At 35.2% G+C, this 51,376-nt stretch overlaps 4 protein-coding genes across 6 annotated transcripts; 2 read left to right on the top strand and 2 right to left on the bottom strand.

The window, feature by feature from the left end:
• Positions 1-2,813: 2,813 nt before the first annotated feature.
• Positions 2,814-6,836, top strand: LOC149925410 (glyceraldehyde-3-phosphate dehydrogenase 2-like). The gene is made up of 8 exons (XM_090159994.1): positions 2,814-2,949; positions 4,059-4,111; positions 4,501-4,795; positions 5,519-5,716; positions 5,788-5,844; positions 5,921-6,015; positions 6,079-6,342; positions 6,402-6,836. The coding sequence occupies exons 2-8, from the start codon at positions 4,089-4,091 to the stop codon at positions 6,469-6,471; spliced, it is 1,002 nt and encodes a 333-aa protein (XP_090016120.1). The 5' UTR covers positions 2,814-2,949; positions 4,059-4,088; the 3' UTR covers positions 6,472-6,836.
• Positions 6,837-7,289: 453 nt separating this feature from the next.
• Positions 7,290-24,726, bottom strand: Ssl1 (general transcription factor IIH subunit 2 Ssl1). 2 transcript variants are annotated; one of them, XM_090159978.1, is made up of 11 exons: positions 24,522-24,724; positions 20,513-20,624; positions 20,009-20,095; positions 14,750-14,855; positions 10,058-10,163; positions 9,769-9,947; positions 9,053-9,129; positions 8,758-8,840; positions 8,235-8,341; positions 7,928-8,036; positions 7,290-7,843 (listed from the first exon to the last, which is right to left on the bottom strand). In XM_090159978.1, exons 1-11 carry the CDS (start codon positions 24,578-24,580, stop codon positions 7,672-7,674), a joined length of 1,197 nt encoding a protein of 398 aa, XP_090016104.1. In that variant the 5' UTR covers positions 24,581-24,724; the 3' UTR covers positions 7,290-7,671. The 2 variants fall into 2 exon arrangements, with proteins under 2 accessions (XP_090016104.1, XP_090016105.1); XM_090159979.1 differs by having other exon boundaries at positions 7,714-7,843; positions 7,928-8,055; positions 24,522-24,726.
• Positions 24,727-25,386: 660 nt separating this feature from the next.
• Ns3 (nucleostemin 3) lies at positions 25,387-33,936 on the top strand. 2 transcript variants are annotated; one of them, XM_090160225.1, is made up of 13 exons: positions 25,387-25,576; positions 26,499-26,625; positions 26,805-26,925; positions 27,009-27,095; positions 27,368-27,454; positions 28,590-28,733; positions 28,798-28,864; positions 29,518-29,712; positions 29,828-29,929; positions 30,632-30,899; positions 31,823-32,019; positions 32,087-32,131; positions 33,796-33,936. In XM_090160225.1, exons 1-13 carry the CDS (start codon positions 25,493-25,495, stop codon positions 33,934-33,936), a joined length of 1,665 nt encoding a protein of 554 aa, XP_090016351.1. In that variant the 5' UTR covers positions 25,387-25,492. The 2 variants fall into 2 exon arrangements, with proteins under 2 accessions (XP_090016351.1, XP_090016350.1); XM_090160224.1 differs by having other exon boundaries at positions 25,391-25,576; positions 32,084-32,131.
• Positions 33,820-40,158, bottom strand: Ssu72 (Ssu72 CTD phosphatase). Its single transcript, XM_090160226.1, has 4 exons — positions 39,770-40,158; positions 36,262-36,401; positions 36,055-36,173; positions 33,820-34,113 (listed from the first exon to the last, which is right to left on the bottom strand). Exons 1-4 carry the CDS (start codon positions 39,988-39,990, stop codon positions 34,012-34,014), a joined length of 582 nt encoding a protein of 193 aa, XP_090016352.1. The 5' UTR covers positions 39,991-40,158; the 3' UTR covers positions 33,820-34,011.
• Positions 40,159-51,376: the final 11,218 nt, after the last annotated feature.

Raw genomic sequence — 51,376 nt, 5'->3', positions numbered from 1 at the left:
TAACACAACAATTATTCAAAAGATAATCTATCATCTCGTAAAATAACCTTTCGAAAAATATTAATCCGAAAACCACATAATAAAAAAATAATAATAATAATAATCAGCTAGGCTAATACCCAAGGCACCACCTTAGGCCTAAGTCATCATGCGACTTTTGAAGCCCTTAATTCAGGTGGCCGGGTTACAATGCGTAGGAGGGTGGTGGCAAGCCCTGCATGCCACGAGATTGAGCCAACAGTTCCCTACACTAACTATTACCGTTAACCTAGACAAGTTTTTATCACATCTTGCTTTGTACTTTACTACTTACATCTAAAACCGGTAAAGAAAGTGGAAAAGACCACTAATGAATCAACAACACCTGTAAATGGTTATGTGGATCAGTGCCTACGTTATTCACATAGTAGACCTGATCACTAGTTAAATTAAGCTTCGTGCGCGCGGTGTAGATGGTGTTACTGTCGTTTTAGCCAAGAATCTAATCGGTGGTCCGCCAACCATTCGATTAAGCGTTCTAGTTTGTTATCCGATTTCTATGGCTAAAGCAGACGCTATTAGTTTTTTCCTCATCGATATTGGTAAATTTCACTTTATAAATAATAATAACAAACGATGTAAAGTTTACATCGTTTGCTTATATTTTAATAAGTTATTTTAAGAAAAAACCTTCTAATTTGGCTGTAGCAGACGCTTGATTATAGGCGCTATGGACGATAATGGGCGCTACCTCGGAGAAGCGAATAGCGTTTTCCATTAGACCCTTCAAGAAAATCGCCCAGAAGTAATGTTTCCGAGAGTCAGGACCGGCAATTTACTTTTTTTTATAGTGCTTGTTGAAATAATGGAAACTTTTCACCTATATGGTATGCAACAAGTGTTATTACTTCTTGGCGATTTCCTTGAAGATGTTTTATTTAAGCGCCTATTAGCTTCGGCGTCTCTTACCGACACGTGAAATCACAATTGTTTCTCGATTGCTACTTAGTACTTCCCCACTTTATTCCTCCAAGATCAAAATCTTTATATGTCGCTTAAGAAAGACGGGAAATGAACTTATCTAAATTAATTGTTTGCTACCTTGAGCTCCCTATTGGTTTTAACATGGACGAATTACTCGTCCATGGTTTTAAATACAAGGGTCTGTAAAACCGAGGTTTTTCAATATTTACAAAGTTTCAGGCACATAGACTCCGAAATAATAGCGCCATCTGGTTTAATGCCCGTTATTAAATGTATGGATGCTGAGTCTTCCTAGTCTAAACTACCAATGCATTGTTTATGACTACCAATAGAATAATCACCTCGTTATCGGCTGAGAGAACCTGCAGTGGTGAAAGTTTCTTACGTTTCCATTTTGATTAAGTAGACACCTTACCAAATTTATAATATTCCTATGTGGGTACAAGTTTTAAAACAAACAATTAAATATTGTACCCTAATCGAATTCATTATGTTACCGAAGTACAGATATTTTTGGCTTAATAATCTTATGGTCTTCTCTACCATTCATTTTTTTGTCATAGCTGAAGACACCCCAAAAACTCGTTGTCACCGAGCCAGAGTCTCCAGAGAGTAGACCATCCGCTCTAAATAGCAGACTTGCAAAAAGTTGTATTTTATTTTTGTTGGGGGCTCTTAGGGCTGCGTGCCCCATGTGTGCCCTCTTATATCTATTTTTATTGGGTGAAAATTAAGAAATTATAAAACCGAAATTTAAAGGGCAACGCAAGTGAGCTAGCATTTGTGTGAATATGTATGCGAAGTGCGAAATTTACGGTAAACTCTGCGTGGTCTCGCCAGTACTGAGGGAGGGGGTGTAGGGGGTTAAAAAGGACGTTACTTTTTCTTTATTTTGCCACAGAGCTTGCGTTGCCCTTTAAATGAGTTGAGAAACCGCAAGGAAATGAAATTGGGGGTTTCTCTGATTCCTCTACCAACTAAGAATGATTTATTTCGAGAGCCCCAGAATTTGTTTTGATAGTGAATGACTCTCTGGACTGTCACTATTTCAAGTCTGTTGGATCTAGGAGCAACCAACGCAGCACCCCACACAAGGAGAACGCAACCCGTCTAAAGTCGTGCATTTTATTGTGTACAGTTTTCATTGGTTAGACGCCGTCGGAAGGGGAAAATTCGACAATTGTCTTCCCCCTTTCCGTAAAACGTTCAGCGTAAAGGTTCCCGTTAGCGTGTTTAAAGGCTAGCTGAACGCCAATAGTATATCCTTATTCATGGAATTTCGGCGATTGGGTTGGCCGCTATTGCGCGAGTGTCAAAGTTGGCCGTGCTTAGACCGAGCGCTAAAGAGAGAGTTCTATCCATTGAGTTGGGAATAAATAGAGGTACAACTAAATCTGGCTGGCGCGGGACCAATTTCGTTCAATAAGGAGGCTTTATCAACTTTATCGTTCTACCGTGGCGGCATCGGTCTCTAGTGGTGGCAACTATATTGCAATTGAATTTTTTCGCGAATCTGATGCGAAATTGAAATGTATGATTTCTCGTAACAAACAAACCTTCTAAGTTGTTTAAAAATAATTTTATTCTGTCAACACGATCCTTTTTAACTCAAGTTACGGTGAGTTAGCTAAAAATTATTTATTTTTAGCCATGTATCTTTACAAAATATAGATGGCGCTACCACCTAATTATAAAGATGAATTTCGTAGTCTTATCAGAACAGGTCACGCGTAACCATGGCAACCGAAATCGTAATTGTAATTCTAGCAGTATTATTCCCAATTCAATGGTTCTATCAGTTCCTCCATGATCAGTTTAAAAGGAATACTGGGAGCTAGGCTGAACTGAACTACTCTCTTTTGTGCACCGGCCGGCTTCGCAAGTTCGCATTTCATTTTCATCAGCGTCATCACATCATTCCGTGTAAACCTTTCGTAAGGACTTTCGTCTCTCAAGGTTAGCAGTTTGACCTTCTCTTCATTGAAGGTGAGTTCAGTTTTTGAGAGAAATAAATTTCGATTGTACATTATTTGGTAAAACTTTGTATTGCTAATTGTATAGTTCTTTCAAAGATTAGCTACCATACATTTGTATTAAATAGAAAATTTATTAATTGAGCCCAGCCCTTAGTTGCCACATTTCACGTATTATTAATCTAGTTGTTGATTTTCAATGTTCTATTTCATTGATAGAAGATATTAGGTAGTTTCCATAAATATTTTTTTATTAAATAAGTTGGTATTTTTAATTGTTACTAGTTTTTCTAGAGTTATGTTAAACATAACGATAGACTTAAGATGTTTGCTGTTTTAAATAAGATGATCCACTAAATGAGACCATATGCATGTAATCTTTCTAATTATCCTATTTTCTTTGAGCTAAATAATAGCCAGTTTAATAGTAGCTAAGTAATATTATTCACAATGAATTTGAAAATTTAAAGTTATAAAAACTCTTTTATTGGTGAACCAGTAATTGGTGACAGGACACAACCTAAAATATTTGTCCCCAAAATGGCAGCCATAGGCACAGCCAAAGCTACTACTATTGGTAAAATTTCAATAATAAAATCCCTATTTAGGCCTTCAACAAGGACAGAAATGTTAAGGTTGAATTTTTCTTGAGGGCAGGGGAGGAGATAGGAGTGACCCTTTAAACTGTTGTGATTTTTCTGAATTTGTATGGTTAAAAATTATAGGTAGTACAATACTGAGTGGTGGGGACAGGCCATGGAGTGCCTTTTGTTTTTATTTAAACATTTTAATTTTTGAAAAGGTTTTTGTTGCAAGTTTTGTATTTGCCCAGAAGGCCTATAGGCTGAAGTACCGTGCTTGTTACCATAATAAAGCTTAGTTTCCCCTAAATGTTGATCACCTCCTACTTTTTTGTGGTTAACTTAGTACTCATTCCCAGTCCAACGGTGGTTTTGGTATTTTTTGTTTTTATGTTGTCTGTAATAAATTTCCTCTATTTCGACCTCTATTGTAATTTGACTGAAAAATCATACTAATATTCTGACAAAAACATGTTCCAAAAGGTTTTTTTTTTTTACAATTTTTATAGCAGAGGTATATAATTGAATATAATTTTAATAGGATCTATTCCAGGAGTCTCTCTAAAGAAAAATGGCAAAAGTTGGAATTAATGGGTATGTTTTAGGTCAAGCTCTGCAGATTTAGAAATCTTTAAAGTTGCCCAAACTTTTCATTACAACCCCCCCCTCCCTCCCCTTAATATAGCGCCAGAGTGGCACAATCTTCCACCTAGTTGGTGAAAATTGAAAGTTATGTCAGAGGGAGGTAGTGTAACTGTGTTCATTATGTATTGTTTAGAGTAATAGCTGACAGACAAAGCTGAGTTTGGCAGGAGTTCAAGATTCTGCCAGCATTCTCAATTTTTTTCTTTGCCAGAATATTTTTACTAGAGATTATAATCTTTTGGCCCCGATATTAAGAACAAACTTGTGGTGTTTGTGGCAACCTTAAAAAGACTACTTAATTTTCCACTATTTGCTCTTAACAATAATGTACTAAATAGCTTCGGTCGTATTGGACGTCTTGTGTTGAGGGCATGTCTTGCCAAAGGCTTAGATGTTGTTGCTGTGAATGATCCATTCATTGATGTGAAATACATGGTGTACATGTTCAAGTATGATTCCACTCATGGCCGATACAAGGGAGATGTACATGAAGAAGGTGGAATGCTCATTGTTGATGGACATAAAATCCACGTCTATCAAGAGCTAAAACCTACTGCCATTCCATGGGGTAAAGTTGGGGCTGACTATGTTGTTGAGTCCACTGGAGTTTTCACCACTATTGAAAAAGCTCAGGTAATTGTAATTGCTGGGTCAGTAATTTATTTTGTTAAGATGGGCCTAAATAAACGGTTCATCTTCTTAAGAAGGATTTTGGAGCCCCTTTTTTATCCTTCAAAAAATGCTACGGAACTTAAAGCAAGTGTCGGCTCTAGGTGAAGTAGCTCTTTTTTCAACAGATGTCGCTAGCGTAAAAATAAAGATGCTGAAGCTACATTTTGACCCAAAAGGCGGGACATAAAGTATGCTTCGCGTTGATTGGCTCGTTTTTAAATTTGTCAATAGCTTCAATTATAGTAATTGTTTACAATATATTTTATATGGGATATATAATTTAGGTTAAAGTTCACTAAGTAGAGTAAAAGTGGTCTAAATATAATACTCAATAATGGCTCTCTGACGATGTTATTGTTTCGCTATTTTGAATTTTAGCTTCTGTTCCCATTAATAGATTGCTCCACGCACTTCACGAAAGTTTCATTTTTTTCGAAGATTCTGATAGATTCATGGCCATCTCTTATAACAGGGACCTTTTAATAATGCAGGTGGAAACGATAGAGCCGACAGTTGCTTTAAGTGGACCCCGAAGTATTATTTTAAAACTTTTTGGGCCACATTAAAGGCTTCTGTGACCCTTTTAACTATTGCTTATGCAGTAGTTAACTACAGAAAGCAACAATTTTCCTTGTTAATAATTTTAGATAAAATATTAATAAAGATATTTGGGGTTATTTTTAGGCTCATATTGAAGGAGGTGCTAAGAAGGTCATTATCTCGGCTCCATCCGCTGATGCTCCCATGTTCGTCATGGGTGTTAACCACGAATCGTACGACCCGACTATGTCAGTTGTTAGTAATGCATCATGCACAACTAATTGTCTTGCACCATTAGCTAAAGTTATCAATGATAATTTTGGAATTGTTGAAGGATTGATGGTAAATCAACTTTTACCGAGTCACTAAACATTTTGATACTAGATAATACAAAAACTCTTTGTACCATTTAGACAACTGTTCATGCTATTACTGCTACGCAAAAGACAGTTGATGGTCCCAGTGCTAAGGTACAATAGCAATAAATTATTGTATTTTGCAAGAGATGGACACGAACCTAATAAGATTTAAATTCTTAAATGTTAGTTATGGCGTGATGGACGTGGTGCCGGACAAAACATTATTCCAGCCTCTACTGGTGCAGCTAAAGCTGTTGGGAAGGTTATTCCAGATTTAAATGGGTAAGAATTGTCTTCATTCTTTTAACAAGCTTGTTCTTAAAATTCAAATATATTCATTTGCAGAAAACTGACTGGCATGGCTTTCCGAGTTCCTGTTCCTGATGTTTCCGTTGTAGACCTCACATGTCGCCTTGCTAAAGAAGCTTCTTATGATGACATTAAAGCCGCAATCAAGGCTGCTGCTGATAGTGATAATTGGAAGGGAATTCTAGGATACACTGAAGATGAAGTTGTCTCAAGTGACTTCATTGGAGATACTCACAGTAGTATTTTTGACGCAAAGGCAGGCATATCACTCAACAAGAACTTTGTCAAGCTCGTTTCATGGTAAATGAAGTCTTCTTTTCTCTAAAGTTTCTAGTAGTGATATTTCCATTTCTTTTCAGGTATGACAATGAATTTGGATACAGTTGCCGAGTGGCAGATCTTATCAAGTACATGCATAGTCGGGCTTAAAATGTCAGAATCAGGATGATAACATTGGACATGCCCATTAACATCGACCAAACGTTTATTCTATTTTAGTGAAGTGCATTGAATTAGCCAGCCTTATGCATATTACTTTAAATGGAGTGGGAGAATTTAGTTAAACGCCAAAATTTTCACTTTTAAAATTAGCCAGTCTTTTTCTCATTTATATTTCTTCACTATTTCTACATGTTTAAAATGTAACCAAATTTAGTGATTAGTTTACCAAATGTAACATTGTGCATTGTTCTAGTCTGCAGTAATTATAAAATATTTGGTTCTATCCTGTGAATGTATGTGTAACGAGTTAAGTCCATTTGTTTGAAGAAATAAAATAAATAAATTTACCGATATTTTGTTGGTACTTAGTGACATTGCTGGATGAAGTATATTTGTTTCCAGGGGAAGTACATTGGGTGTCCAACCAAATTATTTTGGTTACTAAGAATATACCAAGGTCAGATGATCGAAACCATGCTCTGCTACCACTTGTAGGGTTTAGTTTTAATGCCTATTAGGTCTTTTCACCGTGATGGCCAAACACATAATGAACCTTTACAAATTAATTATCTTTCAAAGTATGGCAGGAAACCTCAAATGACACATGCACTAGAATTTGGTCTTGACATGTTAAGCCCAAATTTAAGCACCACTCAAGAAGCCATGGGGGGGTTCGTTAAATAAACTAGATCAGATTTTGAATTGAAACAATTGCCCCAACTATTAAGGACCTGGTTTTATAACTTATTTAACAATGTTTGAGAATTACTTTATTTTTTATTAATTTTAATTACATTTTCCTTTGTATTAAAATGTTTTTACAACCAATATTACAAGAATTTATTTGTAGTTAAACAATGACTTTGACGATTTCTAGTCTTGCTTGTGGTTGAAGAATAAAGTCCAGTATCTCATTCGTTCCCAAAAACCCACTTTTTGAAACAAGCTGATGACGTTTTCCTTCCCCAATCTGGTAGTAGGGGAAAATTGTCTCAACATAGCGAGAAGCTCTAACTTTATATTAATTAATTCTTGGTGATGCAATTAAGAAAGTAAAGAGTTAATTAAATGTGTTCTTTTTAAAAAATTTTATCATTACAAAAAATATTTTCAGATTTCTTTGCTACCCTCACCCCCTTAACTTAAATAATTCTACAATAAACAAGATTTGTTTACAAAACTTTTATTTCATAAGGTTACGGTAGCTTTAGTTCTTTGACTACTGCATCCTGGACAACTATGTAACGCATCATGAACAAAGAGATCACACTCTAAACAAAATATTTTCTGGCATAATGGGCACTGGTATATAGCAACAGTTCCAGAAGTGTTTAATTTGGACAGGCATCCAAAACAGTTTCTAAAAATTAATTTGGATCGGATTACAAAAGAGTGAGATCAAGGTTTTTTAATATTGTATTGAATCCGAAAGATAAATACTTACCGAGGTAAATCAGGTATTGAATCTATCGTATTTAATTCTTTATAAGGCTCAAGGGTGAATAAATGATGGTAAGACCTTGCCAGTTGCGGTGCAGACACCAAAGTTAAACCTAAAGAACAAATTGTAACCTTATGGGTGGTAAAAAAAATTTCTTTGAGCTCTTCAAAAGTGCACAAAATCTAAAAATTAAATATCAATAATAATACACTCTTAGCTAAATGAGTGTTTGTTTTGATATTAACAAAAGTAAATACGAATTTAAAGCTAATACCTTCTCTAAGGTATAAAAAAAGTTAATATCACATACCACATGCACGGCATTCTACAGGAAGTTCACAATATTTTCCGCCACACTGAGGGCAATGGTATCCTCCAGCTCCAAATCCATCCCCCAAGACTTCACTTTCTAAATGACTAAAAAATTTCATTAAATGAAAGAAATTTTACAAGCTTTAGCACAAGTTTTTAGAGGCCTAGTTTCTCGAAACATGTTGGACATTTCCTTCTTAACCCTATATTGATAGCGTCAGTTTGCTCTCCCACTTAACTAGTGTTGTTAATTTTCCGGAAAAATAAAATGCGTAAAAAATTTAAACAAATTACTTTTTAAAGGTTTTTAATGTTTTTATCAATATAAAATGTCTAATATCAGTAAACGTACTACAAAACATTCTAGAGCTTTAGCAAGCTTCTGTTAAACCTGATGGCAGAAATATGAAATTCATAACCAATTAATGGGTGTTTTCATGTACTATATTATGAAGTAATTTCCAAATGAATGTATTTAAAACAATCGGGTATTGAATATAAGGAAGAAACCATTTTCTTACCAATAACACAAAGATAATTTTCCTTCTTGTTCACTTTGATGATGAGGAAAGCCCATTCTAATCATGGATGATTCAGAAGACAACTGACAATATAAATTGTTCATTTACTATCAGCAGAGGTTTCTTTTTATCAAGTATAAAGATGCTGCTCTTATCTCGCTAACCATTAAATTGACAATTAAAATAGCATTACCACAACAATTTCTTAAACAGTTAAGAAACATTTGTTTAACATCAATATGGGTTAAAGGGAGAAGAAGAGTAACATCTCTGAGCGTAGAAACTATATATTTACCGAGGCAGGTGGGGGTGCTAAATGAAGATATACTAGCTCTTTGAAATGAGATTCATCCAAAATAACTTCATATGTTCCTAAAATTATTATAAAATATTTATTCATAAAGGCAAATAAAAAATGTACTAAATATTTTGCACATAATTTGTGGTTCCATTATTTTGACACCCATAAACGCAGAAATAAGTAACCATGGTTTAATCATGCTTATATGTTCCGGAAAACATAGATAAAACACGCCTAATAATTAATGAGCTGGTTTTCTTGAGGACCACCTTGGATTTCTCAGTAACAGCCCCATACAGTAATAGCGTTTTCCATTTAACTGCACTCGAGCCTTCGAGATTACCCTAAACAATTTTTATGTTCCATTTACTGCTTTCGAGCACTCCAAGTTCACTAGAAACCAATCTGCCAATTTTGACAGATCAATATGTATCGAGATCGATCGGTGAGTAAGTTTTGTTGCATGTTTTTAGCTTGAGAAAAAAATTGCTCTAATCTTTAAAACATGTTCCACTAATTCAGATTCGGAGTTAATCTCAAGTAGTCAAATGGAAAATGGTATACTTTCCCTGCAAATAGCCTCTGAAACAGAATTTGGATATTCTAACAAATGTTATCATTAATTGGTTTAAAATGCAATTGAATGAAAAATGATGCCATTATAATTAGTACAGTGATATTAATAATCATTTATAGCAAAATTAAATTACCTTTAGTTGCTTTGATTAGCGCTCTACAGACACATAATTCAGCGGCTAAACCAATAACGGAACATCGAATTCCATAGGACTTCACAGCCTCGATAGTGGAATAGATGTCACCAGGATCACATGTAGTCAAACTTCCCAAAATAATTAATATTTCTTTACTTGTATGCCCAGGTACATATCTATAAACCAAATAAAAAACATTTCATAGGAGTTATAGCCACTTTGAAATTGGAAACTGAATTGATTTTCTAGCTAAAAATTAAGTCTTAAGTGAATAAATTTTTGGAACCTTAAAGTCTGACAGGCAATTTCCAAAGCATTTTGCAATGATGGTTCACCTTCACAAGCTTTGTCAGCTGCAGCTTTTAAAGCAGATATGTGTTTCTTGGGGTTTCCTGTCAAAATTCCATTTATGAAAATTATATTAAAAAAAATTTAATTAATACTTTCAAGTACCAATTGCATGTCTAAATTTCATTACTAGTTTCATAAACTGGGGTGTTTGATCATGTGTAAAATAAACACACATAAGTATGCCATAAAAGTATTTTCATGGGATATGACGTAAATAACAGAACTTCCAACTCTGTGATGAAAAACGAGTTATCAACATTAAAGAAGGAAACTGAAAATAGCCCTTTCTATAAAGTAACTTTGGCTTTCTTGTTTCAATGTTGCTGCTGCATCATGGGTAACGTATCAATGTCGTTTTACTACGAATAGCCCTGAACATAAGAGTAAATTCAACGAGGCACCCTGTTTTTACGCATAAACTGAACTGAACTTCTGTGTATTACGTGATGAATGAACCGAGTTCAGCAAGCGTAGCTTATTTATAGAAAGGCCTATTGGAAAGCAAATTTTGAAAATGCAAAATTTTACGCTTTTTCCTGACTATCTAAGGTTTAGCTTTTGCCATGCAATGGAAACTTTTTCAACAGCACAAGGATTATATGATATCAATTTTCGGATACACTTATTATATTAAAAATGTCTCATTAAAATTTTTTCTATGGAAATGTTATCTGGAGGCAATAGCGAGGCATACATATGGTTTGATGTATAGGAAAAATGGGTGCTCTGGATTTCTGTTCTCCAGCTATCTAGGATGTTGAAAATGGGGATCCCTAAAAAAATTATGATCAATTTTTAATCAATTATAGATCAATCATTGATGTTTTAATCTATATTCATATGTAAGTCAAGAATGCAGTCATTGCAATGCCATTAGAATATAAAAAAATTGTGAGATATTTGTGAAGATATACCCATACCAAAAAATAAGTTGGCTTTTAGTTTGTATTTAGTTGGTATACACATTTTAGTTGGTATTAAGTTGGTTTTAAGTTGTCAGCATTTTTCAATAAACTAGTTAAAGGGGTAATAAGTGGATATTAAGTTGGCAGTATGGTTTTAGTTGGTAATAATATTGTTGTTTTTATGTATGGTTTTAGTTGGTATTTGTCCCAAATACAAACTTAAAACCAAGTTCCTAGACCACTTAATTTTTGGTAAGGGTAATGAGTGGTGTTGCCAGCATCCATACCTATACTTGGAATGCTTATCCTGCCGTATCGCGTATGGTAAGGTTAATTATAACTGAGGTCATGGGGCAGGTCATATGATTTAAGGTGTTCTAATAATCTTGATTATAGGATTTAAAAATTGAATAACAATTTAATCATTTCAGTGTGGTATGACGATTGGCTTCCCATGATGCGTTCGCCAACCATTGGTACTTAATAATAGTGCTACCATGAACTTATTCATTTACCCATGAATATGGATCAGCTATAGTGCTGTAGGCATCCTCGTCAAAAGGAGGTTGGTCTATAAACTTCGCGCCACTCGTGGCTCCGCCCCTTCTGTTACGCGTCGTCTGCTATCGCGTCTGAACGAAAATTCCTAGCCTCGGCCACGGTTTATAGAATTTATAGTGTAAATTCTATAAACCGTGCCTCGGCGATTGAGTTGGATGGGTTTGAGCTTGTTCGAGAACCAATGCCAAAGTAGCGCGTGATATTGAAAATAGTTTAACTAAAATAACAACAAGTGGGGAATCATTATCTCAAAAAGTTATGGCCAGGTTAACCTTTGATAAGGAAGAAGGACTTTTTTAAAAATCCTAGACTTCAACTGGTAGAATATTTTGGTTCAAGTTCCTTGACCACCTGCACCACCCATACGTCTTCAAAATGTGATATTAATCATTATTCAAATATTTTGAATGAACTTAAAATAATATTTGAAACTGAGTTTCTAACTGTTGGTAATGATAGCAAAATTATACAACCTGATAAATACATGCAATTTGAAGCAAATTGGTATGCTTGTCTAGGAAGATTTCCTTCTGTGTTTTTGAAATGTGATTCTATCTGTGCCCTTACCAAAAAATAAGTTGGAACAAATACCAACTTAAAACCAACTTACAAATAATATGTAATTTTCTGACCACTAAAAACCAACTAATTACGAACTTAAAGAAAAAAGTATTTTCCCATCAACTTAATAACAACTTATTACCCCTTTAACTAGTTTATTCAAATATTCTGACCACTTGAGCCTACTTAAAACCAACTTAACGTCAACTAAAATGTGTATACCAACTAAAATTCAACTAATTTTTTGTAAGGGTGATCTTAATAATCAGTGTTAAAATATCCCGCTAGTTCCTGATTGCCATATGAGTAAGATTATAGAAGAACTCTTCTTTGCGAGTTTGTCCAGATAGAGCAGGGAAAAATACTGAAGAATCTTCTCTCTTTATTCCAAATGTTGATAAGCCTAGGCCAGAATGGTTACTTAAACGAATTAGTTTTAGGTTGTTGTGAGTATCACAAGCGGTGGAAAGAATAAGTTTCAAAGGATCCACCTTTGAACATTACATATTAGAAGAGAAAACATTGAAACTAACTTTCAAACTTATTTAAATAACAACTTAAACTGCCCTGACTATAAACAAACCCGCAAAGAAAGGACGATGGTGAAAGCATTGAAGCAGTCGATTTTTACGGGCGCGCTCTTCGAATTCCGAAAATAAAATCGTAACCTCCTATTGGTTTATTTAAAACGTTGAATGACGTAAATCGAAAGTTAGTCCAACCTCCTTTTGACGATGAAGGTACCATAGCTATAGCCTACGGATCCATATTCATGGGTAAATGAATAAATTCATGGTGCTACTTACGAGGAGTGTACCCGAGGTGTAAATCACCGATTTCGATGAAACTCGGGGGGTATGTAGACCTTGGGGTAACATGAATTTTCACCAAGGGAAAAGTTACGCTGCGCTTCCGTTTTGCTATGGCAACCGAAAATGTTTTTGACAACTTAAAATAAAAAAAACTACATTTAAAAAAGCATGAGATTTTCTCGGTTTCACAGGGGGGCTACTTGATGAATTTCACCCAAAATTGTTCAAATTTAGCATTTTAGTTAAAATTAAAATTTTTATTTTTTTTTTGGGTTTTCAAATATTTTCACAGGGTGAAACCGAGAAAATCCCATGCTTTTTTAAATGTAGATTTTTTCATTTTATGTTGTCAAAAACATTTTCGGTTGCCATAGCAAAACGGAAGCCCAGCGTAACTTTTCCCATGGTGAAAATTCATCTTACCCTAAGGTCTACATACCCCATAAAAATCGGTGATTTACACCTCGGGTACACTCCTCGTAAGTAGCACTAACTCCTCGTTAGTTATAGAATCCTTTTAAAGGGAGTATAGAACATTTTTGTGGTGGATTAATCAATTTCAGATTTCTGCTAGCAGGTTTAATATAAAGTAGGGGTAATTGGCACTAGTTACATTAACAATTACAAGTCCTAACAAATGTTTCGAAATTACTGCCCCTGCCATAAATTTTTTTTTGCTAGATTTAGAGATGCACAACCTGTTTGATTTATATTTCAAATCATTTTTTTTTCAATTTAAAACTATTTTTCTCACCCATGGGGTTGAGAAAATAGATTTCGGGTGCGGGTGAACTTTAAATTTAACTGACTTACGGCCTTACCAACAAAAACTTAGAATCAAATTATTGGAGCATTGCCAGGATTTAAAGGAAAAGTACAGGTTGGGTAAAACTTGGGTCTGTTTGAAAGATCATGTTTAAATATACTCAACAATATCAGTCGTAAAATTGTATCTTTTTTTAATGATGAGAAATTAATTTTTAAACGAGCGAAACTTACCCGCCAAGTGAGCTGCCATTTTCTTTCGTCTTCCCTCAGACAGACCGCATGCGGAGCAAGCGCGCGCAGGGAACAGAGCGCTGTTATAGCGCGTGATTAAAAAAAATGGCAGATTGCTTGGCAGGTAAATTTCACTCGTTTAAAAATTAATTTCTCCTCATTACAATTTTACGACTGATATTTTTGAGTATATTTAAACATGATCTTTCAAATAGACCCAAGTTTTACGCAACCTGGACTTTTCCTTTAAGCATTTAATAGTTGATGCCTGGTTTTCTTCCATTTTGCTCAAAGCAAGAAAGTAGCCTTTTCAGTTGACATAAACCTGAAGTCAGTTAGTACCCAACGTGAGAAATTCATAAACTGATGGATTTTCATCTGCTAAGCAAGTGGCCAATCACAATGCATCTGCTAAGTAGTTTAAGAGCTTCTCCATTACCCTCTATATAAATTGAAGATACTTTTTCTTTGGAAAGTCAACTAATTTTCAAGCACTGTTTAAAAAATTCAGTGTTTGATGAAACGGGTCTACTTTTATTTAAACCCAAATATTATACAAATTACAAATAATATTTTTGAAATTAGATGCTAGATGGCGCCATATCTGGAAAATTGCCCTAAGTTAGGCTAATACCCAAGGAACTACCCTAGGCCCAAGTAATCTAGCAACTTTTAATGCCCTTTAAATCAAGTGGCTGGGTTATATTGTGTAGGAGGGTGTTTATGGATGGGAAGAACTTTGGGGAAAACCCTTTAACTATTGCTACTATACCCCTGAGAGTCACTTACCAGCTAGATCAGAAAGTTTTTTAGCCCTTTTGTTTCTTGTTACAATGAAACCAAGTTGACTGATTGGGTTTTGGTCAAAATATTCATCAACAAACCCTTCAAGTAACTGTTTGAATAAACAAAATATACCACATATTACCACAATTTTTAATAAAACAATGTTTTTCTATTTTATGTGATGGGAAATAAATTTAAATAAAACCATCAGAACAAAATTAATAGCTAGACCAAAATAAAGTTTATATCCATAAAATTTATTAATTAACATTTTTGAGGATTTATAACTCCGAAAAGCTATATTTTCTAGATTGATACATCCTGGGTATGGTAAAAACCGTTCCATACTACCATCTACAGGGTGTTAACTAAAAACGATACAGAGCTAATAATTCAAAATGTGTTTTAGGCATGTATTTAAAATTTTAAAAGTGTATAAAGCGTGTGTCATTTGACAATAAAAATTTCAATAACCTTCAAGACATGGTTCAAAGTCATTGAAATTTTTGTATCTCAAGAACCATAAAAGATAGAAACTAGGTTCCAATTAGAGTGTTTCCCATCACAACCCTTACCAAAAAATAAGTGGTCTTGTAACTTTTTAAGTTGGTATTTGGAACAAATGCCAACTAAATACCAACTAAAAACCTTGTAACACTTTTAAATATTATGGTAAAGTAAATGGGATTTTAAATTATGGTTAAGTTGTCTAGGGGTAATTAATTAGAATAATTAGGATTAGGATTAAGTGTTACATTAAATGAATAAAATAGGGAGTTAAATGGTTACTATAATAAAATAATGAATAAACATAAGAAGCAAATCAAAAGTATGTACAACAAGAAATATATTTACACGAACACAAAGAAAGTATATTTACAAAAACATGTCCGTCTCGAGGAAGCTTGTCCGAGAGGGCCATAGTCACGGCGCGCACACACATCTCAAAACCACATCGCGTCTTCTTAGTCGCGATCTCAATTCTGTCTTTTCCTCGCTCGGGTCGGAGGTTGAACCTCTACGATGGGTATTGCGAAATCGCTGGCAACCTCCTTCCCGGAGCGAGGAAAGTTTTTGGCGACACCATACGCCCGAGGTAGCGTTATATGTTCAGGGAGAGTAAAATACGTTACAATTCTCCCAGACTTAAATTTGAACGTCCTCGTTCAAACAATGCGCGAAAGCACAAATCGCGAGCACAAGCACCAATAAAAAAAATCAAGAACAATGCAATGACAAAAAAATAAATTAAAAAAAGGTTCCGTATGGATGTTCAAAACAACTGAAAATGTAGAAAAAAATTGGCACATGTGCAAAAATAATGTTCAAATACTAAATCATAAAATTATAGACCAAATTATCATAAAATGGCTATGACCAAAAAAAACCAAACACAGAAAAAAATACAATAAGAAAATAAAAATAACTGTGAAATGGAAAAGTCGAGCAATATGACAAAAATACGAAATTACTACACGTAATAGTTTAAAAAAAAGGATGATCATGTTATATAAAGTTATGTACAGAGAGCTAAGGATCAGGGCACAACCTAATTATCCCAAACACAAAATTAGCATATTAATACATCAGTGATCAAACACACACTGAACAAATTAAAATTGGCATTGAACTCAAAAGCATAAAACAACAGAGAAAACTACTCTGGACAAAAGGTCGTAAAAAAAAAACATTTACGCAATTGCAAATCCACGGTTGGAAATTTACAAAAATACATGCACATTGAAATATACACAAAAATAGTGATAACTATTTACAAGATCAAAAATAAAACGTGATTGCAAATCCACGGGTGGAAATTGGCAAAAATATATACAAAAATAGTTACGGATATTTACAAGATGACAAAAAAAACGATTGGGAACAGCGGTTGAAACGAACTGAACAACAATTTAAATTATACCCAACATAAGTAATAGATAACAAAGGTACTCATACGGGGCTGAAATAGAACAGAGGTTTACTCGCTCTAAAATCTCATGGGTTCCCTACCCACATAAAGAGAAACAAAATAGCACAGAGGTTAACCACACTCTGGCAATGGGCACCATCACCCAGAAAAAAACATCGAGTTCACCACTCGGAATAACAGGGTTCACTTCCCTAGTGCGCACACAAAAAAAATACTTCCTTGGCCTATGCCAAACAGATGCTGAGGTTGATCACACTCTTTAATGCAAAATCTGTGGTTCTAGGTATGGGGAAAACTTTAAAAAAAAAAATAACAAAAGGAACGCTATGGTATCCTCTACACCACCCGCACCAAGGGGGAAAATTACGTATAGCTGATAGCGAAACGGGGAACGAAATGGGGAGTGCCTTGAGCGACCTAGCTAAAGCGATGTTTTGACTAAGTAGTCCATCTTACTACTTCGCTAACCCAATCGACGCCCATAACTAGCTAACAAACATTAAATTAAAAAAAAAATACATTGGGCCAAAAATAAGCTATAAACAGAGGGGACATAACTCGAACAAAGAACAAAAAGGTTAGTAATTAAAAACACTATAACAATATAAAACTAATCGAAAGTAAAAAAAGATATAATAAGAAATAAATACAATATATACAAATGGGGAAAACGGTACTTCAAAAATAAGAGGGGAAAAATAATTGAATAAACTAATCTTATTCAACACGAAAATGGGAGAAAGTCATTGTAAATTATATTTAAATTTAATTTAATTTAAACTTATATTGGGGAAATAAATTACGGGAAACGTGGAGCAATCAAAAGAGGGAGAACCGAGAATAGCAAAAGCAAGAGTTGACCAGCAACTCGAGTTCAAACTACCCGGCACAGAACGTGGTAAACGCGTCCGCCACCAAGCCGAGCCTTCTTGGAGAGCGCCACAAGGCAAAACATTTAACGTTAAATTAATATAACTAAGAGTAATATTATGGTGCATAATAAAAGCAAACGTGTCAACTAAAAATTACCGTTCAAAAAAAACTGTACAGCGAAAGATACAATGGACGCCAAGGCCACCTTGAAAAATAACGGTCCCGATAAAAAAGGGGCCAAACGGGGGGGAGAGAAAACTAGTCCTATCCTAAAACTGGAGACGGGGAAGGAAACTACAATAACCATCGCGAAATTCTTGGAAAGACAAATTACAATGACAAAAATGTGGCGCGAAAACGCACAAAATTTGCCAACACTTGGAAAGACCAACACAACACCGAAACATGGCGGGAAAAACAGCCAGGGAAAATCGCAAGAAACTGGCGAGAGAACACCATTAGAAACTTAAATTGGGGCAAAACTTAAGTGATCAACCACCCATCTAAAAATACCTAACAATTCAACCAATTATACAAAGGGAATATTAATATAAAGCAATGAATCAATACAATAAAAGCACATTAACTAAATAAAAAGATAAATGAAAAATTAGGTTGGTAATACACAGACAACCAATAAAACAGGACTCGTAGAGTATAAAACATAGCAAATTAAAAGTTGGTAACCATCATTAAAAAATATAAAAATTAAACTCAACCAGTAGCATATATGTTCAAAAATTCAAGAAAAAAAATATGCACTGTGGTGAAAATTAAAACGAAAGTTCATTCGACATGGAAAATCGAGAACCATGGTAGCGAAAAGAAAATTAAACTTATAGCCTGTCGGTTCAGTCACGGATAGGACCCCCAAAATGTAACCATTTTTAAATTATGTGTGTAATAATACTTAAAAGTTATTAGGGAAGTTAAATTATTGGTTTTGATGTCTAGGGGTTAAGGTTATATAATAATGATTAAATTTAAATTGTTACATTGAAGAAATAAAATATATAGTTATAGAAGTAATTTAATTACTGATAATAAAAACATAAAGGCTGGTCAGGCCACAATTAAAAATATACACAAACAAAATAATTATATACAATGAAAAGAATATACTTACAACCGATAAAGGTCCATGGCGTCCCAACGTCCACCGGCCGAAACACTCGGCCAACACTACGGGCACAAAAACTCTGCTAAGACATGGCGTCTTTTTAGTTTGGCGATTTCCTCAATTCTGTCTTTTCCTCGCTCGGGTCGGAGGTTGAACCCCTACGATGGGTATTGCGAAATCGCTGGCAACCTCCTTCCCGGAGCGAGGAAAGTTTTTGGCGACACCATACGCCCGAGGTAGCGTTATATGTTCAGGGAGAGTAAAATACGTTACAACCTACTTAAAAACCACTTTACACCAACTTAAAACCAACTAAAAGCTTTCTTAATAAAGACCACTTAAAACCAACTTAAAACTTACTTAAAAAGACCTCTTAATAAAGACCACTTATAGCCAACTTAAAACCAACTTAAAAATTATAAGTAATTATCTGACCACTAAAAACCAACTTAAAACCAACTTCAAAAAATGAGTATTTTCCAGCCAACTTAAAAACAACTTATTACCTCTTTAAATAGTTTATTAAAATATGCTGGCAACTTGAACCTACTTAAAACCAACTTAAAACCAACTTAAATGTGAAAACCTACTAAATACCAACTAAAAACCAACTTAAAACCAACATAAATGTGAAAACCAACTAAATACCAACTAAAAACCAACTTATTTTTTGGTAAGGGAATTTATGGAGAAATAACTTAAGCCCAACGTAATGTGACCAATCCGTACCTGATAAATTTTAAACCAAACACAAGAAGGTCATTAAGGGAATAATGATCAAGAGACGACACTTGAGGGCTAACAAATTGAAAACTACTAGTTCTAAGGCATAAAAAATTTGATGTCAAAGTAGTTTTAGTGAGGAAATTCTGAATTTTCAAAATGTATCTCTAGAACCATTAGGGGTAGGGGAATGGTTCCATTAGAAAATGTGAGCTAATTTTTTAAGTCATATTATCATTGACCTGCAAATTGACCAAAAATAACCCACTAAAACTAGTTTGTTTTGAAAATTTTGATCGCTTATAGCTAATAGTTTTCAATTTATTAGCCCTTAAGTGTCATCTCTTGATCATTATTCCATTTACGATCTGGTGTTTGGTTTAAACCATTTCAACAAAAATTGTGATGGGGTGTTCTAATTGGAACCAAGTTTCTATCTTTAGTGGTTCTCGAGATAAATTTGATGGACCTTGAACCATCTTCAAGGTCAAATGACCCCTACACGCTTTATACATTATAAAATTAAAATTTTTTACCTAAAACACAGTTTGAGTTATTAGCTCTGAATCGTTTAGTTAATATCCTGTATAATTTTTATCAAATACAGATAATATACCTTCAATGTACATATATGACGAGTTGGTTTTAGATCTTGTTGAGACATTGAGTCTGATTCATCTATAACAACATAAAGATGTCTCATCTAAAAAGCAAGAAATTTATATTTACTGAATAGTATATGATGGTTAGAAAAAAAAAAGTAGGCCTACATACTAATACCTTTACTAAAAAAATATAGTCTAACAGTTGAAGAAAAAATTGCATGTGCGATATCTCTTACAAAAAGTATTTTCCCTTATTCCCTTCCTCATACTTTTGGTCAAACACGATTGGGTTACCCCTCTCTACTAGACCTCAATCTAGCACAATTATTCGAGATTTTCTGATACAAAGATAAGCGGCAGTTTTTTCTTTACATGGCTGGTCAAACATTTTAATACTTCAGTATTGTTATTTATTGATATTAACTTATGATATAAAAATAACTTGCGCATATTCCCATTCTAACAGAACTAATTCTTCTAGATTTAATATAAAAATATATACACAAGATACATACCATTCCTAGCCGTACATTTTTCTTCTCCAAAAGGCGACGTCGCCTTGCTCGGTGAACTATTTCATCAACATTTGGTTGAATTAAACCTTCTTCATTTTCATGTATAGCTTCCCTGAAAAAATTAAGAGTAAATTTCAATAAAAATTATTTCCATTTATCAGGCCCAACTAAAATTTAATACTACTACTACTACTACTACTAAAGTTCCTGGTATCATTTAGAAAACCATTCTTTTTAGGGTAATTAGAAGGCATAGGGTAAAAATATATTAAAAAACTTTTTTTTAATTTTTTTTTTATAAATTACGATATAAAATATTTTAGTTACATCCACACCAATAAGAACTGTCATTGCATTTCCCTGCTATACTTATTATTTTTTTAACACGATTACCTAATTAACCTACATAGTGTGTAAAGGAATTTTACCAAAATTTGATTGGACGCACCAGCTATATATCGCTCGCAATTCGATCTCCTGCTGACATGAAGACCTTACAAGATAATGTCAATCACGTATTTCAATGGGGCCTTGATAATAACATTTCCTTGAATATCAAGAAGATGGTCCAGTGTTGACGTCGCTTATACAATAGACAGAGTTCCACCGACCCGTGTTTACAACCTGAAGATTCTTGGTGCTGTGGTTTGGAGCGATCTCAAATGGGCGTCTCATGTACTTTACGCCATAAATCGTGCCAGATGCCTATGCGGTCTAATTCGAAGGACGACTGGTTTCACATGTGCTTCTACCACTCTTTTTCGCTCTTTGTGTTTACCGGTTCTTGACTACGCGTCTCCCGTATGGAGTCCTTCTCTCAAGAAGGATATTACCACCTTGGAACGGATACAGCGCAATTTTACTCGCTTTTACTTGAGACCTCCGCGTCCACTTTACCCGGGTCACATTCCTTATGGCAAAGCGCCTTGAGATTCTCCATCTTTGGCTGTTGTCCGTTCGACGTGATGTTTCAGACTTACTTACACTTGTGAGATTTATCAGGGCTGAAGCTTTCAGTCTTGAGGAATTTATGAACATGAACCTCCGTCAGGCTTGCCCAACGTACTACCAATGATTTGTCAGATGTTTGGCATTGAAGAACTCTTTCTTTTACCCGAGTGCTCCAACTTGGAACAGGTTGCCCTCTGAAATCCGTGAGAAGGCCCCCGAATACTCAATTCCTCAGTTGCGTTTGCTAATTTCAGAATTTCTTTTCACCGATTAAATGATTAAAAATTCTTAAGTTCTATTGGTTGTTTTTCCCCCGATTACTTTTAAATTACTGTTCTGGTTTCTTATTACTTTTTGTATCTTCGTGTTTGTGATGTCTCGGTAACCACCTTGAATAGGATTATTATTATTATTATTTTCAGTTTGGTCCATTTGTGGCATTAAATTAAATTCAACTCAATATGGGGGCATGGCATTTTTATGGATAAAAAAATTTAAAAGATATTTAAAATCTTATACTCTAAAAGAATGTTTTAAAATATTATTTTTAAAAGTCTCAGTGTTCTCTTGTGATTTTATTTCAAATGGTAGGCTGTTCCAAATTCTTACACCATTATGTAAAGCCCTTCTCTTATAAAGCTTAGTCACTTTGCTACCTCTTGTTTTATGATGGGGTCTCATGGACATCTTGGTATAGTTCGGTTAAGTTCCTTTCATTCCAATTTCACTTTTTTACCACATAAGGTTTGAGAAAATTTGTAGTATAGATAGTTTAGGTTTGTTAAAAACCAAATTACGATTAGCCGGCTATGCGAGGACACAACTTTTGGTATTGTAGCCAAAAAACGTTTTTAATAATTTATCTTTATCTATGCCCTCTAATTACCTTAAAGAAGTTGTTTTTCTAACCAAACTGTTATAGTATAATTGTACAACATAACTTAAGTAGTTAGCACTCCTTTATACTGGGAATTTAAAAGCTTGTACAACGTGTTGGCAAAACTAGGCAACATTCTTTAGCAAGAGTGTATTTCATACAGGGTTGGAAAAAAGCCAGCTTTTTTTGAAAAAATCCAGACTAGTGGTTTTAATTGGCTATAACCGTTTTTTTTTTCAGTTATAACCGGCTAAAATATAAACAGTACCTTTTACTTATGTAAGTAGAAATTGTCTGCAGTTATTGTTGTAAATAAGAAACTAAACAAATAAAGCGAAATAACTATATAAAATAACTGAATTCTTTTGATTTCCTCGGGAAATTCCCCCTAGTTTTTGGGTATGACGCAGAAGCGAGGCAGCGAACTTTGGAACTTTAAACCTACCGAAAAACTGGTAAAAGTAAACCGGTTTCTAAATATGAAACAAAAAAATAAACTAAATTTCTAAAAAAAAACTATTAATTTACTAAAATAATCATATTGTAATTTTTTTTTTAAAAAGCCACAAAAATCTGGATTTTTTTAAGTGGCTATAGCCAGTTTTAACAAGCTGACTATAACCGGTATGGCTGGTTCTATGCCACCCTGGTTTCATAACAACTTTAATAAGAACTACAGCGGTGTAGCAACTAGAGGGACAAGGGGACAATGTCTCCTCCTAAATTTTCTACTAGGGGAAATTTTGTGAATGTTTTTACAACCGTAATGAAAAAGATAAATTTGTCGTATAAAGCTCTTTGTTGTTAAAAGTTACTCCAAATTGGTTCATTTGTCATTTATAAGGACTCATTGATAGTGTAGGTGGAAGTTTCGTTTCTACTCGCCAGGTTTCAAAACAATTATATGAAAGCGGATCAAGAATTAGAATGAAGACTCTTCATTATAATTCGTGGTCTGCCTTCGCTTTTTGGTCAAATTGACGAAAAATTTCCAAATATTTTTCCACTTTTATTATATCATATATCGTTTTGCTAAAGGTTTGCTAAGAGCACTCTCTAACTGCCCAGAACAGAAAAACAGGTAATTTGGTACAATAGGCCCGCTACCTCTTTTTCCCCAAATAAACTCCCTTAACATAATTTTTAAGGGGAATTTATTGGTGCAAATATTTTTTGCCACAAATAATTAAAAAGTTATGGATAATTTGGGCCCACTACCCCCTCTCTTCCCTAAATTAACAGACCTTAACATAATTTTTAAGGGGAATTTAAAGGTGCAAAAAATTATTTGCTGCAAATAATTCAAAAGTAATGAAAAATTTAATTTGATGATTTACAGTTTCCTCGTCATCGCGAGTTAGTGGATTGTCAGGGTTGCTAAGTAACCAGTATAGAAGTCCCTATTCTGACCCCTTCTCTGTAAAGAAGCTTTCATCGGATAAAATAGTGGTTCCAGTGCGGATCCAAACCTTGATAATTCCGATTAATGTTTTTGTGTTGAGTTCTCGACAGGGACCATGAAGAACTTCTTACTTTCACGTCCAACCCCACCAAATACATCTGTTTCGACATTTTTTGTCTTTTATTACAACGCAAAGCATACTCGTCTGTGGTCTTTTCGTTCTTAGTGAGCACAAACACATCGTCGCACTTGGGACACTTGACATCTTTTGCAATCACTCAATTAATTGTTGCGGATCCTTAGCAAGATCTAGACTTCATAACCACACATATATCGCGATAAATAGCCATTAATAGAAGGAAGATCATTGATGTGAACCAAGAAAAGCAGGCAGGGGGGGGGGCAGCAAGGACGTTACCCTGAGGAACCCCACTCATTACTAAGCACCCTGTCAAAATGCACACATTGAGTGCGGTTGTTACGGTACGAAGTGATCCAACCATAATTGGCAAGCTTGACCAAAAGATAAGAGTGAGGGACTGAATGAAAAGCTTTTGAAATATCCAAATAAATTACATCATGCCTCTACCCACCATCATACACCTCAATCCAATTTAACATAGTTTACGCATAAAACCATGTTGAATCTTCATTATGTGAGGATCTCAGGGTGACATTTTAAATACTCAGGGATACACCGTTCCATAACCTTAGAAACTGTTGACATTAAACTAATGGGTCTGTAATTGAAAATGATAAAAAATATTTAGGAAACTTACCATGTCCTTTCATATTCCGTTTCCCATCGGTAACCTTTACCCTCGTCTTCATCTGCCATAACTTTTAAGTATTTACAAGTTGATAAGCAAGCACTTTGTGCATCAAGCACGTGAAACGGGCAGTGTTTCGTAGCAGAAGTCTAAACAAGCAGCAAGAGAGTGCGACGTCATATCACCACAGACCTCTGATTCTGAAGTTCGTAGTAGTCAGTTTTGTTGCCAGTCTTCCCAAACGTGTGAAAATTATCGTACGCGTCGATAATTGGTGTTTGTTTTAGTCCGCATTTGAACATTTGAAGTTAAGCATTATTAATTCTTTTATTTATCATAAATATATTTTCGACGAAGTTTAACGCCAATAAACTGACCCCACGCAGCCACGCTAAATTATTAAAACTTTACTAGATATTTAAAGGGTTCAATGGGGCACCGATCCGGTATTCCTCCATTTACTCGCAGGAAGGGGCCACCTTCGAGTTCTACCGGGCTTGTAAAAAGGAAAAACACGTGTCCCTCCTTAAACTTTCCGAGGAGAGCGAACTGAGGAATACCATAAATTGTCTGGTCTGCACAAGGCTCGGCGCAATTTTATTTTAGAAAGATAGGGAAGGATTCCTTGGTCTGCAGCACCATTCTCCGCTGGCCGGAGCCAGAAATAAAAATAATAAGTCCAGATTGGCTGAGCGGGAAGCTGAACAAACTCGTAGAAGATTTTTCATAGTTGAGATTTTGATAGATTGATTTTAAATAGCTTTTGAGCGTTTAAGCAATGAACGGTAATGCCATGAGAAGTATGGGGTTATTTTCCGATTTTGGTTGTTGAACGCAGCCAGAATTTGACTTTCGCGACTTGTCTAAAGAATCCTTGATCTGGCAACATTGTTGTTTGGCGTAGCGTGCTTTACTGCCCTTTGTGGACCATCTTCGTGGTCGTGAACCCTGTTTAACTAAATTTTGGTATTAACTTTAAAATGGGGAAGAAAAAAGGTATGGTTAATCTCGGCAGAAGTTTGCTGAAGGATAAAAGGTATCAAAAGCACGATGGAGAAAGCTATGTAAGAATTTTTTTCTGATCACTATAATGAATGTCTAATAAAGACCCATCAAGAAGCTTTTTAGATCTGTAAGAACTAAGAACGTTGAACCTTGGTTTAATTAGTTAATACAAAGTTGAATCAAGGCAATGCTGGTACCCACGATTAAGAACTTTGTCATTTCACAATATTTTTGCTTTTTTGAACTTCCCAATGATAGTTCTAGAACCTTTTCCATAGTTCATTAAAATATTGCAAGATTATAACTAAGTTTTATCATTTGCCACACTTTTTTATGGTTTTCAGTGATCTTCTTATGTTAAATACAGATTTCCACACAATTTGAGCTTCTGATTGTTTAAAAAGTAATATAATTGCTAGGGTACTAGCTGGCATAAAAATTTGTCAGTGGAAACTATGTCCTGAAAATGGAAGATTAGACTGACCCCTTTCATGAGGTGCATAAAGAAGTTGCAAAAAAGCTTTGTGTGACATTATTTATCTTATATCCTAACCAATAGAAAATTTGATATTGTGCAGTGGGGGAAATAAGGTGGTAAAAATGCTTGGCAAAAATAATCCTCCATAACATTTTCCATGTGTATAACCATTTATGTTGCACATCAAGTGACTATCTCTTTAGGTGGAACTTCTATTTAGGCCTTAACAATAGATAATGTTTGAATTTACTTTCAAAATTATTAAAGGTTTTTAGTTTTTCGACTATACTCAAATTAGTTATTGAGTCTTCAGTTAAAATAGTTGGGAAATATGTCTTTTGTTGAGGAATTTTACAGCAGACAATTTTGGTTAACCAAAATTAAATATTTTTACCTTTTTCTAACAATCTTCACGGAATATAATTGATAAATGTGTTTTTGTTTACATATTCTTCTCTAATCTTAAATATGTTCTCATGGAGATATTATGTTTTTACATGTAGCGCCATAACAGTGAGTTAAATGATGGAAGTGACTGGGCAAAATTAAACCTTCGTAGTGTAACTGAGCAGACAAATATTGATGATTTCTTGACAACTGCCGAGTTAGCTGGTACTCAGTTTACTGCTGGTAAGTAGCTAAATCATAAATTATATAAAAATATTGTATAGTAATCCGAGTTTATAAGACATTTTTTATATTGTAAGAGCCAAATTTTTTTAAATTGGATTTCTCCATTCAGAAACCACGCAACAACTCAAATTTATAATATTTTCCATTTGCACTAATGTATTTAACGAAACTTTCAGAAAAAGAAAATGTAAAAATTATATCCACTCAAGATGCTTCACATTTATTAAGTGATAAGGATAAAAAAGATATTGAAATTGCCCAGGCCAAGTATAAAAGTCACGTAAGAATACCTAGAAGGTAACCGCAATTTAATCAAACTAAATAAGTAACATAAATAAATAAGATAAATTTTAATGTTTTTTTCCTTTACTTGTGAACAGACCTAAATGGGATGAAAACACAACAGCCGATTTATTGGAGGAGATGGAAAGGGATGCTTTTCTTAATTGGAGACGTAGTTTAGCAGAGTATGTATACACACATTTTCCTTTGTTAAAAAATCATGAGTTAATCTTGGTTGTCATCACATAATCCTGTTTGTTGCCACACAATCTTGGTGTCTTAATTCCCTCAAACATATGAAAGTTACTAATTAAAATAGTTAAACTTTAATTGTATGAACAATTACATTTTTATCGTTATATCAAAAACCTTAATAGAACTATTTTTTCTTAAGATTTTATTTAGTACCTACAATCTAATTTAAAGTCATTTTATTCTTTGGTTTTCAACTTGACAGACTTCAAGAAAAGGAGCATATTCTTATGACACCTTATGAGAAAAACTTGGAATTTTGGCGACAGCTGTGGAGAGTTATTGAAAGGAGGTGAGATGCTCTTTACGTAATAATTCTTAATAATATATCATAGGTAGATATCTCATAAAAGGTGAAAATTTTACTGTTAAAAGGGGCTCTAAACCTAGTTGATATTGGAAAAAGTTATCCAGCGGAATTTCCCACTTATGCCACTAATTAAGTTGGTGCTCTGTGTAACTTGAGATAATGATGAAAAATAATATTTTTTGGCAGTTAATTTCACTTGAGGCCCCGACCTATAGAAAACAATATCAAAAGTAAAAAAACCTTTACTTCAGAAACTTTTAAAAATGTTACTTTAAAGGCCTTTTCACACGAGCCAACTTTTTGACCCAACTAGATGAGTCAACTTGAGTTGAGTCAACTAGTTGGTTCGTGTGAATAAAAGTTCGATGAGTTGATCCACCAAAAAAGTACGCGAGTAAAAAATGGATCAGTGATCCATTTTTGCTGACTCAGCATTTTGATTTGAAAAGTTGGCTCGTGTGAAAAGGCCTTTAGACGTCAGAATGTGCAAGCCTCTAACACAGACTTAGGGATAAAAGTGTAAAATTCAATGCTGTAGAACATTGGAATCAACTCCCAAATGAACTTAAATCCAGTAGTAGTAGGATCCTTTTGTAAATAAATTTTCCTGAAAGTATATAAATTTATAAATTAAAATAAATTGAAATTTGCTTCGGAATAGCTAAATCCTCCTAAAATAGAAAAGACTTGTGAAGTTGAAAATGCATAATACTACGTAGAAATCTCACAAATCAATTTCAAAGTTTCAAAATCCTTTTGAAACTCTTAAATGTTCAAGAAGATTTAATTTATATAATTCCCAAGTAACTTTTGTGAAATTTTAAAAAATCATAGTATAGAGTAATATTGGCTTGATGTATGTCGACGTCAACCACGTTTTTTCCTATAAATAAAAAACTACCCTCAAAATGGAGGCGATAGCCCATAGCTACAGAGCCATACTACTCTTGATTTTCATTAAAAAAAAACATTTTTGAGGTTGTGGGGAAAAATACCCCCTGATTTTAGATGTGCCTCAGAATTATTTATCCTTTTGGAATTAAGAAAATTAATACTGGTTTCTTTATGGTTTGCAATTAAAAAAAATTAATGTAATAATTTAATTTTTCTATAATAGTGATATAGTTGTTCAGATTTTGGATGCCAGAAATCCACTTTTGTTCCGGTGCAAAGATCTTGAACAATATGTCAATGAAATAAACCAAGACAAAATCAATGTTTTGCTATTAAATAAAGCAGATCTGTTAACACAACAGCAAAGGTACAATAACCTTAACAATTTAATTTGTTCTATAATCCCGATTTAAGTTTTAGATTTATTTCAGGGAATGGTGGTCTGATTACTTTAAAGATCAAAATATTATTATTGCTTTTTACTCTGCGTTGGAAGAGGTAAGAATTATTTATATATGCTAATAAAAGTTAAATTTTGAGTGCTGCTCATCTCCCAACTTTTTCTGTTGCGATTGAAGATTGCTTTTTAATGTTTCATCAATAGGGAGAGAGCAATAAAAAATATTTTCTCTTCCATTCTTCATCTGTTCACACCATTAAGACATAGGGTTATAATTTTTTTTTAAAACATTGAGGTTATGTAGTCTTAAAAGCATTACTAACGAAGAAAAGCTAAGCATATAACATGTGATAACATACCGCAGTGAAAATTAAATCTCTTAAATTGCCGGATTTTGAAATGACGTTTTAGCGCGTGACACTACAGGTACATGTCTTGGGCACACAGCCTTCTTTGCGTGCTTTTTTGACCATAACATGTAGGGGTATTTTCACGCGCAAAATGAATTTTAAAAGCCGTCAATTGTGACTTTTATGGTTAAGAAATCTAAGCCTTGGTGCTGATTTTCTCACTGCTCTGCAAAATGGGGAATCAAAACAAATTTAAAACTTCCGACAATTTTTTTGTAACTTAAGCCATAACCTTTAAGTACATAGGTGCTATATCTCTATAGGATATCATAGTGTTATAGATTCAACATAGCAGTAGGTATATAAGTGGTCAAATATAGAATACCTTTTCTTTTGTAAAGAATAAAAATGAAGAAGATGATGATGATGATGAAGAAATGACTTCTCCAAGGCAATCGGAAAGTAGTTGTTGTGAACTTTCTGCTGGAGAAATAAATCTCAAGGGGAAACTTTTATCCCAAAATGAATTGGCCGACTTCTGGAGAACATTGGAAGTACAAAAAACTCACTCAGACAAAGTTTTGACAGTTGGACTAGTAAGATTTTTATTTTTTACTAAACCACATTTAGAAATTAGAATATCTGAGACTTATTTAAAAATTATACTTTTGAATCTTTTAATATTTTCCTCCATTTTTTTTATATTACTAGGTTGGTTATCCAAATGTTGGTAAAAGTTCTACAATAAATTCACTCCTTCAGTCTAAAAAGGTTTCGGTATCGGCAACACCAGGAAAGACAAAACATTTTCAAGTAAGTTCAGCTTATAATTGACCGCATAAATTTTGCAAACAATGACGGTACTTTAGCATCATATTTAGCTCTAACATATTATGTCAGCCTAGGTTTTCCTTGTTTGGAAAAGTACCATCCTAATAGTTGAACCGAATTTAAATTGAAATGGCCCCTTGAAATTGAGGTACCAACAGAAATCTTATTAGTAGTAAGTATTATGGGCAAAGTATGCATTGTTGGGAAATTTAGATGCAATTGCATATTTGAACATTCACTCACAATTTATATGCCATTGTACCAGGTAACAAATACCACAAAAGCATTTTCTAGCTTCATCATAATGTCCCTACGATAGCGTCCACAGCCCAGAATGGTAACAAAAGCTATAGGCAAAACCGAGGTTACCCACTCTGCTGTAATCCATCTAACCCACTATAACAATGCAGACTTTTTTACATAGGGAATTTAGTTAACCTTTTGAGGGTTAATTTATTTATCTATTGGGAGCTTTGCCCTCCAATCCCCACCAGATGAACAATTTGAGGGCTAAATGAAATTGCACCTGGCAACATCATAGATAAATAACCTGGTGCCTAAACGTTTTGATGCTTAAGTGATGACGTTTCATGCCGCCCTTTAATCAGTTGTTTTTACAACCTATTATTACAAAAATGTGTTTCTATAAGATTTTCTAATAAGTATGTGCACATGTCATTATAGACTTTGATGTTAAGTGAGGACTTGTGTTTATGTGATTGCCCAGGACTTGTTTTCCCATCTTTTGTTTCTACAAAAGCAGAAATGATAATAAATGGAATTCTACCAATTGACCAAATGACATACTGTATACCGCCTATGGCACTCCTCACCACTATGATTCCTAAAAGGGTATTTGAAGATTTATATGGCATAGCGTTATCTAATAAAGATGAAAATGAAACTGAACATGATAAATGCACCACTGAGGAACTGTTAAATTCTTACGGATGTAAGTAAAATTATCTATCACTTTATTTGTGAGGAGGCGTTATTGAACAGATTTATTTTGAATCAGGGTTGGCTGGTTTAAAACAAAGTGGTTTTTATAACCATTATTTTTTTTAACTTTGCTACGATTTACTCTGAATTATTCCCAATTATTTGTGCATTTTTTTACCAAAATGCTACGAAACTAAAACGTCTTCTTGGCCAAAATATTTGTACATTATCGAAACTGAAAAACTACAACATCATTTCTGGCGAGACTTTAGTAATGTTCAAAGCCAAAACTAAATTTAAAAGTTGTTACAACTATACATTTTAAAACGATACTGCTTTTCTCAAGTTTCTAATAATAATCGAATAAGCTCAGAGAAAGCCTTTAAACTTACTTGTTAGTTTGGTTTAAACAAATATGCTAATGAGAATTAAAGAAGTGTAAGCCTTTTTAAGTATAGTCACAGAATATAAAGTTAAATTTTTAATCTTGGAATATAATTTTGGTCATAAAACTATCAAGGCCCCCCTAAGTTTGAATTGGGCATAAAGGCGCATGTATTCAGCACTAGACAGGCACAGGTGAAATAAAATTAGAATCTACATTACCTGGCGGAGTAGCATGCATTGGGTGATTTGTGCACAAGTTTGTTTTTCACCACCAGATGGATTCTTGTCACCAGTTTGAAAATCCCATTAGTTTCAAACTTAAGGGGCCTTGATAGTCTTGTGTTTGGTACTTAAATATTTTTAACTAAAATTAAATTTTAATAAATGAAGAACAGAATGTACAGTTACAAACCATTTACACAATTGAAAAATTATTTAAAAGTAATAGAAACCAGTGTTTTAAATAAACCTGGTTTAAATGAAGAAAACTCTGTTTTGAAACTGTGGCTTGTAACTATAAATGAAATACTATTTTACGAAATTTAGATGCAAGAGGATTCATGACGCAACGAGGTTTGCCTGATGTTTCTAGAGCCGCCCGATATATTTTGAAAGATTTTGTAAATGGGAAACTGCTTTTCTGTTCGGCACCACCAAATATGGAGCAAAATAATTATCACTTGTTCCCCGAAAGAAGAAAAGATGTTCCAAGACTTACTCCTGCACAGTCGAAGTTACTAGATGTAAGTTCTAATACACTTCTTTAAGGTTTTATGTTACTAAACCCTCTGTAATTATTATTTGTAGCAGGAGAAAAATATTGGAAAAAATATTGAAGATGCTTTTTTTAAAAAGGTATGTACAAAAATTATTCTTAGTTGTAAGAACCTGCCACCTGGGGACAATTTTCATATGCTTTCATTGAAAATTTTTTAACTGTGTATTTGCACTATTAAAATGCAATAAAACTGCTTGTGATTAATCTCTTTTGCCAGCTAATATTTGCTTGAAGGAAAGGCCTATTGACACGCTATCATAATGTAAACAGACACTTAAGCAAAACACTTGCTTTGTTTATGATGGTACTTATGTTGAAACTTGCGATATAAAACTTGTTTTCACCATATTTAATATTAACAATATAGGGTGTTAACTAAAAAACGATACAGATCCAATGACTCAAAATGTGTTTTATATAAGAATTTGAAATTTGCAGGTTACATAGAGGGTGCAGGGGGGCAAATGACAATCAAAATTTCAATGACCTTGAACCAGGTTTTCAAGGTCATTCAAATTTTATCTCGAGAACCGTTAGGATTAAAAGAATGGTTTAAATTAGAAATGTGTTCGACGTTTAATTTTAAGTTTAAACATCTTGGACCCGAGCTAATTTGACCAATGGGAAGCCGAGAAATGTTAGACCAAAAACCATAAAGTCGTGTGTGGTATTCTAATCAAGACACGACATTTAAGGGCTTATAAATCGAAAACTACCAGATCTAATGGGTCAAAATTGAAACATTAGTTCACGGTCATTCAAAATTTATCTCGAAAACCCATTAGGATTAGGAGAATAGTTACTATTAGCAAAATGCCCGCCAAGGTTTTTAAGTCAAATTACCTTTTACTCGAGGTAAATAAACCAATAACACTTCTAAATAAACTTTAATTGAGTTAAGACGTACCAGGTATTTTTATAACTTTTTTAGTTTAAATGTTTTAAACACAAAAGAAACTAAATAAGAAATTGAAATAAATAAGCAACTAATAAACGTAAGAATTATTTACAAATAATTGAAATTAATAAATAATGAATAAACTGAAGATTAACTTTCAAAGAATAATGAACATAACAATGATAATGTAATGTTTCAAGCTCCCTTAAATTCTAGACTTATTTTATGAAGTGTTCAAAAATACCTCCATTGGCTACTACGCATGCTTGTGCTCGTGTATAACAATTTTGATCCATTAGATCTGGTTGTTTTCGATTTATAAGCCCTTTAATGTTGCGTATTGATTAGAATACCACACACGACTTTATGGTTTTTGGTCTAACATTTCTTGGCTTCCCATTGGTCAAATTAGATCAGGTCAAAGCTGTTTAGACCTAAAATTAAACGTCAAACACATTTATAATTGGAACCATTCTTCTAATCCTAATGGTTCTCGAGATAAAATTTGAATGACCTTGAAGACTTGGTTCAAGGTCATTGAAATTTTGATTGTCATTTGTCCCCCTGCACCCTCTATGTAACCTGCAAATTTAAAATTCTTATATAAAACACATTTTGAGTAATTGGCTCTGTATGGTTTTTAGTTAACACCCTGTATAATGGGTTGGTCATTTGGCAAGCAAAATGACAAAAACTTAGCTAGCTGTCAGTAGCTGAAGCTATAGTGTTTGGTATATGAATAATAAATTCATAAAACCACCCAGTAATGGTTTTTTATATTGTACAATGAAACCTATTTTATTTAGTTTTAGTCGCACTTAATTGCTGTCACTTTAATTTCAGGTTAGTCTGCAAGCTCACAAGAAATTAAAGGGGGGAAATCAAGAAATTCCTGAAACTAGCTCGAGCAAACCTTGGAAAAAACACCACAATAAAAACAAAAGAGAAAAATTAAGAAGAGTTTATTCGGAATTGGATCAGTAGTGTTGTAATTGCACTGTACAGAAAATAAATTTTATAATTTATTTATATAAATAAACTACAACCATATTGAAGACATTAGTAAAACTGAATAGTATGTAATATAGGTCTTTGAGATTTGCTTTCAAATTCTTGAATTAATTCATCTATGTCATTATCCAGATCATCAGATTCAGCCATCTAAAACCAAAATAATTTCAATGATAATTTTACAATTTGAATGTACCTAAACTTTCAGCATAACTCTCTAATAAAGTTCCCTACCTTCACTACATTTTAAAATTGCCAGTGTTTTTTAAGGCAGTTGTTACTTAAATCTCTACATTCTGGAAAATTAGCTTTTAATAATTTATATTTTTAAACATCTGTTCTTGTTTCATGATATTTGGCAAGCAGAGGAGTATTAAGAGCTCCCCCATCTATTTTTCCCCTGTTGTGACTGATGGTGTGCTTTCTTATAGATTTATGCTTTTAATTGAACCACACACAACCCATCCCAAGAGGGACTGGTTCTCTCCTAAAATGCTGTTGTGAATGTTATACAAGGTACCAACATTGCAGGGCTGCCATATCATGGGACGTGATTATAGTTAATCAAATGAGGAATGTGTTACATTATAGCTAAACCTCTTTTCAGAGTATACTACAATAAAACTAATTTTTGCCATGATTCCAGTGCCATTAACCACACTCTTCACTCATGAGCCAGCTGGAGTTTTATTTCCATGGTAACATTAAAAAGTTGGTATAGAGGATGGTTCAGTGGAAAAATAAACCATATCATATTTGCCACAGCGAGTAGCTTGATACATAGCTGAAATTTTAAAATGTAGCAGCGGAAATACATGAACCAAAGTTATCAGTGATCCCTTTTTAGTACAATAGATTTTCTCAAGTCCTAGTATTACAGGAATAGAAAAGAAGTCCAGTAAAAAATTAAAATTTATTATTATGTAGGTTAATACTGGTTTAAGGGGTTTTCCCCCGAGTTCTTCGGTTTCCCCTTCCATAAAAACTTGTCTAGGTTAACGGTAATAGTTAGTGTAGGGAGCTGTTGGCTCGATTTCGTGGCATGCAGGGCTTGCCACCACCCTCCTACGCATTGTAATCCGGCCATCTGAATTAAGGGCTTCAAAAGTCGCATGATGACTTAGGCCTAAGGTGGTGCCTTGGGTATTAGCCTAGCTGATTAAATTTCCACCAACGCGCGTCAAAAAACAACACTCAACCTTTAAATGTTTTTACGCGAGACAAGAAAAATACCATTATGACGCGCTCTTACACGCGTTGGTGGAAACCAAGCTCGAGGCAACCGAGAAGTAATATCTAATTGTTGAGGAAAAAACAACTTTCATCGTGGGTAACAAAATAAGCATATCTATATTGATTTAGCGAGTTGTTGGAACGCTGTGGTTATATGCTGGATTAATAATATTGATTAATTAGGCATTTTAGAATTTTTCCGAATGAGACAAAAATTTTCGATAGGCCATATCTTAGCAGCCGGATGACAATGGCACTTTCTAAATATGAATTGACCCTTTTGAATCCAAAAATGCAGGTTTCAGGGGCGTAACATCATTATAAAAAAAATTGTCAAAAACGATATTTGGCGTTTCCGGCGGATATGGAAATGCTACACATAGTTTTTGAGATAATTGCAAATAAGTGCCAAAATCCCAACGGTCGAAGACTTATTTAACAGAGTGTACATTTCACAGATCTACGGGATAATAATATAAAGTTTAATAAAGGATTACTGACAGAGACGTCATTTACAGATTTTCAGGAGGGGGCAGAACTTGAATGTCTAGGGGTCTAGAAAAATTGTTTTTTAAAGGGGCGAAAAAGCTTCAAATTTAAAAAAAAATTGATTTTTAATCGAAATAGTTATATTGCATAATATAACAGAACAAAACATTTCCCAAGATATATCATGGGAAAATGTTTTGTTCTATTTGTTAACTTTTTTAGCTCCCCCTTGCCCAACCCAAATGACGTCCCTGATTACCAGCCTGCCTGAATAGGTCACTGATAATTTGGTTAAATGATATTTCTGGTAACACTGTAACAAATAAAAAGTTCCCACTATCAATTGTTAATACTATTTTAAATAATAACCATTTGAGCCATTTCGCAAATAAGAAATGCCCCTATAGTAGCTTCTTCATGATTATCTTGAATATCTATGTTAATAATATGAACCGGGGTATTTTCTTTTGGACTTCTTGAAGATAATTCTAAAAAAATTAAAAGAATCATCAAAATCTGAAATTTTCATTAACCTACTCCCTAAATACTCCTACTTAAAGAAGTTAAGTTGCTAACCTTCAACTACTTGATCATATACTCGCTCTTCAGCTGTGAATATGACATCAAAAATATCATAACAACTCTGAAACCTTTCAGGGTGAGACTTTATACGTCGATTTCTATCTAACATGTGTAATATTCCATTCTGAGTGTATCTTAAGTTTCATATGTAAGGAAACCATATCAGTTTAAAATATATGTAAATTAAAAAATTTTGTTCATTGAACAGGCAATGAAAAAAGTTGGGCAAAGGTTTGCACTGAAGGTTGTTAGTGGAGCAGATTTTTGTAGGGATATTGTTTATACATAGAATTATATCATGGACAGGGTTGAAAAGCTAGGGATCAGGTTGGGGAATGGTTAAAATAGGAAATATTGAGTGTCTGTGACAGGGTTCGTTGAAGAGGTTCTTAGGGGCTAGTTTTCTAGTTTGCCATGTATGAAATATTAACTCTACAAATATTGCATAAATATAAGACACTTTAGCTACTGAATTCAATATTTTTAATGAAACTCATTCATTTGGTTAATGTTTCTGTGAAATCCCAGGGAATAATCTGTAAATAGAGGAGCAACTAGTCATGCCGTGTGATTATCATTTTCAAAGTACTTGGTGGCAGTAGGGCAAAGTAACTTAAAACTTAAGTAGTAACAGCTTTTGGAAAGCTACCATAAAAGATGGAACCACCAAAAAAATACTGACTGGAGGGTATTACTGAAGATGCTTGTAATGTTTACCCTTATTTGACACATAAATGACGAATATCCAAGCATTTTTAGTCAAATTTATACACTTTGTTTTGGTCTTGTAAAAAAGTTGCAAAATAACAGTGCCAGAATGATTTTACCAAAACCTCCAAGATCATCAACAACTATAGCATGGAGCGAACTTGCAACAAAGAGCGAATTACCATCGTTTAAAATTTGCCAGAAGTAAATGTCCTACTTATATTTTAGATATATTTGAACCCTCTCATAATACGATTCATTATTAAAATACAAGAGCAATAAACACAAATTTTAACATTCTAAAGAAGTCTAATTAACTAGACCCTATGTTAAAAAACATTACTCTTTTTATGTATTAAAAATGACTTAAATTACATTAAAAAGAAAGGAAAAATGACATGATGTTTTAAGTTAAATTTAATGAAAATCAGTTTAAAAATTGATAGGAATATCCGTAAATAAAGTATTATTATTAGTGGCGAGTCTTTTCACTTTACAAAGATCTGGTTGCGGCCAACATGTCAAGTTCATAAACTGGTGCATTTTTAACTATGGCACATGATTTAAAATAAAGGGTCTGTTTAGCAGATCAATCATGGATTTTTTTATCTTTGGTCCTGGGTCAGAGATACTCAGTTTTCAGGGCAAGGTGTTGGAAGTCCTTGTTACATGAAATGGTCAACTATTTTAAAGTTCATTTAAAAGGTCAATTGTTACAAAATACAAATGACTAAAATCATTTCTACAAACACAAGGTCATTTTTAGCATATAAAGGGATCTTACCAAAATCGAAAAAAAAATGCTTTTGGATTTGGGCATTTTCTTGTAAAGCTTACCAGAGGAATTTGAAAAATAAAGTTAATACAAAAATTAATAGCACTTCCACACACTAAGGTCAGAAGTCAAATATTTAAAAAAAAGATTTAAGAAGGTCAAGGGTTAAACACCGAAAATTTCTGAAATGTTTTTTTTTTAGAAAATACAGGAAAAATGCACTAAAACCAGCTTTGGAATACTCAAATTGGACTATTACTAAAAATATATTATCTAGCCTAGTTTAGGGGTCAAATCCATGTTTAACATTTAGTTGATTTTTTATACCTCAATAACCATTTGAAGGATGTTAAAACAAATACAGAAATCTTAGTTTTCATATAAAATAACCCTTGGACAAAATTATATCAAAATGTAATGAGGTCGAGTTGAAACAGGGCAGGGTACAAAACGTATGTGATTTTTAGGCCAAAACAGGGGTTCACAATTTAAATCCCACCCAAAATGAAATTCTGAATATGACCAGGTTAATAATTTTCCCTAAATTAGTTTCCTCATGGTTTTTTTTTATAACTAAATACTAAGAATAGCTTTAAGTGTGTTTCGAACCAAGTTTTTCTGTTTTAAACAATAAAGACCACTTTTAATTCTTTTTGACAAAAACATAGATTTTGGGAACATGTTTTTGGTCAGTTATGGGGGATAACGTTGCCATCTATCATTGCATGTGCAAAATGGTTGGTTATTTTTAGAGCTAGCTAAATTTTGAAAAAAAATGTTCTTATTACACTGTGTGGCAATGGTGTATTTGAAAAACCATAAGGTAAAACCTAACTTTTAGTATTTGGAGCACATCACAGCAGAGGTATTGAAAAAATACTTCAATACAAAAAATCAACTCCCAACGCAAATTATTAAATAATTTTATGAAATATGGCTAACTTTTGAAACCGAAATAAATTCAATTAAATTGCATTAAAAATACAATTTAGAGAAAGAGCAATATCTTCTTTTATTTAATATTATTCAGAAGTTATTCTGACGTGCATTTAGAACTGCGCCAATTTGTATCCAAACATTTAATCACCCCATGTGTAAGATTAAAATATTCTTTATGTCAAGTATTTTATCTGTGTGAAATTTGTAATCATTTCAACCACACATACTTCAGTTATCGCACCATTTTGCAGATTCATGCCATTTTTTTACCCTATCAGTCAATTACATTGAAAAACCACATGAAGCCTCCTTTTTTAAATGGATTTATTTATGGGGCTGTTATTTCAACTTTTGCCAGTTATAGAATTATTATATCATTTTTAAACAGCTAAATTAACTATAATTAAGATGATAAAGATCTAACCTTGGTGTTAATATTGGAAGTAAACAAGACTAAAATTTGGACACAAAATGGTGGATGTTCCTAAGTCTACAGAATGAAAGTTATCTATCCTTTGATCACATAGTTTTCAATGGTTTTCATTGTGGAACCTTTTTCAGAGGTCCCAACATTATAGTTCATTAGAATAATTATAGGTCTAAAATTATCAATTCAGAGGACTTTATTAGGATTTAAAAAAAATATATATAAGTTTTCTAGAATATATTTAAAAATAAATGATTGTAATACCCTACAACAGGAACTTTAAAATCTTTGCAAACATGGAAAGAAATCCGCTCCACCACCATCAAAATTCTAGAGGTAAAATGTTTGTTTTTGCGAACTTTCCTTAAATGGTTTGATATTAGCCGTATACTAAAATATGATAAATTTATGATAAAAATTAAATCATAGGATTTTATAAGTCCATCTCAGAATGATACAGATAACTAGGATCCATTTCATTTTAACCAATAAATGCTTAGTTCTTGAAATTGCTGTTAAGAAAATTTAAATTATTTCCATATTAAGAAGTTTTGCAGACCAATAAAATTCTATTTAGGCAGATTGAAATTTGAACCTAACATATATGTAACTTAATTATAATTCCTCTCAGGCATATGATATGAAAAGGATACAATGATTTATCTTTCGTAAGTAAATCTTGATACATCTGTTCATAGGACACACTAAAATCATAGATATTAGGTTTGTCTGGGGAAGAGCCTGGAAGTTTGACTTGGTTTCCAGAGCCAAAAGACCTGACCCTAAAACCCTTCTTGCTTAAAAATGCATGGGCCTCCATGCTTCTATTTTGGTTACTTGAACAAATTACTGCTACTCTCAAATCACTAGGCATTATATGGCCAATATTATATACTTGGAAGACAGATACAATAAATTAAGCGCGTGAAAAGATTTATGCAAACATTTAGTAACTATTTGGATCAATCATTTATAAGTTTAATGACATATAACCTGCGGTTAAGGGTTAATTTTGAAAATTGAAAATGTCGGCATCGACTTCGTCTGCTCATCTGCTTAATAGCTCAAGACCGCAGCTGCAGGGCTAAACATAGATAGTTTGTTTTTCTTTATTCAAGGAAGAAAGGGCTGATTGAGTCTGAGAAGACCGCGAGCCCGCCGAAACACCACCTGATTAATCAGGGCGAGATATGTGTAATGGCCACGCCAACGGGGGGATACGTGGGGACAGGGGTGGGGACACCCGTGGCGGAAGTATTCCGACCACCCGTTGGGGAATTGGTAGTCGTCCTCACACGAACATCCACAAACTCTGCCTCCCGGACGCCTGGGATTACAGGAGTGAGCCACTACTCCCGGCCACATAGATAGTTATAGGCCGATCAAATCCTAGGTTAGCAAAAATAAATTATTCGCGACAGAAACGAATCTAGGTGGCGGAACGGCGCTTGCTTCTCCGAGGTAGCGCCTATGATCTAGCAAGGAGGATAGGAAGGGAGGCAAAGTAGGAGGGATGAACGCGCCAGCATCCTTGTAAGAAGTTTAGCACGAGCTTGGCGGGAAAATTTCGGAAAAATGGCGGCAACACGTAGCGTAGCGGCCGCAATCTTGCCGCCATTTTTCCGAAATTTTCCCGCCGAGCTCGCGCTAAACTTCTTACAAGGATGCTGGCGCGTTCATCCCTCCTACTTCGCCTCCCTTCCTATCCTCCTTGGATCTAACGTCTGCTACAAGCAAATTAAAAAGTCATAAGAACGTTTTTTTTTAAATAAACTTATCAAAATATAAGAAATCGATGCAAAAATTATATTAAAATGCAAGTATCATTATTTTTAAAGTCAAATTTAAGAATACCGCGAGCGTCTGTTATAGCCGCTACCTATCTAGGTTTCAATGGCGAACCAAAGGGGGCGTAGCGAAAGTTTTCGGTCGCGAATAGATTAATTGGCTTACGCATTAGTATTTGGTATAATTGGTATAAGCCCTCCCAGTCTCCATTCTCTGAGGCCAATCACCGCTAGCTTATATTAAACCTGGCGACATACCAGAAATATGGAAGTACATACTGCCTTTAAAGGAATATGAAGAATTTAAAGCTTACTTTTTGGTCTTTGGTAGACTAAATGTTACAATAGGGAGGAGTCTTCGAAATGATACTTTACAATATCCCCCCCCTCCCAGTCTCCATTCTCCAAGTGACGATGACGCAGCCGCGAAATTGACTGAGGCAGAAAAATATTGGTTGTATAGGTGTATGTAGGTTGCAGGATTCACGGCACCCTTCCAGGGGCAAAAATAAATTATTTAATTAATTAACTTAATTGGAAACCGGTTTAATTAATTAACTTAATTGGAAACCGGTTTAATTAATTAACTTAATTGGAAACCGGTTTAATTAATTAACTTAATTGGAAATCGATGCAAATTGCGCGACTCACTGCATTTGCGCCAAAAGAATAGCTGTGAGAAATTTGGCGGTCTTAGGTTGAACGGCTTGGACGTTAGCTAGAACTAAAATCCCGTGAAGACTGAGTCATAAACAAAACCCTATTTCCTCCCCCCCCCCCCCCTGAGTCGTAGACAAAACCCTATTTCCACCCCCCTGGATCGGAAACAAAACCCTATTTCCTCCCCCCCCTGAGTGGTAAAAAACCCCTATTTCCTCCCCCCCCTGAGTCGTAAACAAAACCCTATTTCCTCAGACAGAATACACTTACACGGAGACATCCCGAAGTGAAACCCACCGATTTTGTTCAAACTCGGGGGGTTGGTAGACCTTCATGTATATTGAAAAATCCTAAAGGGAATTTATTCAATGGGCAACCGTTTTGCCATGGCAACGAAAAATGTTTTTATATTTAATTAAATATTTATAAATTATATTAATCTTATATTTAATTAAATATTTATAAATTATATTAATCTTATATTTAATTAAATATTTATAAATTATATTAATCTTATATTTAATTAATTATTAATAAATTATATTAATCTTATATTTAATTAAATATTTATAAATTATATTAATCTTATATTTAATAAATATTTATAAATTATAATAATCTTATATTTAATTAAATATTTATAAATTATATTAATCTTATATTTAATTAAATATTTATAAATTATATTAATCTTATATTTAATTAAATATTTATAAATTATATTAATCTTATATTTAATTAAATATTTATAAATTATATTAATCTTATATTTAATTAAATATTTATAAATTATATTAATCTTATATTTAATTAAATATTTATAAATTATATTAATCTTATATTTAATTAAATATTTATAAATTATATTAATCTTATATTTAATTAAATATTTATAAAATATATTAGCAAGAATGTATTTATTTATACTCAGAGAGAATGAATATGTCGAGATTATCGACGGACACGCTGAGCCCCTAACCCCGTCACGCTAGGGGGGGGGGGAAGGAGGCGGTCTTATTTTTTGCGTCCTCGCTGCAGCGTTAATCGCGTCGAAAAACGTAATTTTTAAGAACCAATGAGATTGCAGTATTATTTGATTTTATTAAAGCGGAGGAGCATACCGGGGGCCCCAACGGGTGGAAATGGAGAAACGCTAAAAATAATCTCAACATATTCATTCTCCCTGAGTATAAATAAATACATTCTTGATATTAGTCTTATATTTAATTCAATATTTTAGTATTTTCATGTAAAATTTGTTCGTGATCAGGAATTGAACTCGGGTCGCATTATTACAATGCGGATAGTTCACCGTCGGGCCATTGGCTTCCTTAGGGTACTCTCTAAAGTAAAGGAACCATTATGATAAGGCGGGTTTTTTTATTACTAAACGGATGAATACAATATCTGTATATATTGTTTATTGAACTTTGTTTTTTAATTTTTGTGAACTTGTTAAAGTCTAAATATTTTACGTATGAAAATGTAAAGGTCAAATCTTGTTTTAGCGCAGTCAGCAGATAAAATGGTTAAAGGGTAGAACCCGTTAGTTTTTTGTAATTCATTTCGTTTTTTCAGTCGTATATTTTAATCTATTGTTTGTTTAGCGTATTAGTTTTCAAGAAGAAAATATCGAGTTGTAATCATAGAGATAGAAAAGAAAAAGATGGAAGATTACCGCGTTCCGCGTTAAGGCACCCCTGTTTTTGACCGGGAAAATTCTCCCCCCCCCCCCCACGCATGTATGAAAGCGGAGATGGGCAGAATTTGCAACGCCATCTATCTTTCCTTTGTTTACATCAAATAACAGTTGATTTTCCAAAAGGCATAATGTATTTCATTTCACCGAACGTCGATGGCGCTACGTAATCTGCCCATCTCATGGCTTCCTACATCAGCGAAAAGGGGGTCAACTTCGCCAGATACAATAGTGCCTCTACTTCTTTTCTATCTCTATGGTTGTATTCATCGTGCTCTTACACTTATGTTGGTCTGGTTTTTAACTGGGTCGTCATTACTTCGTAATTTATTTTAAACGTTTTCTCGACTGATTAAGTGGGTTCGTTTGTTTTTTTTTGAATGGTAAGTTTTTCGCTTCTTGTTAATACATTTCATTGGTGTGAATATTTGGTCATCTACGATTCCTAAAGCAGTCATTGATTTCCTGGGTGTGCGATATTGGAAATTGGATGGTATTGGTCTTTTTCATGCGGTATGTGTCACAACGTCAACAGGAAGTCTACGAGTCGTCCACTACCAGATGTCGAATATATAGCTATTCTACGGTATCTTCATCAAGGGCGAGTGTTGAAATAAAATGAGCGTTAAAGATGCGGAAAGTATTTCGTAAGCGAGAAAAATACAAATACCCTCTGTAGATATTTCTTTCATTAAAATTTTCTTCGTATTATATTTAACTGATAAACTTGTTCTGGAAATAGGGTGAAATTCAATTGTGCATTGTTTTAGTATTTAGTACGTCTAACTCGTGGTTGTAACTACTTAATTTATATTATTCTGAATAAATTAAAACCAAGAATCCATTTAGGTACCATAAGAATATGGGAGCATAGCTTTAGCCTCTGGTATCGTCCTCGCAAACTTTGTAACGAAAGTTCGTCTGCAATTTTCACACCACGTACACAGCGCACTCAGGCGTTAGAATCTGGCATTTTAATTTTTTTTTCATTTCGTTAAAATGGCGGAAAAAGCAAATATCTGCCCAAATGGGTTTAAATCGGATTTATCCTCTTCCTTGGCGGAAATTGGTGTAAATAATTTTATTAACGACAATGGGTTGAAAGATCTTAATACTAGTTTGTTATTAAATAATAATTCCGAAGGTAGTTTTTCTCTAATAAATAGTATTTGCTTCAATAATGGATTTTGAGTTCGTTTTTTTTTAACATTTCTACGCGTAGTTCTTTTTTTTCAGCTCCATTTTCAATTACTAAAAATATGTCAAGAAATTAAGCGGGTCAGATAAATTATTGGAAAACGACGAAAATAAGCTTATCTTTAAAGGGACCGACTGAATAACGTGGAAACTGAATAACGTGCATCCTGATTTACGTGGAAAAGTTAGTAAAACCTGAATAACGTGGAAATTGAATAGCGTGGAAACTGAATAATGTGGAAACTGAATAACGTGGAAACTGAATAACGTGGAAACTGAATAGCGTGGAAACTGAATAGCGTGGAAACTGAATAGCGTGGAAACTGAATAGCGTGGAAACTGAATAGCGTGGAAACTGAATAACGTGGAAACTGAATAGCGTGGAAACTGAATATCGTGGAAACTGAATAGCGTGGAAAAGATTCCTTTTGGCGTTGCTAGAAGTCGCCAATAACTGAATTTTGAAGGCGTCGTTATCCATATAAACAAGTTGGTCAAATTGTACCCATAATTTCACTCGCTGATTTCTTCAGTGTAACATTAAATATTTCTTCCTCTATTTTCTCGGCTTTTTTAGAGGCTGTTATTTTCTAAGATGATGTTTGCGGTGGTGGTGATCACTTCACGCCGCTACTGACAGTTTTAAAACGTGCCGCGAAAGGGAAATATCTCATCAACGGTGTATAAAGAAATTTTATTGAACTTCGTTAGATAGGTATTGATCAACTCTATATTATGGGTAATTCCACGAGAGATTGACTTGTTCACCCTACCATCGTGAAATTAAGTGAAAACTTGTATTTCACTTGTCCTAACGTAGCCAAATTTGGAATATTTGGAGCGTATCTCATGTCTGCAACTCTGTTTCTCAGAAACTACCACACCTATGCGGTTGACTTTCAAATAGTCGTAAGCCACTTCCGGTCACTAGAAGACAAAAATTTTAGTCGTGGCTGGACGGGAACGGCTGCCGGCAGAGAATTGCTGCCCTACGAATAACTTGTGCTTACCGGACTGTCTCGAGCGATGCGCTAAGGGTCCTTGCTGGTATACAAACGTTAGACCTGCTGGTGAGTCAGGAAGATGCTGTATTCAGGTCCTTCTGTTTCAGAGAAGACAGCAAGCATTGTGAGATGGAGTTACAAGGTGGTAACTACCTCTACCCAGGTGACCCACGGGAAGACCACCCAGCGGGTAAGGGAATTATAAACATCAAAGAGCAACTACCAATAGGGTAGAGGTGTTTAATGACGGTTCGTTGTCCAGTAGGGGTGCCAGCGTGGCTTTTGTTGTGTAAAGGAAAGGTGTAGAGGTCTATAACGTGGTCAGTTGCATTATTGAAAAGGTAGATGCGTTTTCTCTGGAGTTCTTAGCAATACATGAAAGTAAAGTATAAACGGTTTTTACGGATTTTATTTTTGCTATTAACGCAATAAGCAATCATAAAAACAATCATGGCTTATGCCATAAAATGCGTAAGATGTTGCAACGGATGGTGACGCCGGTCACGTTTACTTGGATAAAGTCACACACTGGGTATGTAGGGAATGAGAGGGCTTACTTTCTTGCATATACTTAATTGTGTATGTCTTTTAGAAAGTGACTCCTAACTTCGTATACAGATCGGCGGCTCGGCCAGGACAAATGATGATAAGCCCCTGTAATGCTTAGGCAGTGCGCAGCACGGGGTGTATAAATACAATAGTCTGATGCCGGCGGCAGCGGTCCCTTAATGGGTCAGATTGTGCGATAACTGGTGGCTTTACCGGGGAGTCAGGGTCCGGCTTTTGTAACCCATAAGGGCGGTGGCGCACTAGGAGATGTTAGCTCCGTTCAAATAGTCCTATGTCATCCTTCGACTTCGGTCAGGAAAGGGCTGGTAACTGGGTTTCGGCTCAGGCTAACGGAGAGGGTACAGGCAAACTGGCCGCCTCTTATGAGGCGCAGAGGTCCTGTTTCCCAGCCTTTTGGGGCAACAATGGGTGTCCGGTGCCAACTGTGCCGGGTAACGTGGGCCTCTCTGTACCTGTAGTTCCCCTTTAGCAGCTCTTTCTGAAGGGTATACGGCTCTCTACATACGTGGGTAGGGTATTGGCTGGAGTTGAACCTTCTGCTGGGTTGAGCGGCTTGCGCCGAAGGTGAGACCGTCAGCGGTAGGGTTCTCTACCTGTATTGGCTGTTCTGTCACCTGTCCAGGCTGTGGACGCTGCCGTAAGGTATTAGGATGATAGACTTCCAGCGGCTGCGGTTAGACGGTACGGTTTTCTGTGGCTGCGGCTGAATGGAACGGCTTGCTGCGGCTGCGGCTTAATGGAACGGCTAGCGGCGGCTGCGGCTGATTGCGGCTGCAGCTGGATGGAACGGCTGGCGGCGGCGGCGGCTGGAAGGGAGCGGCTGGATGAAACGGCTAGCTGCGGATGCAGCGGTTGGGAGCACCGGTATATAAATTCTTATCAAATGGCTGCGGCTGGTCGGAACGGCTGGCTACGGCTGCGGCTGCGACTCGTTGTAGAAGCGGCTTATTAGACTCGAAGTCGGACTCATTATCCCTCCCAAATAATATTTATTTTATAAATTGGATCAGGAATTTGAGAAAAGTTCGAGGTCGGAAGATATAGCGTCGTGACTGGACGGGAACGGTTGGCGGAGAAGGCGGCCGTACGGGAATGGCTTACGGCGTCAGTACTCGTTGTAGAAGCGGCTTATTAGACTCGGAGTCGGACTCTTCCTCCCTCCCAAAAAATATTTTATTATATAAATCTGATCAGGAATTTGAGAAAAGTTTGAGGTCGGAAGTTATAGCGTCGTGGCGGGACGGGAACGGTTGCGGCGGTAGCGGCTGGACGGAAATAGCTGGCGGTGGCTGGACGGGAACGGAACCGCTGGCGGTGCGGCGGTTGCGGCTGGTGGCATCAGAACTCGTTGTAAAAGCGGCTTTTTAGACTCGGAGTCGGACTCTTCCTCCCTCGCAAATAATATTTTATTTTATAAATCTGATCAGGAATTTGAGAAAAGTTCGAGGTCGGAGCTTATAGCGTCGTGGCTGGACGCAGTGGCGTAGCTGATGGTTCACAGGGCCCGCGGTGCGGGGGGGGCCTCGAGCTTCAGGGGGGCCTCGAGCTTCAGGGGGGCCTCGAGCTTCAGGGGGGCCTCGAGCTTCAGGGGGGCCTCGAGCATCGGGTGGGGCCCCCGCTAACCATAAAAAATTAAAAAGGGGGGCCTCATAGAGATTTTTGCGGGGTGGCCTCTGAGTTCTCAGCTACGCCACTGGCTGGACGGGAACGGTTTACGGCGATGGTGGCAAGACGGAAATGGTTGGCGGTGGCGGGACATGAGCGGTTTATTGCGGCTGAGGCTGGATTGAACGGCTAGCTGCAGCTGCGGTGGTTTAGAGCACCGGTATATAAATTCTGACCACCTAGCTGTGGCTGGACGGGAACGGCTGATTGCAGCTGCGGCTGGCGGCGGCTTGGAGCACCGGTCTATAAATTCTGACCACATGCCTGCAGCTGGACGGCAACGGCTGGCTGTGACTGCGGCTGGACGGGAACGGCTGACGGCAACGGCTGACGGCGTCAGAACTCGTTGTAGAAGCGGTTTATTAGACTCGAAGTCGGACTCGTTCTTCCTCCCAAATAATATTTTATTTTATAAATCTGATCAGGAATTTGAGAAAATTTGAGGTCGGAAGTTATAGCATCGTGGTTTGACGGGAAAGGCTTACGGCGGTGGCGGCAGGACTGGAACGGTTGGCGGCGGTTGCGACTGGACGGAACGGCTGGCTACGGCTGCGGCTGGACGTTTGGAACGGCTGGCGCTGTCAAGACAGGAACGTACTAATTTTGTTTTCTTGTATACTTTTGCCATTTGTGTTAATTTCATATTCTCTTGACCTACACCAACGATTATAATATATAAATTCCCCTGACTTATAGAAAATACTGCTCTTGACCATCTTGCTGTCGCGTATAAGGAGTAATGTTTAGCACATTAGTAGTAATTAATTACAGGTAATTCAAATGTTCAATACGTCAGACTTGGAATTTCAACCCCTAATAAATAAAAACTAGCCCTTGTGGTTCAAGAGTAATAATAATAAAAATTAACCTTTAACCCCATATAATTTCGAGCGATACATAATAAATTTAATTTATACAGATCATAGAATCAATTAAAACAGAATCTAAATATTTAGATATGAAAAATTTTAATAAGTGTTTATAGTGTTATTTTATAAAATAGAAATATTTATTCTTCTGGTAAACAGTATTTGCAGGAATACTTCGGCACTTCATTAGGTAATTATTCACAGTTTCCTTCACATGGTTTCAAACAAGTGAAACAAATACAGTCTTAACAATTATTGCACTATAATCCTTCATCGTTCTTTTTCCTCGTTCTCTTAAGTTAATCACATGTAGCGCATCTTTTTCCACGCTTAGACGAGGGGCAGGTCACTTCCATTTTGGGTGCGTCTTAATCATAGTAAAATGATTAAATCAGGGTAATCAAGATTAGAAAATCTTATAACGATTTAATCAATCTAATCATAATTTAAACAAGATTTAATCATTCTACTCAGGTTTAAATCATTTAACCAGATCGAATCGAGATTTTATAATTAATTTAATATTAATTATTAATATTGATGGTTCTATCGTAAATGTATTTGATTGAAATGATAAAAAATAACTTATCGCATTTTATTTGAAACATCCGAAAACATCACAGCTTTGTAACAAGTTGTTACAGCTTAGTTACACGAGTTATCACCGCTTAGTAATTAAGGAAACATTGTAATAGGAACGACTTTTTTTCATGTAACATTATTCTAATCCGCTCGTTCTAATCACGCACAATTGTAATCATTCCATTCACCAATATAATCATTCTGATTCTCCTACAAATTTCTAATCGCGATTTAATCATACTAATCATTATTAAATCGTTTCAATCGGGATTTAAATATTTTAATCAGATTTTTTCATTTAATCATGATTAAATCAGATTTTTCATTTAATCATGATTAAATCAGATTTTTTCATTTAATCATGATTAAATAAGATTTAAATATTCTAATCATGATTAAACGCGATTTAAACATTCTAATCATGATTAAACGTGATTTAAACATTCTAATCATGAATTAAATTAAATTCGTTTTGGATATGTTATAAAAGGGAATATAAATTACCAATACATATTCTAAAAGATATAACTAAGATAATTATATAACTGACTTCATCTAAATCAGTGGGAATCTTAATTTTTCAACAGCCCCTTTCCGGGCCGCTACCCAGGCTGAAACGAAGAAGAGATCCAAATACTCGGCGCTTGAATAACACTATATGTTTAAAGCAGTGGCCATCGAAACTCTTGGCTCCATCGGTTTGGAACTGACCAACGCTATAGGTCGTAGGATTCGATCCGTCACTACTTAATCCAGCGCTTCGCCGTCGTGGTTCAACGATGTAATGCCTCTTCGACACTGCACACCTTCCCACCGGGAACTTCCGTGGATGACTATTAGTTCATTATAAATAAATTACACCAAGTGACAATTAAAACTCTCAAAATAATTACTACTTGGACTTAAAAAGCTAGGGAAGCACTGATTCTATGATCTGTATAAATTATATTGAATTCTTATCCAGCTGCAGCCGCAATCAGCCGCTCCCGTCAAGCCGCAGCCGCCGCTAGCCGTTCCATCCAGCCGCAGCCGCAGAAAACCGTACCGTCTAACCACAGCCGCTGGAAGTCTATCATCCTAATACCTTACGGCAGCGTCCACAGCCTGGACAGGTGACAGAACAGCCAATACAGGTAGATAACCCTATCGCTGACGGTCTCACCTTCGGCGCAAGCCGCTCAACCCAGCAGAAGGTTCAACTCCAGACAACACCCTACCCACGTATGTAGAGAGCCGTATACCCATCAGAAAGAGCTGCTAAAGGGGAACGACAGGTACACAGAGGCCCACGTTACCCGGCACAGTTGGCACCGGACACCCATTGTTGCCCCAAAAGGCCGGGAAACAGGACCTCTGCGCCTCATAAGAGGCGGCCAGTTTGCCTGTACCCTCTCCGTTAGCCTGAGCCGAAACCCAGTTACCAGCCCTTTCCTGACCGAAGTCGGAGGATGACATAGGACTATTTGAACGGAGCTAACATCTCCTAGTGCGCCACCGCCCTTATGGGTTACAAAAGCCGGACCCTGACTCCCCGGTAAAGCCACCAGTTATCGCACAATCTGACCCATTAAGGGACCGCTGCCGCCGGCATCAGACTATTGTATTTATACACCCCGTGCTGCGCACTGCCTAAGCATTACAGGGGCTTATCATCATTTGTCCTGGCCGAGCCGCCGATCTGTATACGAAGTTAGGAGTCACTTTCTAAAAGACATACACAATTAAGTATATGCAAGAAAGTAAGCCCTCTCATTCCCTACATACCCAGTGTGTGACTTTATCCAAGTAAACGTGACCGGCGTCACCATCCGTTGCAACATCTTACGCATTTTATGGCATAAGCCATGATTGTTTTTATGATTGCTTATAGCGTTAATAGCAAAAATAAAATCCGTAAAAACCGTTTATACTTTACTTTCATGTATTGCTAAGAACTCCAGAGAAAACGCATCTACCTTTTCAATAATGCAACTGACCACGTTATAGACCTCTACACCTTTCCTTTACACAACAAAAGCCACGCTGGCACCCCTACTGGACAACGAACCGTCATTAAACACCTCTACCCTATTGGTAGCTGCTCTTTGATGTTTATAATTCCCTTACCCGCTGGGTGGTCTTCCCGTGGGTCACCTGGGTAGAGGTAGTTACCACCTTGTAACTCCATCTCACAATGCTTGCTGTCTTCTCTGAAACAGAAGGACCTGAATACAGCATCTTCCTGACT

The sequence above is a fragment of the Leiobunum rupestre genome, chromosome 10 (genome assembly GCF_980474605.1).
Source record: "Leiobunum rupestre chromosome 10, qqLeiRupe1.1.hap1, whole genome shotgun sequence".
Lineage (NCBI taxonomy): Eukaryota > Metazoa > Arthropoda > Arachnida > Opiliones > Sclerosomatidae > Leiobunum > Leiobunum rupestre.
Note: the sequence above shows the minus strand (reverse complement) of the source record. Positions and strands in the feature narration are given on the sequence as shown.

Excerpts from the sequence above, each read along its gene's own strand:
- LOC149925410 (XM_090159994.1), top strand. The coding sequence starts at position 4,089 with ATGGCAAAAGTTGGAATTAATGG. Across the intron at positions 4,112-4,500 it reads GCAAAAGTTGGAATTAATGG|CTTCGGTCGTATTGGACGTC; the intron begins GTATGTTTTAGG and ends TGTACTAAATAG. Across the intron at positions 5,717-5,787 it reads GAATTGTTGAAGGATTGATG|ACAACTGTTCATGCTATTAC; the intron begins GTAAATCAACTT and ends TGTACCATTTAG.
- Ssl1 (XM_090159978.1), bottom strand. The coding sequence starts at position 24,580 with ATGGCAGATGAAGACGAGGGTAAAGGTTACCGATGGGAAACGGAATAT. Across the intron at positions 20,096-20,512 it reads AAAATGTACGGCTAGGAATG|ATGAGACATCTTTATGTTGT; the intron begins GTATGTATCTTG and ends CTTGCTTTTTAG. Across the intron at positions 8,342-8,757 it reads AAATTATCTTTGTGTTATTG|TCATTTAGAAAGTGAAGTCT; the intron begins GTAAGAAAATGG and ends GAAATTTTTTAG.
- Ns3 (XM_090160224.1), top strand. The coding sequence starts at position 25,493 with ATGGGGAAGAAAAAAGGTATGGTTAATCTCGGCAGAAGTTTGCTGAAG. Across the intron at positions 26,926-27,008 it reads CACGTAAGAATACCTAGAAG|ACCTAAATGGGATGAAAACA; the intron begins GTAACCGCAATT and ends ACTTGTGAACAG. Across the intron at positions 32,020-32,083 it reads CACAGTCGAAGTTACTAGAT|CAGGAGAAAAATATTGGAAA; the intron begins GTAAGTTCTAAT and ends TATTATTTGTAG.
- Ssu72 (XM_090160226.1), bottom strand. The coding sequence starts at position 39,990 with ATGCCTAGTGATTTGAGAGTAGCAGTAATTTGTTCAAGTAACCAAAAT. Across the intron at positions 36,174-36,261 it reads ATATGATCAAGTAGTTGAAG|AATTATCTTCAAGAAGTCCA; the intron begins GTTAGCAACTTA and ends TAATTTTTTTAG. Across the intron at positions 34,114-36,054 it reads TTTGCGAAATGGCTCAAATG|ATGGCTGAATCTGATGATCT; the intron begins GTTATTATTTAA and ends TTTTGGTTTTAG.